This window comes from Sorex fumeus, unplaced genomic scaffold, assembly GCF_029834395.1.
Source record: "Sorex fumeus unplaced genomic scaffold, SorFum_2.1 ptg000032l, whole genome shotgun sequence".
Taxonomy (NCBI): domain Eukaryota; kingdom Metazoa; phylum Chordata; class Mammalia; order Eulipotyphla; family Soricidae; genus Sorex; species Sorex fumeus.
In genome coordinates this window covers 9,202,238-9,274,326 of record NW_026606089.1, presented here as the reverse complement: position 1 = coordinate 9,274,326, position 72,089 = coordinate 9,202,238, and the positions used below count along the sequence as shown (strand labels likewise).

The 72,089-nt window shown below is 39.2% G+C and overlaps 1 non-coding gene and 1 pseudogene across 1 annotated transcript; both read left to right on the top strand.

The window, feature by feature from the left end:
- Positions 1 to 33,704: 33,704 nt before the first annotated feature.
- On the top strand, positions 33,705 to 33,814 carry LOC130025845 (U6 spliceosomal RNA). The gene has a single exon (XR_008792814.1). It is a non-coding gene; the product is annotated as a U6 spliceosomal RNA (small nuclear RNA).
- An 18,796-nt stretch (positions 33,815 to 52,610) lies between these two features.
- LOC130025792 (uncharacterized) lies at positions 52,611 to 52,707 on the top strand (annotated as a pseudogene).
- The last annotated feature ends 19,382 nt before the right edge of the window (positions 52,708 to 72,089 follow it).

Sequence of the window (72,089 nt, the reverse complement as noted above, 5' to 3'; positions counted from 1 at the left end):
GCATCATCAATACAAGGCCAGAAACCGGAAGGAAGATACCTTACGTTAATATAGGCATTTGTGGTCTTTGCAACTATTACCATTCTAATCATCAGGTTTCCATTTGACTTGTGCCATGAGTACCTGTTACTTACGGTTCACATACGACTTAGTCTTGTTCATGCCTTGAAGGTTACCCTCATTTTGGATCCACTTCAAAAATGACTGCTTGAGTCTTTCCCAAGAAATGTTTTTGGAAGGAAAACTTTATTGAAACTCTGTGTCTTAAGTTGTTTATCTACAATGTAGTTACTAATAATTCTAAGAATAATAATGCATACATGAATATAATTTTCCTATTTCATGTGATTGACATAGGAGGAAGGGTAAAGAAAACATCATGAAAAATATGTATCGCAGAACCGAAAATGAAGTATATATATATATATATATTAATGAAATCTGGGCTCTTTAGCAAGCAGCATAGTACGGTAAGTTATGGAGAGCAGATCCAAGAGTAGGCCTTGAATAACAGTGGATGTGTTCCCAAATAAAACCAAATAAAACAGTACAATAAGGTTATTAATAAATCGTTCCACATATGTAATATGAAGAGAGTATTCTATTTTAGAAAAAAACTGCTAGCCAACAAATGGAATAGAAGGTGATTTTTGAGTGCACACTTTACCAGTCCATTAAAGAGAAAGGATTTATCAGTAATTACATAACAAAAAGAAAATAGGAATAAACGTGATTGTATTTCATAGACAAGAAAGGTTTTAAATGAGGAAAATACAGAAAGAAACTTCGAAAGTACAAAAAAATTATTCTCATGAGTACCTTTGAATATTAACCAGCAAACAACACGTGTTAAACATAGCAGAGGATTTCACTTGATCACACAAGAAACAGAAAAGACCATTTAAAAAGTGATCACAAAATATTGCAAATTTACTTTCAACCCCTAGATTAGAATTAGCTTTATCAACCAGGAAAACGTTCTTCTCAATGTTTAATAAATGAGCACCAAAATCCAACAAAATATCTTTAATGTAGGAAAACTCATAATTCACAAATATGACAAAAACGTGTAATTAGACATGTGAGACTTGGTTTTTCTATTTCCTCTTAGGATCTAAAAACAGAAGTTGACTATTATCAAAATACTCTCAGGTTAGGAAGAAAAAAATCACATGAAATAATATTTGTAAAGATGACAAGCAGCTTTAACCTGGAACCTACTTACCACACAAATGAATCAAATCTCCTGATTCAAGTTAGAATATACCATTTTTTTTTATTTTAACAGGCAGCGCGTACATGTACTTAAAAACCAGAACGTAATAAAAACATTGAAGATTCTGTGTCTTCCACCGCCCTAGATAAGCACTATTAGCTATTTATGGGAAGCATCATTTCTGAAGCGTGTATATACTCCAAACTGTTAAGAACCAAGTACCCTGTTCTAAGAGATAATCAGGAAAAACGCCAGCAAGGATGGCTTTCTGATAAACTGCTTTTCCTACTGGAACCCTATTCAAGGCATAGTATACTTTCTAGTCCTGGCATTTATTGAAGTAAATTGCTTTGACTTGCTCTCAGTGTATTTAGATGAGCATATTTAATATATATTCTTTCTTTTTTGATTTTAAACCTTTGGTTCTCTTCAACATTCTGTCCAAACGTTTTCCCCTTCCTTGATAATCAACGTCCCTATTCTTTCTTTCTTTCTTTCTTTCTTTCTTTCTTTCTTTCTTTCTTCTCTCTATCTTTCTATCTTTCTTTCTTTCGTTCGTTCTTTCTTTCCTATTTATTTCTCCCTCATATCGTCTTGGTTTCAATTGGTCAATGTTTGATGAAAGTGATCCCAAACTTTCTTACCTTTGAGGGCTTGGTAAGCCCTCCCTACCGCTCAGCACTGCACACCTTCCTCATGCCCCATATTTTCTTATTACCTGGTTTAAATAGAAATCTCAAAGATCAATGATTATTACTTTGTAATATCACTATATTTAAAATACTGAAGTATACATACAAGTGGAGAGACCATTACAGAGAACACACGCTAGAATATATTAACAGTTTTCCGCAGCATCTCTATTTTCTGTTTCTGTAAAAATACTGTCTCTGATTTACGTGTTTTCAATGAATATCATGTAAAATTCACTATTAAAAGGAAAAAGGAAACACAGAGAATCAACACTCATATATATTTATATGTGTGTGTGTATTTGAGCTCCTAAGTATGTCTAAAGTATAATGTAATCAATGAGGAAAAACACTTTGTATGTGAGAGGAAGTAAGCCAATGTCTAAAATCACACAGCAAATGTCAAAGTCAAGCTAAAATGAGGCTTATAAAATTCTACTTGAATACTTTCTTTCATTACTACGTGCTGTTTTTCCTTGACTGCTAAGTTTAGGGATGATAAATCTAATGAAAAGCTTTGAAAAGTATTATTCCTTACCTGACATGGTCAGAGAAGAGGAAATACCGATGAAAGGTAGACGAGAAGAGGAGACGGTACGAGAGTACGTCTGAACACTGCAGCGGCTTAAGACCGCAAGTGTTCAGTAGAGACGACTGCTCACTGGTGATTGGTCATTGGTCACTCGTCACTTGCCATGATGATTCAAATTTGTTTACAAGCAACTACATGGGACCCCCAAGATTCTACCAGTTGGTGGTTGGTTTGGTGGGAGAATGATGTCATAAAGTAGGCAGTTGAAAGGTAGAGGCTAGCCAATCAGGAGGTCAGAATCCTAAGAAGAAGACCGGATTGGATAGAGAGCGGGGTAGAATGAAGCAGGCTAGGGAGATGGAATCCTACAAGACGGTTATAACAGTTTCACCTTCGTCAGACTCTTGTGTTAGAAAAATACTCCCATGATACTCAAGAGCTTAGCTATTTCATTAACACATCAAGAAAATTACGAAATAATCCTTTATATTGCACTGTTAAAGAAACAACATTTGGTATTACTAGTATATTTTAGATAACGTTTACAGCACAGCGGGTAGGGCATTTGCCTTGCAGGAGGCCAACCCTGATTCCGATTCCTCTGCCCGGCAAGCTACCCAGAGTATCTCGTCCACATAGCAAGAGCCTGGCAAGATACCCATGACGTATTCGATAGGCCAAAGCCAGTGACAACAAGTCTCACAATTTGTTGTAAGATGTTACTGGTTCCCGCTCGAGCAAATGGATGAACCGTGGGAGGACAGTGCTACAGTGCTATGATTGAAAAAATTGGTGGTTTCCTTCAATATGACAACACTTACTAGGATAAGTTGTAGATGAATCAGGATGTGTAAAAACGTAAATAAAATGAGAAGAAATAGTAAATGCACAGGTATCTTATTTGTACAAAACAAACAGTGCAATGAAATGAACAGAAACTTTCTCTAAGAAGAAATCCGAATGGCAAAAAAGCACATGAGAAAATGCTCTACATCATTAATCATCAGGGAGATGCAGATCAAAACCACAATGAGATACCATCTCACACCTCAGAGACTGGCCCAAATTCAAAAGAACAAAAGCAACCGATGCTGGCGTGGATGTGGCGAGAAAGGGACACTCCTTCACTGTTGGTGGGAATGTCCACTGGTTCAGCCCTTCTGGAAAACAGTATGGACGATTCTCAAAAAATTAGAAATTGAGCTCCCATTTGACCCAGCAATACCACTCCTGGGAATATATCCCAGAGAGGCAAAAATGTATAGTCGAAGTGACATCTGCACTTGTTTGTTCATTGCAGCCCTCTTTACAATTGCCAGAAACTGGAAGAAACCTGAATGCCCAAGAACAGATGACTGGTTAAAGAAACTTTGGTACATCTACACAATGGAGTACCATGTAGCTCTTACAAAAGATGAAGTCATGAAATTTACATACAAGTGGTACAATATGGAAAGTATCATGCTAAGCGAAATGAGTCAGAAAGAGAGGGATAGACATAGAAAGATTGCATTCATCTGGGGGATATAAAGTAACAAAGTATGAGATTAATACCCAAGAATAGCTGAGATCAGCACCAGGAGGATTACTCCATAACTTAGAGGCCAGCCAGGTATCCTAGAGGAAAGGGCTATTCAGATAGAGAAGGGAGCACCAAATAAAGGATGTTTGGAGGATCCTCCCAGGAGGGGAGATGCATGTCGAAAGTAGACTATGGACTGAACATGTTTGCCACTCAATGCCTCTTTTGCAGACCACAACACCCAAAAGGAGAGAGAGAACACAGGGGATTGCCCTGCCACAGAGACGGGGGGATGGGGGGATGGGGGTGGGAGGGATATTATCCATGGTGGTGGAAAATGGGCACTGGTGGAGGGATGGGTATCTGATCATTGTATGATTGAAACCAAAGCACAAAAAATTGTAAATCTACAACTTTAAAAAAAAAATAAAATAAAGGGGAAAAAAAAAACCTGTAGAAGATAAAGAAAACATATGCTCATTTGTGTTCAAAATTTTACAATCTGTAAGAAAAGGACAAAAACCAAATTAAGTCATCAAAAAACAAGCAAAACCAACAAATACTGGCAATTAATATGATAGGCCAAGGATGAATGGTTTTAAAAAAATTAGTGCTGTGAAATAAATCAGTATTGAGCTATTACACTTGAATAGAAAAAAATAAGCATAAACCATGATCACATAATCTCTATTGAAAGAAGTGTAAATGACTAGTAAACACAAGAGCAATTTTTTTTTTAGTTTTTGTTTTGTTCTGTTTTGTTTTAGTAGTGAATCACCATGAGGTACAGTTGTAGACTTACAGGTTGTTGCGCTTGGGTTTCAGTTATACAGTCATGGAGTGCCCATCCCACCACCAGCCCCATCCCCCATCCCACCCTGCCTCTTTGGTAGGGCACTCCCTTTTGTTCTATCTCTCCTTTTGGGTGCTGTGTTCTGCAGAAGAGACATTGGGTGGCAATCCTGTTCGGTCCATAGACTACTTTCAGCAGGCATCTCCCATCCTGGGCAGATCTTCCCAGCACCCTTTATTGGGTGCTCCCTTCTCTATCTGCGCTGCCTTTACCCCTAGACAGTGCAGCTGGCCTCGAAGCCATGGGGTGAACAACCTGGTATTTAACACAGCTGTTCTCGGGTGTTAGTCTCTTGTTTTGTTACTTTATGTTACCCAGATGCATGCGGTCTTTCTATGTCTGTCCCTCTCTTTCTGACTCATTTCCCATAGCATAATATTTTCCATGTAGTACCATACAAGAGCAATTTTCAAGCTCACTAGTAGACAAAGAGCACAAATTAAAATGAGAAATTAAAATGTCCCCCCAAATTACAAATATTGAAAAATCAGGTGCTATCTTTCCCTAGCAGAGGTGCTAGAAAAAAGACCTTTCCAAGCTATTTTATTGAGAATTAAATCCTTTGAATAGTTAGGCAATATATAGCTTAAAGCAGTTTAATGTTCATTAAGTCAGTGTCACTGTCACTCTCCTCCCATTGTTCATCGATTTTCTTGAGCGGGCCCAGTTAGGTCTCCAGTGTGAGACTTTGTTGTAAGGTAGCTTTTGTGTGTGTAGATGGAAATTCAGGGATCAAACCCAGAACCTCAGAAATGTGAGGCAAATATTTGACCACCGAGGCCTATTTCCAACCACAGTTAATGGTTTTGCTTTTGTTTCTATGGTGCAAAGAACAGAAACCAAAGTTTCATACACGCAGGCCAAGTTCTTTTGTCCTGAGCTACATATCCGGTCACAAGTAAGTTAGCTGTTAAGAATTAATCTTATGTAAACAATTAGAAAAGTAGACAAATAGATATAAATGTTCACATCAATGTCATCTTAGCAGTAAAACATTACAATTATAAAGTCTCAATAAACATTTTATAGTAATTGAAATTGATTATTTAAAAATCATACTTGTATAGAGACTAATATAAATGCATAATTGAAAGACTCCAAAGAAATGTACCTGCATTTTACTTGCATGTTTATTGTGGTTCTACTTTCTTCGTAATATAGTTATCCCATGAACAATACAAATTTGGACTTCTATATGATATTTTTCAATAATTGTATTTTGAAAATTTTTGGACATTGGTAGGGATGTGAAATAATTAAAGATGATCAATATATCCTAGAAATATAAAAAAATCTAAGGAAAAGTATGCCATGCATGTATAAAGTATATGCAGATAATTGATTTGGTTGGACCCCAGACTTTGTATAGGGGTTCAAGCACTTACCATGCACACTGTCAACCCAAATTAATGTCTGGCACCACCAGGAATGACCCTTGAGCACAGAATCTGATGTCCCAAGCACCACATACTACGGCCCAAATACCCCACACAAATAGAAATATAAATTATCACTTACTACCTTAAAATACAAATGTATTATAAAGTCTATTATAAAATCCATAAAAGTTTTTAAATGTATCAAAATTTACAGATTGACAGGCCACACATAGTACTAATTGCAGACAATGGAATTAAATACTATTAGAAACCAACTTCTTGGTCAAGAGCAGACTATCTATTAAATTTGGGGGTTTTCAAAAGTTATAGAGGAGTTGGCACCCTTAACGTCTATGTTACTCAAGAATCAGTTATATGTTTTTCTTTTCTTTTCTTCCTTGTATGTGTGGAGGGGAGTGCACCCAGATGTGCTCCAGGCTCACTTCAGACCCTGTATCCAGAGATCACCCCGAGCAAGCTCAGGGTTCTGGGAATTGAACTCAGGTTAGATGCATACAAGGTAAACACCCTCTACATGCTGCACTAGCTCTTTGGCCTATATGTTTCTTTTAGAAAATCACATGTGAATAAAACATTCTTAATCATTAAAAATCATTTCTAATAAAACATTTACTTAAAAAGTTTGATGCAGGCAAATACTATTTTAATCCTAAAAGTAAATTTAAAAATCAGGATAATACTCGGTAAAGCATAGAAACATAGCAAAAAATAGATGGTATAGATCTTATTTGCAAATTGGAAACTGTAGCACATTGTCCTTTTCCATTTCAAGGATGAGATGAATCCATAGAGTAGATTTGTTCACGAACAATGCTATATTCTCTCCTGGATGCGTATTTAAAAATACTTGCCAATGTGCCTGTTTCTCAACGTTTTGAGTACTATAGCCCTCTTTGCTATTGTGAGATCTTTCTCTTGTTGCATTTTTACTTTATGTTCCAATTTTTTTATTTTTAATTTTTAAATTTTTATTAGTGAGACACCATGAGGTACGGTTGTAGACATATGAATTTTGGTGCATGGGTTTCATTTATACAATGATCAAATACCCATCCGTCCACCAGTGCCCATTTCCCACCACCAGGGATCCCAGTATGCCTCCCACCCCCCATCCCCTCATCCCATGCTGACTTTGTGGGAGGGCATTCCCCTTTGTTCTCTCTCTCCTTTTAGGTGTTGTGGTTTGCAAAAGAGGCATTGAGTGGCAATCATGCTTGGTCTCTAGTCTGTGTTCAGCACTCTCTCCCATCCTGGGAGGATCCTCCCAACACCCTTTATTTGGTGCTCCATTCTCTATCTGAGCTGCCTTTTCTGCTAGCGTGTGTGGTTGATCTCCAAGCTATGAAGAAAAATTCCTGACACTAATCTCGGCCACACTTGGGAGTTCGTCTCCTATTTTGTTATTTTATGTTCTCCGGGTGAATGCAATCTTGCTCTGTCTGTCCCTCTCTTTCTGACTCATTTCGCTTAACATGATACTGTCCATGCAGTACCACTTCTATGTAAATTTCATGCTCTTCCTGCCTGAAGATGTCTCTCTGGCTTCCTGAAAGAACAGGGAGGGGAGAGGCAAATTCCTGGTCCTAAGCAAACAGAGGAGGGGAAGAATTATCAAAAAAACATACCAAAAGAGGCATTGAGTGGCAATCATGTTCGGTCTAGAGTCTACTTTCAGCATGCATCTCCCATCCTGGGAGGATCCTCCCAACACCCTTTATTTGGTGCTCCATTCTCTATCTGAGCTGCCTTTTCTGCTAGCGTGTGTGGTTGGTCTCCAAGCTATGAAGAAAAATTCCTGACACTAATCTCGGCCACTCTTGGGAGTTCGTCTCCTATTTTGTTATTTTATGTTCTCCGGGTGAATGCAATCTTGCTCTGTCTGTCCCTCTCTTTCTGACTCATTTCGCTTAACATGATACTGTCCATGCAGTACCACTTCTATGTAAATTTCATGCTCTTCCTGCCTGAAGATGTCTCTCTGGCTTCCTGAAAGAACAGGGAGGGGAGAGGCAAATTCCTGGTCCTAAGCCAACAGAGGAGGGGAAGAATTATCTAAAAAACATACCAAAAGAGGCATTGAGTGGCAATCATGTTCGGTCTAGAGTCTACTTTCAGCATGCATCTCCCATCCTGGGAGGATCCTCCCAACACCCTTTATTTGGTGCTCCATTCTCTATCTGAGCTGCCTTTTCTGCTAGCGTGTGTGGTTGGTCTCCAAGCTATGAAGAAAAATTCCTGACACTAATCTCGGCCACTCTTGGGAGTTCGTCTCCTATTTTGTTATTTTATGTTCTCCGGGTGAATGCAATCTTGCTCTGTCTGTCCCTCTCTTTCTGACTCATTTCGCTTAACATGATACTGTCCATGCAGTACCACTTCTATGTAAATTTCATGCTCTTCCTGCCTGAAGATGTCTCTCTGGCTTCCTGAAAGAACAGGGAGGGGAGAGGCAAATTCCTGGTCCTAAGCCAACAGAGGAGGGGAAGAATTATCTAAAAAACATACCAAAAGAGGCATTGAGTGGCAATCATGTTCGGTCTAGAGTCTACTTTCAGCATGCATCTCCCATCCTGGGAGGATCCTCCCAACACCCATTATTAGGTGATCCCTTTTCTATCAATAAAAAATAATAAAAAATTAAAAAAACACACAAAAACAATCAGTTTTGATTCACATGAAATATGGAAATTCTGAATTTCACGTGTAAGAGATTTTCCTTGGCTTCACTGAAAGGATTAAAAATTAAATTGCACAAAATAGCTTTGCAATGGCCCATCTCATGGTGATTCAATTAAAAAATAAATGAAGAAATTTTAAATCACTCATAAAGATTAAAACTGCCACACAAAATACATGCACCTTGATTTGAAACAGATAACTCACATTTGAAAAGAGAGAGAGAGAGAAGGACTAAAACAAATTGAACAAAGCAAATGACTCCTTAGGAGGTCATATATATAGTAATCAAGGTGGGAGGATTTGGTGCTGGAGCACACGAAAAAGTATTTATGATTCAAGAATTCACACGCAGAGATCTTATTGCAAAATTACGAAAATATATAAAACTATTTCACAATACCCACAACCATGTATGGTGAGACTGGAAATTTGATACCAATTATTTATTCACACAGATGTATTCATATGCCTATCATATGCACTAGGGAGATCAAGGGAAATCATTCTTAGCACTGACATTCTTGGAAACTCAAGTAGTAATCAGGTTTTTATGATTAAGTTGTTATGATTTCATAGGCAGAGTTTGTTTCCTGAACCAACCTTGAATGTCTTTAAAAGACCAAATACAGGAATATTAATTCATTTTTAATTTAATATATAATATGCTGAATTTACATGTTAAACAGAGATGGATGTCTTTTTCAAGAGTCTATTAGGGACACTGTCCTTGACTTGTTTTATTAGGAACTGAATGTGGTACCCTACAATCTCTAATTCCATCCCTAGTCCTCGCTACTCTACTTCTACTAATCAAAGCAAACTTCACTTTAGACCTAGTTGTCAGTAATCTCAACTAAACATGATAGTACAAAATAAGTCTGATCAAATACTTGTGTTATCCAGCAGTTGTTAAAGATGCTTACACAAGTGAACAGAATATTGAGAAAGAAACGAACACTCCAAATTGTCGTTGAAGAAGGCAAAGAATACATGTTGTAAGTGACCATATAAAAGAAAGAAACTTAAAGTCAATTCCTTGGGAAGTTCTGGTAGTCTTGCAACCATGTTGCCCATGGGGTAATCAGCTAGCTAAAAGTCTTCCTTCACTTGGATGTTCCTTGTTCACATCCCTGATATCGCTCTTTTCCTCCTCAGAACCCATTCCCAGTAAATCATGTGCTCACCAGATCTTGTTGTTTCAAGCTTTGTTTTCGCCAAATTTCAAGTCCTTCCTTTTGCACTTATTGTCTCTTTTCCCATCATTTCAGACTGTTCTGCCAGCATTTTTTCCTCAGTGAATACAACTTTCCTTCAAGGGAGTTGAAGCTTGTTCGTTTGGAGAGTTTACTGGGATCATTTTCCTCTAGCCATACATGAAAGGTAGCAAAACACTTTTCAAGTTGTTCTGTTCCTAGCCAGTCAAATACCCTTTCCTGGGAAAATTTGTTAGCAGTTTAGTCTCAGGTCTGTCAGCAACTGCATCCGTGTTGCTCCATTTCCACCAAAGTAGTTACTGGTACCAAGCAGACTTAGTGAAATATATGTTCCTGTTAACCCACTTGCACTTGGGATCCATGTGAACACCTTCCACCTGGCTTTTATGAACCGTGGTCATCCAGTTTGCTTTTCTGGTGGCATTCTGTTTCTCACTATTCCTCTCCGCAGCTAAGTGATGTGAAAATACCATCTTTAGTAAATGGTATGATTGAAAGCTCCAGAAGGAATGCCAGCCCTTTCAGCTCTCTCGGTCTTATATGTAACGTGTTCTTTGGAACCTATCTTATTTTCGTATTTTTGTTTTGCTTATCATTTACGAAAAACATGTTAACGTAATTAAAAAACATCCACCAACTCTCCCATGCTGATCACCAGCTGTCCAGGTCCCTACCCTTCCCGATTTCCCTGCCATCCATCCATCACCCCATTAACTCTCCTAGGACCATCTCTTTCCGCCAACACCTTCCAGGCTCAAGGTCAAGCGGTACCGACTGCTTTGGGAGTGGTGACCTAGTGCGCATGTCTTAGTCCGGTACTTCCCGCAACAGCAGCCCCAACGACACTGATAACGTTGGTTCTTGGGTGAGCTGCAGTTAACAGCGATGGTTAGAGAAGGCTACAGGCACCCGGGACCATGGAAGACCACAGAGCAGCCCCTCAAGGTAATATAATTTGAGCTCCCCCGACAGAAATGTCCAGATGTCGTTGCCTGAAAGCAGGCTTGACCACCGTGGGGAGTTTACAAATCCAAAGACTTACAGAGGCAATGGACCTCATTGTTGAAACTAGCTAGCAAAGGGTCACCTTTGATAGCGACTCTGAATATTGTTGGGAATAAGGGAAATGGTGCAGCTAGGGGTGCTGAACAGAGGGCCCGAGGACATGGTGACTTATCTCTGCATCTCCCAGGAGCTCATCTTCAGGCTTCATGCTGCAACTGTTGTCTTGGCTTGGTCCCTGTTAAGAGTCATCCTTGAATGTCTCTGAGGGCGCTGACCAATCCTCTGGAAGGTTCATTCCCCAGTCTATGTGGTCGCATCCCCCAGCCATCATTTATGGATAGACCACCCAAACCTTTTAGAGATGTGTCTCAAATTTGGTTATTTTCCAAAGGTGGCCATGAGGCATAGACACAGCCTCCATGAAAGAAATTTAACTTTTCTTCTGGTCACCTTAGACTCATTTGCCTTCTTTAGCCTATTCCAAATTTATTCTTTTAATCCAAACCCCCAGACCGTGTCATTTCTCCCATTATTTTTTTGGAGGACACCAGGGATGGGGCATACTTGACTGTGCTCTGGTCTTAGTCCTGGCTCTGCGCTCAAGTTTCACATCTGGTGGGTCTCTGGGAACCCTAAAGGATTGCAAGAATTGAACTGGGTCCTTCTTGCTTGCAGAGCAAATGCCCTGACAGCTATACTCTTCCTCTGACTCCACCCCACTCTTCATCAGGCCCATGCAATTTCTCCTCTGATGGGCTTTAGAACCCTGGACCAAGTTTCTCTTTCTCAGAGTCTTGTCTATTCCCCCTTTGTCCTTTCTATAACTTCCCATTCTTTCCCATGCCATACTTCAACCCCCAGCCCCTCCCCAAAACAACCACATTTGACAGCATCTCAAACTTCAGAACTTTTATTAACAACCAATTAACCAATGCATCTCTTCAATTTGTTAAAAATGTATTAGAATAAACCAACTGTGTATGGTATTTCTGTGTTTGTCTAAGGCAACCATCTGGTACCTCAAGTGGAACCTACCATTCCAGCTACTCACATTACGTAGCCATAGTAGAGAGAGATGTCCATCTCTTTTTCTCTCTCAATAAAGAACTGCACTTTCCCCAAAGAGGTGTGTTTGGCAGCATTCTCACGCTCCTGCTGAGCCTTCCTTTTCATAGCCTCACGCTCTGGTCTCTGCTCTTTGGTGATGGGCTTTGACACGACTGGCTCGGGAACATTGGGCTTTCTCCATGGAATTGGTTGGAAACGGAAGTCTTGAAGGAGAAACTGACTCTGACCTTTGGGTGGAGACTGGCGCTTGTTCACAGAGACAGGTGGAGCCTCCCTCCGGAGAGAAGTGCTAGCTGTTTTCTTGTAGGGAGCAGGTTTAGAAGCTGCATCCTGAGGAAAGGGCCGGCTAGTAGGGTTCAGCAAACCTGGTCGAGATGGGTTGGTTGAAATGGACTGAGCAGGTTTGGCAGGACCAGGCAAAAATGCAGTGGTTTGCCGGGAAGAATTGGCAGCAGTTGGCTGAGCTGCATTGGTAGAGCCGGGCTTGGCAGGGTGAGTTGCAGCAGGACGATGTGAGGCCACAGACTGTGGTCTCCGAGGAACAGGTCGAGCTTGAGGCCTCTCCATGGTCAGAAACGGCAAAGGTACCAATTTGACCTTGCCAGGAGATGGCAGCTCAGACTGGGGTGGAGATAAGCGTTTTTCAGCAGGGCTCCTTGGTTTCTGTGCTTTGACCTGAGTTTTCTCAAGGCCTTTTCCATCCCGGGTAGCACCTAGCCATGACTTGACAGCTGAGGATGGCTTGACATCTTTGGGGTTCTTGGAGCTAGCCAGGACCTGGGAGGAAGAGATTCCAGGTTTTGGATTACTCTTCTTCCCCAGAGCATGAAAAACTTTGACAAAATCCAGCATCTGTATGCCTAGGTAGTGACGGGACTTTTTAACAGCCTCTTGGCAAAGCTCAGGTTGACTTTTCTTGTGTGTCATCTTGCCAATGGTGGGCTTTTCTTCTGCCTTGACCTTGTTCCCTGGCTGCTTACACTTCTTAGCTTTCTTAGAGTTTTCTCTGGTGCTTTTTGTCTTCTCCTGCCCATGCCTCTTTGTCTTGCTGATGCTGCTGGAGGCAGCTTTTTGAGGTTTGCTGTTAGTTTTGGCTGTGGTCACAGGACACCTATCACTGACTGCAGCATTACGAACAATCCCTGTTCCCCATAGCAAGCATTCTTGGACTTTTGGCTGGATTTTGGCCTTTGGTTCTCCCTCAAGAGTTTCAGAAGCCTCCTTTTTGTTCTTCTGTTTTGCATGGGAGGTACCCTTAGTGCCACTTGAATTTTCTTGCACCTGCTTCAGAGTGATGGTCTCAGTGGTGTTCATTACCTGAAGATCTTTTCATTGATCTAGGTCTACTGGGATCTGGTAGGTCTCCAGAGCTTTTGAAAGCCCAGGTTTCATCTGATCAAAATTTATAACTTTTTTTTCCTGAGTTGGAGTTGAGTCAGGGACAGGTTAATTTGGGTTGGAGATATTATGGGAACTTTCCCAAGTCAGGTGGTCGATTCCTCTCAAGTCTTTGAATCCTTCTACTGCAACATGTGGGCAATTCGGAAATTTTTGTCAGACCAAATGTCTGACCTGAAGTTCGATGCCAGGGAAGTCTTCATCTCCAGGAAATTCATCACTAAAAAGGAACCGAGGAAGAAATCAGTCCCTGCAAAATGAGATATTCCCTGCACAAAACTACTGCTGCAACAACTGTGCACCTACCATCAATAGACAAGGAATTGTTACTGGCTCTTCTACGGAACATGGCAAGGCCCTGTGCTAGAAGATTTTAGGTAACTGTTGTAGTTCTTACTGTATGTCATGTGGTGCTTTTGTTTTTTGGTTTTCTTTGTATTTGAAAGAGTTTCTGTATAAACTAACTTAAAAAATAAGAGACTTGGACAGAGGGATAGTCCATTTGGTAAGGCACTGGCCCTGCGAAGAGCTGACCTCCATTTGATCTTTCATATCACGTATGATCTCCTAAGCACATTCAGCAGTGATCTCTAGCACAGACCCAGGAGTAATTCCTGAGCACTTCGTGCTATGACGCAGATTCAATGTCCTCCAAACAAAAGCTTTTTTAAAAAAAAATAAAGATTTTTAAACTAATAAGTTCTATACAGAGATTAGCATTGTAATGTGTTTTACTCTCAATTTAGTCACTTTCATAGAAAAATAAAAGGACGTTAATATCATAGAATAAGCGTATGAATGAAGCACTCCTTCAGCATGATATTTGTGCTGAAGTGCAGATTCTAGATTTGAAGTTTGAGATAAAATCTCTGAAACACAAGTATATTCAGAACCTTGCTGTTCATTAATGGAAGGGAAAGTTAAAGTGGTACCATTACAATAGGAGTTCTGAAACTTCTTAAGAAAATAACAAAATACTAGTTTAAAACATGTATTTTGCATTTAGTGTCGTAATTCTGGAGGACTTCTGACATAGAACAGTGAAAAATGTGGCATTCCCTGCCCCAGAGGCTGGGTGGGATGGGGGTATAGGTGGTCGGCGGAATACTGGGATCCATGGTGGTGGAGAATTGGCACTGGTGGAGGGATAGGTACTCCATCATTGTATAAATGAAATCCAAGCACAATAATTTGTAAGTCTACAACTGTGCCTCATGATGTTTAACTAATAAAAATTAAAAAATAATTGAAATAACTAGGGGAAAAATGTGGCATTCTTTTGTGTGCTCCTGAACTTCATAATATGAAACCTAGTTGTCCATTATACTATCACATGTTCCAATGTCCATTAGGAGCTCTTATGTTGAGTGCAAAAATAGCATGCTGTAAAATGAGTGAGGGGTGTAAACATGAACTTAGTTAACTTCATTTCATAAACTTAAAAATCTCAATGTATTTAAATACCACCTGTCTATGGACAGTTTTCCTCTTTTTGAGCCCAATTTTTGAGTTTTCTTTCCCTTCTCTCAGTTTAACTCACCTTGATATCTCGATTCTGTGAGGGGTTGAGCAGACACAGAGAAGTGGATTCCAGAGGAGGAAGTTGGTGGTTAGTTATTTGTGGGCTGGACCTCCTTCAGAACAATAACCATTTCTCTAGATGAGTTGCTGTAAGCTTGGGGGGCAGAGCCACTTTGCTCTATGTATGACATGGAGTCATAGGACTGCAGGCCAGAAAGGACAGTTCCCAGAGTGCCTTGATGATTGTAATACACCTGGGTTCGTTCCTGTTAGGGAAGTGACAGGCTTTGACTCTGATGTGGAACCTGAGATGGTGTTCTCTCAACAAGACTGGCAGAAAGTGATGGGTACCCAGAAACCGTGTTGTACGTGTCCAGTGTACTCTTACAGCGAGCTGCCTTAGACATGGAAGAGACAGCAGTGTCTTGGTCAAGGACAGTCACAGAAAAGTGTCCCATGGAAGACTTCTCTTCAGCCCTTCCTGCAATATCCCATTCCAAAACACTCGGGTAGGAAGCAGCTGAGATGGATATATGACTCTGGTGAAACACTCCAGATAGCATTGTTGTGCTGAAATGTTGGTAAAGATAGGCACTACCCATCAGTGGTTGGAAAGAGGTGCCAGAGGCTGAGGGCAGGAGCCAAGCAGAACTACCAGCAGGAGCAGATATTCTGGAGTAGTTGCAGACACTTCCTGTTAGGGAAGCTGCATCATTCACAACGGGAAGGGAAAGCTGCAGAGTATGGGCAGTTCCCAATACAGAAGGATTTTGAAAATTTACTGTAAGGAACAAGAGGGTGAGGAAAAAAATCTGTGAGACTTATAATCTCCTTCAACGCTGAGAGGAACAATATGAACTTAAAATTTAAGCCATCGAGATGCTTCTAGTACCAACAGTCAACTGAGTTTCCAAAGTTCCAACATTTTAGTGTGATTCAAAGCTTGGAACCTTTTGGCAATTTGTGTATTTGGTATCGTGCTCCCAAAGTGAACACAGAACTGTAGAAGAACCAGGTGATCGTGTCTGTTCTTGGATTTCTTGCTTACAGATAGTTTCTCCTTACCCTAGCAATGCCTGTAGCTTGTTCTCCTATTGACTCATATGTTATTTCTTATAAGGCAAGCTTTTCTAAACTAGGAAGTCTAAGAGTGGGTAACATTCTCTGGACAAGAAGAAACCTGAGGGCCAGAAATGACAAAGAGACTTCATGTTTTCCAATAATTTTTATTGGGCATTTTAAGGAGTATAGTTTCGACCAATAACTGACAGTGATCTTGGGTTCTTTCTGGCTCTGCACTCTGGAGTGACCCCTTGTAACATTCAGAAGAGTGTATGCAGTAACACAGATCCAAGCAGATTGGCTGTGTACAAGGCAAGTGCCTTATCCCCTCCAGTACTATCTCTCTTCCCCTTATGAATTTCCAAGTTAGGGAACCTAAGCATGTGGACTTTTTTCCAGGACTCTGCATTGTCACTACAATGCAGAAATGGTTAGAAAGATACCTTACATTAATATAGGCATTTGGAGTCTTTACAACTCTTACCATTGTAATCAACAGGTTTCCCTTTGACTTGTGCAATGAATATCTGTTAGTTACGGTTCACTTATGACTTAATCTTGTTGATGCATAGAAGGTTACCCTGATTTTTGATCCACTTCAAAAATGACTACTTGAGTTTTTCCCAAGAAATGTTTTTGGAAGGAAAACTTTATTTAAATTCTGTGTCTTAAATTGTTTATCTACACTGTAGTTACTAATAACTCTAAGAATAATTATGCATACATAAACATAATTTTTCCAAGTCATGTGGTTTACATAGGAGGAAATATAAAGAAAACATCGTGAAAAATATGTACCATAGAGCTGAAAAAGATGTATATAGATATCAATGAAATCTGGACTCTATAGCAAGCAGCATAGTACAGTAAGTTATGGAGAGCAGACCCAAGAGTAAAGCCTTAATAACTGTGGATGGGGTCTCAAACAAAACCAAATAAAACAGTCCAATAAGGTTATTAATAAATTGTTCCACATATACAATATGAAGAGTGTATTCTATTTTAGAAAAAACTGCTAGCCAAAAAACGGAATAGAAGTTGATTTTTGAGTGCACAACTTACCAGTCCATTAAAGAGAAAGGATTTAGCAGTAACTACATAACAAAAAGAAAATAGGAATAAACGTGATTGTATTTATAGGTAAGAAATGTTTTAAATGAGTAAAATAGAGAAACTTTGTAATTACAAAAATTATTCTCATCAAAACCTCTGAATATTATCCACCAAACAACACGTTTTAAACATAGCATATGATTTCAGTTTATCACACAAACAACATAAAAGACCATATAAAAATGATCACAAAATATTGCAAATTTACTTTCAAAACCTAGAGTAGAATTAACTTTATTAACCTGGAAAACGTTCTTCTCAATGTTTAATAAATGAGCACCAAAATCCCATTAAATATTTTTAATGTAGGAACAATCAAAATTAACAAATATGACAAAAATGTGTAATTCTACATGTGAGGCTTGATTTTCCTATTTCCTCTTAGGATCTAAAACAGAAGTTAACTATTATCAAACTACTCTCATGTTAGGTAGAAAAAATCACATGAAATAATATTTGTAAAGATGACAAGCAAGTTAAACCTGGAACCTAATTACCACACAAATGAATCAAATCTCCTGAATCAAGTTAGAAAATACCATTTTTTAAATTTCAACAGGCAACGCGTACATGTACTTAAAAACCAGAATGTCATAAAACATTGAAGATTCTATTTCTTCCACCCACCTAGATAACCACTATTAGCTATTTATGGGATTCATCATTTCTGATGCATGTTTATATTCCAAATTGTCAAGTACCAAGTACTGTGTTCAAAGAGATAATAAGGGAAAAAGTCACCAAGGATGCCTTTCTGATATACTGGTTTTCCTTCTGGTACCCTACTCAAGGAACAGAATACTTTCTAGTCCTAGCATTTATTGAAGTAAATTGCTTTGACTTGCTCTCAGTGTATTTACCTCAGCATATTTAACATATATTCTTTCTTTTTTGTTTTTAAATCCTTGGTTTTCTTCAACATTCAATCCAGACGGTTTTGCCTTCCTTGATAATTGCCGTCCATATTCTTTCATTCTTTCTTTCCTATTTTATTCTCCCTCATATCGTCTTGGTTTCGATTGGTCAATGTTTGATGAAAGTGATCCCAAACTTTCTTACCTTTGAGGGCTTGCCTCCCTATCGCTCAGCACTCCACACCTTCCCCATGCCCCAAATTTTCTTATTACCTGGTTTAAATAGAAAATTCAAAGATAAATGATTATTACTGTGTAATAGTACTATATTTAAAGTACTGAGGTATAAATACATGAGGAGAGACCATTACAGAGAAAACATGCGAGTATATTTCAGCAGGATTCCACAGCATCTACATTTTCTTTTTCTGTAAAAATACTCTCTCTGATTTGCTTTTTTCAAAGGATATTATGTAAAATACACGATTAAAAGTAAAAAGAAACACAGAGAGTCAACATATATATATGTTTGTATTTGAGCTCATAAATATGTCTAAAATATAAAGTAATCAATGAGGAAAAACAGTTTGTATGTGAGAGAAAGAAAGCCAATGTATAAAATCACACAGCAAATGTCAAAGTCAACTAAAATGAGCCTTATAAAATTCAACTTGAATACATTCTTTCACTAGTACATGTTGTTTTTACTAGACTGCTAAGTTTAGGGATGATAAATCTAATGAAAAGCTTTGAAAAGTATTATTCCTTACCTGACATGGTCAGAGAAGAGGAAATACCGATGAAAGGTAGACGAGACGAGGAGACAGTATGAGACTAAGTCAGTAAACTGCAGCGGCTTAAGACCACAAGTGTCCAGTACAGATGACTGGTCAATGGTGATTGGTCATTGGTCACTGTTCACTTGTCAGGATGATTCAAATTTTTTACAAACAACCGCATGGGAACCCCAAGGTTCTACCAGTTGGTGGTTGGTTTGGTGGGAGAATGGTGTCATAAAGTAGGCAGTTGAAAGTTAGAGGCTGGCCAATCAGGAGGTCCGATTCCCAAGAAGAAGACCGGATTGGATAAGAGAGAGGGGTAGAATGAAGCAGGCTAGGGAGATGGAATCCTACAAAAGAGTTATAACAGTTTCAAATTCCTCAGACTATTGTGTTACAAAACTACTCCCATTATACTCAAGAGCTTACATATTTCTTTAATAAATCAAGAAAATTACTAAATAATCATTTTTATTGCACTGTTAAAGAAACAACATTCGGTATTCCTAGTATTTTTATATAACGTTTGCATCCAGCGGGTAGGGCATTTGCCTTGCAGGAGGCCAAACCTGATTCCTATTCCTCTGCCCGGCAAGATACCCAGATACCCAGAATATCTTGCCCTCATAGCAAAAGCCTGGCAAGCTACCCATGACGTATTCAATAGGCCAAAACCAGTAACAACAAGTCTCATAATCTGTTGTAAGAAGTTACTGGTGCCCACTCGAGCAAATGGACGAACCACGGGAGGATAGTGCTACAGTGCTATGATTGAAAATAATGATGGTTTCTTTCAATATGACAACACTTACTATGACAAATTGTAGATGAATCGAGATGTGTTAAAATGTAAAAATAATGAGAAGAAATTGTAAATGCACAAGTATCTTATTTTACAAAACAAACAGTTGTTCTCAATCTAAAACTGTATAATATAAAGAAAAACATATGCTCATTTCTGTGAAAATCTTACAATCTGAAAGAAAAGATAAAAAGTAAATTAAGTGATCAAAAAACAAGCAAAACAAACAACTAATGGCAATTAATATGATAGGCAAATGATGAATGTTTTTAATAAATTACTGCTGTGAAATAAATCAATATTTAGCTATTAAACTTGTATAGAAAAAATAAGCATAAACCATGATCATATAATCTCTATTGAAAGAAGTGTAAATTCCTCGTAAACACAAGAGCAATTTTCAAGCTCACTAGTAGACATAGAGCACAAAATAAAGTGACAAATTAAAATGTGTCCCCAAATTACAAACATTTAAAAATCAGGTAACATCTTTTCCTAGCAAAGATGCTAAAAATAGACCTTTTCAAGTTATTTTATTGAGAATTAAATCTGTATAATAGTACAGCAATATGTACTTGGGTTTAAGCAGTTTAATATTCTTTAAGTAAATTAGCTTTTGTGAGCGTATATGGAAATTCAGGGATCAAACCCATAACCTCACAAATGTGAGGCAAATATTTTACCACTGAGATATATTTGCAACCATAGTTAGTGATTTTGGTTTTTTTTCTATAGTGTGAGGAATAGAACCCAAAATTTCATACTTGCAAGCCAAGTGCTTTAGCCCTGAGCTACATACACAGTCATAAGTAAGTTAGCTTTTTTTTTCTTTTTGGGTCACACCTCGCTATGCACAGGGATTACTCCTGGCTCTGCACTCAGGAATTACCCCTTGCGGTGCTCAGGGAAGCATATGGTATGCTGGGAATTGAACCCAGGTCGGCCGCTTGCAAGATAAACATCCTACCAGTTGTGCTATCGCTCGAGCCCTAGTAAGTTAGCTTTTAATATCAGATCTTAAGGAAACAATCAGAAAAGTAGACAAATAGATATATATGTTCACAACAATATCATCTTAGCAATAAAACATTGCAATTATAAAAAACTCAATAAAATGTTATAGTATCTGAGATTTGTTTTTCAAAGATTATACTTGTATATATACAAATATAAATACAAAATTGAAAGACTCCAAAGAAATGTACCTTCATTTTATTTGTATGTTTATTGTGGTTCTATTTTCTTCTTAATATAGTTATCCCATGAACAATACAAATTTGGACCTCTATATGATTTTTTGTCAATAATTATATTTTGAAACTTTTTTGGAGGTTGGTATTGATGTAAAATAATTAAAAACGATCAATATATCCTAGAAATACAAAAAATCTAAGACAAAGTATGCCATGCATGTATAAAATATATGCAGATAAATTATTTGATTGGACCCCCGGAATTAGTAGAGGGGTTAAAGCACTTACCATGAACACAGTCAACTGAACTTAATGGCTGGCATAACCAGGAATGACACTTGAGCACAGAGTCAGAAGTCCCAAGCACCACATACTATGGCCCAAATACCCCACAAAAACAGAAATACAATTTATCACTTATTACTATAAAATACAAATTCATTATAAAGTCCATTATAAAATCCATTATAATTTTTTTAAATGTATCAAAATTTACAGACTTACAGGCCACAAATAGCATAACGTGCAGACAATGTGAGTAAATATTATTAAAAAACCATCTTCTTGGTCAACAGCAGACTATCTCTTAAATTTGGGGGTTTTCAAATGTTATACAGCAGTTGGCACCCTTAACTTCTATGTTACTCAAGAAACAGTTATATGTTTTTCTTTTCTTTTCTTCCTTTTTGGTGGGAGGGTAGCACACCCAGATGTGCTCTGGGCTCACTTCTAACTCTATCCAGAGATCACTCCTGGCAGGGACAGGGATCTGGGGACTAAGCTCAGGTTAGCTGCATAAAAGGTAAACACCCTCTACATACTGCACTAGCTCTTTGGCCTATATGTATCCTTTTAATAAAGACATGTTAATAAAACTTTTTTAATAATTAAAAATCATTTGCAAATTCTGTTGAAGAAGTCAAAGAATACATGTTGTAAGTGACCATATAAAAGAAAGAAAATTAAAGTAAATTCCTTGGTAAGTTCTGGTAGTCTTGGAACCATGTTGCCCATGGGGTATTCAGCTAGCTAAGTCTTCCTTAACTTGGATGTTCCTTGTTCACATCCCTGATATCACTCCTATCCTCCACAGATCCCATTCCCAGTAAATCGTGTGATCACCAGATCTTGTGGTTTCAAGCTTTGTTTTCAGAGGAACCCAAATTTCATGTCCTTCCTTTTGAACTTATTGTCTCTTTTCCCATCATTTCAGACTTTTCTCCCAGCATTTTTTCCTCACTGAATACAACTGTCCTTGAAGGGAGTTGAAGCTTGTTAGTTTTGAGAGATGACTGGGATCATTTTCCTCTAGCCATACATGAAAGGTAGCAAAACACTTTTCAAGTTTTTCTGTTCACAGCCATTAAACTACCCTTTCCTGGGAAAATTGATTAGCAGTTTAGACTTACGTCTGTCAGAAACTGCATTTGTTTTCTTCCATTTCCACCAAAGTAGTTACTGGTACCAAGCAGACTTAGTGAAATATATGTTCCTGTTAATACACTTGCACTTGGGATACATGTGAACACATTTCATGAACACATTTCACCTGGCATTTATGAAAGGTGGTCATCCAGTTTGCTTTTCTGGTGGCATTCTGTTTCTCACTATTCCTCTCCACAGCTAAGTGATGTGAAAATAACATCTTTAGTAATTGGTATGATTGAAAGCTCCAGAAGGAATGCCAGCCCTTTCAGCTCTCTCGGTCTTATATGTAACCTCTTCTTTGGAACCTATCTTATTTTCGTATTTTTGTTTTGCTTATCATTTACGAAAAACATGTTAAAGTATTTAGAAAACATCTACCAAATCTCCCATGCTGATGACCAGCTGTCCAGTTCCCTACCCTTGCCGGTTTCCTTCCCATCCATCCATCACTCCATTAACTCTCCTTGGACCATCTCTTTCCGCCACCAACTTCCAGGCTCAAGGTCAAGCGGTACCAACCCCACGATTCTACCAGTTGGTGGTTGGTTGGGTGGGAGAATGTTGTCATAAATTAGGCAGTTGAAAGGTAGAGGCTAGCCAATCAGGAGGTCAGATTCCCAAGAAGAAGACTGGATTGGATAGAGAGAGAGGTAGAATGAAGCAGGCTAGGGAGATGGAATCCTACAGGACAGTTATAACAGTTTCACCTTCCTCAGACTCTTATGTTAGAAAAATACTCCCATTATACTCAAGAGCTTACACATTTCATTAACAAATCAAGAAAATTACTAAATAATCATTTATATTGCACTGTTCACCAACATCATTAGGTCTTATTATTAGTATATTTTATATAACTTTTGCAGCACAGTGGGTAGGGCATTTGCCTTGCAGGAGGCCAACCCAAAGTTTCATACACGCAAGCCAAGTGCTTTAGCCCTGAGCCACAAAATCAGTCATCGGTAAGTTAGCTGTTAACTACTGATCTTAAATAAACAATCAGAAAATTAGACAAATAGATAAAAATGTTCACATCAATATAGACTGAGCAGTAAATCATTACAATTATGAAAAACACCAAAATTTTATTGTCACTGAAATTTATTTTTTAAAAATCATGCTTGTATATGGACTAATGTAAATACATAATTGAAAGACTATTGTAAAATCCATTATAAATTTTTAAATGTATCAAATTTACAGGTTTACAGACCACACTATCTTCGTTTTCTACGCACCAACATCTCATTATGATGAAAGAGAAATCGAGAAGTTCTACATGGAGCTAGAGGAGTTCTATAATGAAGACCACACCTTCTACAAGATCATTGTGGGTGATTTTAATGCCAAGATAGGACCGAGAAGATCAGCTGAAGAACTTCACATCGGGACCCATGGCCTAGAATGGAACAAACAGGGTGAGAGACTGTCTGAATCCATCATGTTGACCAAGACCATTCATGGTAACTCACAGTTCCAGAAGGCAGAATCTAAATGATGGACATGGGAGTCTCCCGGTGGACGATTCCACAAAGAAATAGACCACATCATATTCAATCAATGGTTTTGCCTGACTGAAGTTGCTGTTGTCCTAAAATTTGGAACGGGATTGGACCACCGTCTCCTTCGTGCAAAATTCTACTTCACAGAGCGGGGAGAAAGGGCTGCAAAGTTCAAAAAGAGATCTCCCAGAATGACCACCAACTGGGAACTCTTTGCTACTATTGCGGCAACATGGGAAGATGCCATTGTTGACAACATTGACGAGGAATACAATCCACTGGTTCAGCACCTCCATGAATGTGCGAGGAACGCCAAGAGAGAGATAGCCACAAAAAATCGCCTATCTTCGAAAACTCTTGAGCTAATTCGCCAGCATGGTTTGGCGCATGCCTCAGGCAACCACAAGCTAATGTTCTTCTCAGCACCCTTTTTTTGGTGCTCCCTTCTCTATCTGAGCTGCCTTTACCCCTAGAGTGTGAGGCTGGTATCTAAGCCATGGAGTGAAGAACCTGGTATTTATCACAGCTGTTCTTGTTGTTATTCTCTTAGTTTGCTACTTTATGTTACCCAGTTGAATGCAGTCTTTCTATGTGTGTCCCTCTCTTTCTGACTCATTTCGCTTAGCATAATATTTTCCACGCAGTAGCACTTGTAAGTAAATTTCATGACTTCATTTTTTTCGAACTGCTACATAGTACTCCACTGTGTAGATGTACCAACGTTTCTGTAACCAGTCATCTATTCTCAGGCAATCGGGTTTTTTCCATATTCTAGCTATTGTAAATAGTACTGCAATGAAAAAATAAGTGCAGGGGTCACTTCGACTATACTTTTTTGCGTCTCCGAGGTATATTCTCAGGAGTGGTATTGCTGGGTCAAATGGGAGCTCAAATTCTAATTTTTTGAGAATCATCTCTACTGTTTTTGGAAAGGGTTGAGCCAGTTGACATTACCACCAGCAGTGAAAGAGGGTCCCTTTGTCGCCACATCGTGCCAACAAAGGTTGCCTTTGTTTTTTTGAATGTGGGCCAGTGTCTGTGGTGTGAAATGATATCTCATTGTTGTTTTGATCCGCATCTCCCTGATGATTAAAGATGTAGAGCATTTTCTCATGTGCCTTTTAGCCATTCGGATTTCTTCTTTGATTAAGTCTCTGTTCATTTCGTTGCCCCACTTTTTGTTGGGGTTGGATGTTTTCTTCTTGTGGAGTTCAATCAGTACTTTGTATATATTTGATATCAACCCCTTCTCAGATGTGTATTTGGAGAATATCCTTCCTCATTCTGTAGACTCTCTCTGTATTTTAGTCATTGTTTCTTTTGAGGTGCAGAAGCTTCTTAGTTTAAGATATTCCCACTTGCTTGGCCAGTGACGTGACATCCTTGAAGATAACATTAGCTTCAATGTCATGGAGGGTTTTTCCAACTTTGTCTTCAATGTACCTTATGGGTTCTGGTCTGATGATTAGGTCTTTGATCCATTTTCATCTTACTTTTGTACATTGTGTTAGGCAGAGATCGAAGCCCAGTAGTTTGCACGTAGTCGTCCAGTTTTGCCAGCACCATTTGTTAAAAAGACTTTCCTTACTCCACTTCGCATTTCTTGCCCCTTTTTCAAAGATTAGATGGTCATATGTTTGAGGGGAGATGTCAGTATATTCAACCCCGTTCCATAGCTCTGCAGCTCTACCTTTGTTCCAGTATCCTTAATCTCTTTTGCTTGCCTAATTGCTATTGCTAGTATTTCCAGTACTATGTTCAACACCAGTTGAGAGAGTCGGAATCCTTATCTCGTTCCTGATCTTAGGGGGAACGCTCTCAGATTTTCCCCATTGAGGATGATGCTTGCTGTATGCTTGTGGTAGCTGGCTTTAACTATATTGGGGTAAGTCCCCTCTATCCCCAATTTGGCGAGGGTTTTCATCATAAACGGATGCTGGATCTTCTCAATTGCTTTCTCTACATCTATTGATATGATCATATGATTTTTATCTTTTGTTGATATGATGGATTATGTTGATTGATTTCCGAATGTTAAACCATCCTTGCATCCCCGGGATGAATCCCACTTGGTCATGGTGTATGATCTTTTTGATGAGCTGTTGAGTTCTCTTTGCTTGTATTTTGTTCAGAATATTCTCCTCCGTGTTCATCAGTGATATCAGCCTGTAGTTTTCTTCTCTCGTGGTGTCTTTGTTTCCATTTGGTATTAGAGAGATATGGGATTCATAGAAACTGTTTGGGAGAGTTTCTGTTTTTTCAATTTGCTGGAAAAGTTTGAGAAGGACGGGCAGTAGATCCTCTTTAAATGTTTGGAAAAATTCGGTAGTGAATCCATCTGGACCTGGGCTTTTGTTTTTGGGAAGAATTTTGATTACAGTTTCAATTTCATTTTTATGACTAGGTCTATTCAGGTATTTTATATCCTCTTGACTCATTTTTGGGAGATTATAGGAATCCAGGAATTTATCCATTTCTTCTAACTTCTCTTTTTTCTTGGCATACAGACTTTCAAAGTAGTCTCTGATGATCTTTTGAATTTCTTTGGTTTCCATTGTGATATCTCCATTTTTATTTCTGATTCGGTTTATGAGTTTTCTCTCTCTCTGTTTCTTTGTGAGTGTTGCTAGTGGTTTATCTATCTTGTTTATTTTCTCAAAGAACCAGCTCTTGGTTTCATCGATCTTTCGGATTGTTTCTTAGGTTTCCATGTCGTTGATTTCTGCTCTAAGTTTTATGATCTCTGTCCTTCTGTCCGATTTAGGCTCCTTTTCTTGATCCTTTTCTAAGATCTTGAGCTGTGAAATAAGTTGCTTATGTGCATCTTTTCTTCCGTCCATAGATATGCTTGCAGAGCTATGAATTTTCCCCTTAATAGGGCTTTAGCTGCATCCCATAAGCTCTGGTAGTTCATGTCTTCGTTCTCATTTGTTTCCAGGTATCTTTTGATTTCTTCCTTGACGTCCTTCTTGACCCACACATTGTTCAGCAGCTTGGTTATTTTCCAGGTGTTCGATTTGGTTGTCCGTGTCTGTGTGTGATTCACATCTATCCTCAGTGCATCATGGTCTGAAAAGATTGTTTATACTCTTTCTATCTTCCTGATTCTATTGAGGTATGTTTTGTGGCCTAGCACATAGTCGATTTTGGAAAATGTTCCAGGAGCACTGGAGAAGAATGTGTATTCTTTCTTTGGGGCGTGTAAAGCCCTGTATAGGTCTATAAGTCCTTTCTCTTCTATTTCTTCATTCAAAGCCAATGTTTCCTTGCTGAGTTTTGTTCTTGTTGATCTATCCAGAGGTGATAAGGCGATGTTGAAGTCTCCATCTACTATTGTGTTGCTAGCACTGTCCTCTTTAAAATCTGTTAGCAGTTGTTTTAAGTATCTAGCTGTTCCTTCATTAGGTACTTATACATTTAAGAGTATGATTTCTTCCTGTTGTATGTATCCCTTGATGAAGAGAAAGTGGCCTTCGCTGTCCCTTCTAATCTTTTTCAGCCTGACATTAATGTTGTCGGATACTAGTGTGGCCATCCCAGCTTTTGTGAAGGAGCTGTTTGCTTGCAGGATTGTTTTCCATCCTTTCACTTTGAGTCTGTGTTTACTCTGATTGTTCAAATGAGTTTCTTGTAGAAAGCAGAATGCTGGTTTCAGTTTCTGGATCCATTTTGCCACTCTGTGTCTCTTAGTAGGTGCATTTAGACATTGACATTAAGGGAGAGTATTGTCATGGGGTTTTGTGCCATCTTCCTGTAGGAGTTTTTTGTGTATACACGTGTTTTCCTTCTTTTCTTACAGGAGCCCCTTTAGTTCTTCTTTTAGATTTGGTTTTGAGTGTATGAAGTTCCTGAGTTTGTGTTTATCTAAAAAGTGGTGTATCATTCCATCGAATTTGAGTGGGAGTTTTGCTGGATAGAGTATTCTCGGTGAGACGTTCATTTCTTTGAATTTTTTCACTATATCCCACTATTGCCTTCGGTTTTGAGGGTTTCCACTGATAGGTCTGCTGTGAATCTAAGGGGTGCTCCTTTGTATGTAATTTCCTTCTTTGACCTTGCTGCTTGTAATATTGAGTATCTGTCCACAGCATCCATCGTTCTGACTATGATATGCTTGGAGTGTTTTTTCTGGGGTCTCCTTTAGCTGGTACCCTTCTGGCTCCTTGGATCTGGATGTCTGCTTTCCTTAATTCTGGGAACTTTTCAGCAATGGTTTCTTTTACTCTAGCTTTTTCATTGGGGTTGTTTCCCTGTCCTTCTGGTACTCCAATGATTCTAATGTTGTTCCTCTTGGTGTCATTCCCTTGGTCTCTGATTCTCCTTAGAGCCATTTTGAGATCTTTTGCTATTGCTTGTTCTTCCCAGTGGGATTTCTGTTGCTCACCTTCAAGCTCGCTGATCCTAACTTCAGCTGCACTTTATCCTATTGCTAAGGGCACTTACTAACTTTTTAAGTTCATCCACTGAATCCTTTATTTGTGAGTCTTCTTTTTGTAGCTTTTTAAAATTCTGTTCTCTTTTCTTCCTGTATTTTCTTGGCTCTCTTTTCTATTGTTTTTTTCATTTCTCTTTTAGACTTTGGATATCTCTTCCATTGATTCTTTGAGTAGGTCCTTGAACACCCTCTGCATTTTATCCTGGAATTCTTTATCAAAGAGAGTGCAATTGTGGAAAACCTCGGTTGAGGATTCGGGATTCTTTTCTTCATATTCTCCTTGTGGTGGAGATTTGCGCTTTGGAGGAGGTACTTTTTAGTTTTGAGCTTGTACAGCACATTTCATACAGGTCTTTTGTTATAAATGGAGTAGGCGAGTGGGATGTTGTTGTATTCTAGTAGAGGTGGTCAGAAATTTTTAGTCGGTATTAGGCGACAAAGTGAGAGATGAAAGTCCTGAGAGCCCAGATTGGGAAATATAACTGTGGCTGGCCACCCAGGAGAAGGCCATGCCCACTTCTGGGAGGAAACGCTCCCTATATGGTGGCCACGTCCCTGGCCCATCCCAGGGTCACTCCCACTCAGGATCCTGGAATGTAGGAGGAGCAATGGAAAATCCCATGGAGCTGCCTCAGGTGTCCCCTGCTGGAGGGTGTCCAGTTCTGCAGGAAAAGGTGGGGGGCTGGGGGTGAGGAGTGGAGGAGTGGTGCTCCCTCTACCCACCTGGAGGGGAGGGCTGATTAGGTGATGGATAGTCCAAAGGAGCTGCTGCAAGTGTTGTCCGCAGGTGTACCCCTGTGGAGGGTGTCGAGTTCAGCGTGAAAAGGCACGGGGCTCTTGTTTTATTTTTACTTTATGTTCCAATCTTAATGGTATCACCAGCTACTCAGTCAACCTAGCTAAACCCTAAAGTCTCTTCCACTTTCTCCTGCACAAGTCTCTTCTTTGTGACAAAAGGGAGGACCTCAGAATGCTGACATAAATCTAATACCCAGGGCTGCAGGAGATAGTGTAGTGCTTATGGAACTTGTCTCACATGCACTCAATTTGACTCCCAGCACCACCTGATTGCCAGAGTATCAAAGGCTGTATAGCCTCAGAGGACCCCAAGCACAATGGCCACGTTTTCTGAAAATTGTCTGTGGGGCCCCCACACCTCCTGAGCATTGCTTTACAGACTCTCCCAGCAACCAAAAAATATGTAGTGCCCCAGAAACATGTACTTGTCTTAATTAGGGAGCCATACTTGAGGTGAGGGTCACAAGGAAATATTGCATGAAAACATAAATCAAAGAGCAGGGGAGACAGTGTAAATCATATGAGTACAGATCATATATTTGGTGAAATGTGTTAAGATTCAGATGCCCTAGTCTTCGCACCAGGGATATTCCTTCAAAAATGCCCCAATATACTGGAAATGTTCTAGAACATTAGATGACTGAAACTCAATTATGAGCAACTTTGTAACTTTGTATCTCTTGGTAATTCTAATCATTAAAGTAAATTTTAAATACACCCATCAAACTTACCTTTTTACCACTAAATGGGAAAGATACTTTCTAATACTTATCCTCACCAAAATCTCAACAGAGTGTGACACTTGCCAGGAAATGTCCTCCCTTGCATTTTTCTCATGATACTTATTAGTACTTCACTCTTCTGTTTCTTCCCTTTACTCATGCCAAATCTTCCCATCTCACTTGCAAGCTCCTGAAACATTATCCATTCAACATTGATGCACTTTGCCACTGCTCCTCTTGACGTCTTGTCCATGAACTGATTCTAAAACATAACATAGCTGCAATTACAGTATTCATGCCAAAGACAGTCATTGATATATCTTTGCGTTTAGCTTTCTACAAGCTATTGGCACACAGCTGATTAACATTTTTTTCCTACAGAGAACACAAAAATAGATATGCTGGGTTTTAAAGATCCATCAGTATTCTGAGGTACAAATGAAGGATATATATTTTTAATGTTTTATCCAATATCTGTGAGATAGACCATTGCAAATCTATTCATAATTTGCTTCCAGTCATACAAAGATCCAACATCCGTCCCTCCTCTAGTGTACATTTCCCAAAACCAATATTCCTGGTTCCCTAAAACCATCCCCCAACACCCTACCCCCACCCCCAGTGTGTCTCTATGGCAGGCTCTTTAATTCTTTCTCTCTGTCTCCTTTTTATTTTGTGCATTAAGGGTCTCGTACAGGTACTAAGAGGTCATCATGTTTGTGCAAGGAATTTAGCATTTTTATCAGGAAGGTAAGCCTGGAGTAGCTTTGAGGTATGGAAATGACTGCTGAGGCTTCCGTAAGTACAGGGCAGTGGGGGTGGGATGCCCATCCTGCCCAGAGAAAGCCTGGAGATTTCAGTCACATAACCCACATATCCTAATTTTCAGCTGTTATATTTCAGTGAGAGCCATCCTGAGACGATGGAAACCAGAGGAGAGCATGGTGGCGATTTTGGATTGTGGGAGCTAGTGGCTGCACTGGGTTCTGGTTGGGTGGGCATCAAACTAACCTGCCTCCCTCTGATTTACCCTAGTATCTTCAGCCTTTTGCAGGTCCAAGGTTAACTGTGGCTGTTGATATCTGCCAGATTTGTCTATGGGTCTCTGAAACAAGACCAATCCATTAGCTTGTATAGCTGAGCCTGGGGTGGTTTTTTAACATGGCTCCCACATATCTTTCGGGAGTTTAATTTCTCGGGAAACATAGTCCTGAGTTGTTGGGAGACAGCCAGAGGCACAGTGGCCATATGAGGTTATCGGGAAGCATGAAGACACAATCAGACTGTTGATGCACTCACCTGAGGGTACAGGTTGAATTCCTGCTGGCACTGCACAACCAGACTACTAACATACATTGACTGAATTAACGAATAATCAACATTTTCAAAATGTGTCTCTTTATTGCATTTTAGAAGGGTAACTTCTAACAGGAAAATAATCTTCATGGTATAATCAAGACCTACGATTTAGTCTTAATATATTTAATAAAAGCTACACATTTTGAAATTTATACAAAGAAATTTTTTAAATTATCTGTCTTTATAATTTACTTGTAAATTACTAAGATATCATTGTTTCTTCCACCGTTCTTAGGATAGAAATTTACAGACAGAATGTGCTAAGTAAAAATTCATTTTGGCACTTCTCTTCAATGTAGTACTGGAAGTACTTGGAAGAGAAAATAGATAAGAAAAAGATATTAAGGGTTTTTCATGTATGACAGTTAGAAATAATCTCTCACTATTCACAGAAGATATCATACTATATTCAGAGAATACTAAAATATCTACGAAAAACTCCCAGAGACAATAGACATTTATAGTAAAATTGCAGGCTATAAACTCAATACCCAAAGTCTATGGCTTTTTTATATGGAAGTAATGAGAGAGAAGGAAGTGACATGAAAAAGCAATCCCATTCACAATCGTGCCGCAGAAACTCAAGAACCTTGGAATCAGCTTAACTAAAGAGGTAAAGGACCTATACATCAGGAAATTAAAAAAGACACGAGGAAATGGAAACATATATACTGCATATGGAATGGGAGATTTAACATTGTCAAAATGGCAATTCTCCACGAAGCATTGTAAAAATTCAACTTGATCCCTATAAAGATACCCATGACATTCTTCAAAGAAATTGATCAAGCACTCCTGAAATTCACATGGAACAACAAACGCACACGAATAGCTAAAGCAATTCTTGGGGAAAAGACAATGGAGGCATCACCTTCCCCAACCTCAAACTCTACTACAAACGATAATAATGAGAACAGCATGGTACTGGAACAAAGGCAGAGCTGCAGACCAATGAAAAAGGATTGAATATACTGACACACACCCTCAAATATATAATCATCTAATCTTTGATAAGGGAGCAAGAAATGTGAAGTGGATCAAGAGAGTCCTCCTGAACAAACGTTGCAGAAAAAACTGGAAAGCTACATGCAAAAAAAAAATGGCTCAGACCTCTACCTAACACCATGCACAAAAGTCAGATAAAAATGGGTCAAAGGCCTCAACATCAGACCAGAATCCCTCAGGTTCATTGATGACAAGGTCGGCAAATCCCTCCACGACATTGAAGCTAAAGGTAACTTCAAATATAACACGCCACTTGCCAAGCAACTGGAAACAGAGATAAACAAAGGGGACTATCTTAAATTAAGCAGCTTCTGTACCTCAAAAGAAACAGTGACCAGAAACAAAGACTCCGCTATGCGGGCCAGATTCTCGCAGAAGCCTACCAGGTTCTCTGAGAGTGAGAACTGGACAATCAGAGTTGCTGTCTTCTAAATAAGATCCAATCTCTGGATGTTGGCCATTGATGGCATTACATGGATCCAGGGGCAGTTCGTGGTTGTAGCACTTAATTATTAGAAGATGGGGGATCTGGAAGGAGGGGGCACAGTCTTGATCTGAGCAGCCATGGAGTTCTCATCCCCCGGTCCCGCACATCTGGGTTCCTCTTTCAGTTCCTTCATGCAAGAGGCTCCTTCAAGCTTGGGAAGGGTGGTCTTAAGCGTACCTATGGCTGGTTGCAGAGGTCTTCAGCTGCCGGGGCTCTAATCAGGTCGGTGAGGGAAATTCACCCCGGGCACCTCCAAGGGGCCTCGGTGAGGAAAGCCATGTGCGAGGTCAGGACACTGTCATTTTAGACATATTTGGAATTAATTTTAGATCGAAAAGTACACATCATTCAAAATACTTATGTGCTTAGTAATAAATTACTACACACTTGTTCAATCACCTCAGAGACCCCACTCTGCTCAGAGAACTAGATTTTTAATTACAGGTCTGTTTTGCCCATGTGTCATGACTGAGAATCACTATCAGTAGATATGAAACTAACTATACACAAAGATGCACACAGGTTACTTTGAGTCATCTATGTTGTTAATGTGAGTTGGCCATTAAACTTCACTGAGACCCTTTGTTCTGTCCTTTATAGGAGCCTCATGAGTCTCACCTTCCGTTCAAGTTGAACTTGTAATAAGGTGGAATGAAATCATCAATATGATCCTCACCTCATCCTTCAGGAGAAAAATCCTACATACATTCAAGGTGGTCAAAGTGCAGACAACACCATCCACCTTTTCCTGGAGATGTACACAGGACTGAGGTGAGAACAGCAAAAGGCTCTATTTTAATGTTCTTAATGAAGGATTCAGGGAACAACATTAAACAAACTCATATACCATCTTCCAAAAGAATTATTTTGTAAAACTGATGCCTAGGGTATGGTAAACGATAATATAGTAAAAACCACATTTTTATTTCTGGGACATTAAAGTTCTAAATCTATTTATTATTCATGCTGCTTTGAAATACATTCCTTGATTAGGAATCATTGTCTGCCATAGGAGTGAGGAAGGACAACACTCAAAGTAATAAGAAGCGAAAAATATGGAAAAATGTACTCCTACTAGGTTTGATAACACATATACTAAAATTGAAATGATACAATGATGAGCATGGTCCTTGCACAGAGATAACATGCAAACTTGTAAAGCATTCCATATTTTTGTTGCAAGAAGAATTAACAGGTATACTTTAAGCTAAGACAATCCCCACAAGTACAAAAATTCTACATAAAGAGAGCACAAATCCCCAAAACAACAATCTCTCTCAATGTCAATGGACTAAATGTGCCAATTCAGAGGCACAGAATAGGAAGATGAATTAGAAAATTGAACCCAACATTCTGCTGCCCGCAAGAAACATGTCTGAACAATCAAAGCACCCATGGGCTAAAAGTAAAAGGCTGGGAAACAAGTTTTCAAGAAAATATCACCTCCGCAAAGCTGGAGTGGCCATACGAGTATCAGACCACATGGACTTCAAGCTAAAGGTTATCAGATACAGTGAAGGTCATTTCTTAATGATCATGGGATATGTACATCAGAAAGAACTCACCCTCCTCAATGTATATGATCCTAATGACAGACCAGCAAAATACTTTAAAACAACTTCTAATAGACTTATAGAAAAACATTGATAGTAACACAATACTAGTAGGAGATTTCAACACTTCTTTGTCACTTCTCGATAGATCAGACAGACTGAAGCTCAGCAAGGAAATATTTTCTTAAGGGAAGTAATGAACAATCGTTGGCTTAGGGAAGAAATCAAAGAGGAAATAAAAAGTTTACATAAACAAATGTGGATGAGGACACGAGCTACCAGAACTTGTGGGACACAGAAAAAGCAGTGTTAAGAGAAAAGATTATAGCTCTGCCAGAATTCATCAGGAAGAAAGAAAGGGCCTACATGAATAAATTAGAGCTCAAGATTTTGGAAAATAACCAACAAAAGTAGTCCAAACTAGGCTGGAGGAAGGAAATAATAAAACTTGTACCAGACATCAATGAGCTAGAATCCCAAAATACAATCCAGAAGACCAATAAGAACAAAAACTGGTTCTTTGAGAAAATAAATAAGATCATTAAACCATGAGAAGCCTCTCAAAGAAACAAAGAGAAAGAATTCTAATAAATCGAATCAGAAATGCAAAGGGGGGTATCCTAATAGAAAGTACAGAAATCCATAGGATCATCAGAGATTATTTTGAGAATCTTTGCAGCAGGAAATGAGCGAATCTTGAATAAATTGATAAATTATTGGATTCCAATTACCTACCAAGGCTGAACTAAGAAGATTTGGAATAATTGAACCTATCACTAACAAGGAAATTGAAATGATGGTCAAAATTTTACCCCCAAACAGAATCCAGGGCCCAGATGGATTCAATAGTGAAATATTTCAAACCTTTAAAGAGGAACTGCTTCCATCATTTTTAAGATTTTCCAGGAAATTGAAGAAACAGAAATACTCCCAAACAGTTTCTATGAGGCAAAGATCACCCTAATACTCAAATCGACAGAGACACCACAAAAAAAGAAAATTGCAGACCTATTTCCTTTGTGAATACAGATACAAAAATTTTCAAGAAAATACCAGCAAAGAGAATCTAGAAACTCAACAAAAGATCACACACTATGACCAAGTAGGTTTAGCTTGGGGATGCAAGGATGACTTAACATTCTCTAGTCAATCAACAGAATACACCATCTCAATAAAATAAAGAAAAAAGTCATATGATCATATCAATAGATGTAGATAAAGCATTTGATGAGATCCAGCACCCATTCATGATGAAAAACTCTCAACAAAATGGGAGTTGAAAGTACTTTCCTCAATATAGTCAAAGCAAACTACCACAAACCCACAGCAAGCATTATTCTCAACTGGGAGAAAACTAAAGGCTTGGAGCAGAAATCAATGAAATAGAATTCCAGAATACAATCAGGCACAAACCAAGTTACCCACTCTCACCACTCCTATACAACATAGTACTTGAAGTACTTGCCATATGATTTCGTTAAAAAAAAAAAAGATATCAAGGGCATCCATATAAAAAAGGAAGAACTCAAGCTTTTACTATTTGGAGATAACATGATACTATACTTAGAAAGTCCCAAAAAATCTCCAAAAAAGCTCCTGGGAACAATAGATTTGTTTAGTAAAGTAGCATATTACAAAATCATGGCTTTCCCATATATTAATAATGAAAGAGAAAAAAAGAGATAGAGAAAAACAATCCCATTCACAATAATACCTCAGAAAATCGAGTATATTGGAATCAACTAAAAAGGTTAAGGAACTGTACCAAAAAAAAAAAACCTACAAAACACTACTTCACGAAATAAGAGAGTATATGAGGAAATGGAATCACATCCCATGCTCATGGATTGAGAGGTTTAACACTGTCAAAATGGTAATACACCCAAAAGCTATATAAAGATTTAATGCACTTTCTAAAAGGATACCCATAACATTTTTTAAATAAATAGATTAAACACTCTTGAAACTCATACACAACCATAAACTCCCATGAAGAGCTAAAGCAATCTTTGGTAAAAAGAAGAAGGGAACACCTTCCCCAACTTCAATCCCTACTACAAAGTTGTAGTCATCCAAATACCATGATATTCAGATAAAGACAGGCCTCAGATCAATGGAATATAGTCAAATATCTTGACGCTGGCCCTCAGATTATTATTACCTAATCTTTCATAAATGCTCCAGAAATATGAAGTTGAGCTAGGAAGTCTCTTCAGCAACTGGTGCTGGGAAAACTGGACAGCAACATGCAAAAAAATGAACTCAGACCTCTTTATAGTGCCAGGCACAAAGTCAGATCAAATGTCTTAAAGACCTCACTATCATACCTGAATTCTTAAGATATATGGAGAAAAATGTGGGAAGATCCCTTCATGACATTAAAGCTAAGGGAAACAAAAAAGCAAGCAAGCAAGAAAGAAAGAAAGAAAAAAAATTAAAAATTAGAAAATAATGCTGTTTGAAATGCTAAGGATCAATCCCAGATCATCATTTTCTTGCGTTTTTGGGTCACACGTGGCGATGCACAGTGGTTACTCCTGGCTGTGCACTCAGGAATTACTACTCATGGTGCTTGGGGGGACCATACAGGATGCTGGGAATGTAACCTTGGTATGCCGTGTGCAAGGCAAATGCCCTAGCTGCTGAACTATCGCTCCAGATCCCCCCCTCTCCATAATGCATCATCTTGAGGGCCTCAGATTTTTACCTTCGATTTAGAAACTTCATGTTTACATTGACACAGTAAATCGAAACCACAGAACCATTGAATGGCATGTTATAATGGTAGCAGCCATGAGCAAACTTTGATAACCCATAAGTTGTCATGAATGAATTCTGTCTCAGAGGCTTCACTTCTGAGGATACCTGTCACTACCTCCTTTCTGTTACGTATCCCAGGATCAGAACCTACATCAGGCCATCAGTAGAAATTGTCCACCCGAAAGCTAGCCTTCCACTGAGATCAGAATCCTTGATCCATGTAACTTGTAATTTTTCTTTCATGATTTGTTGACCTTGTTTCAGGTGGAGGCATCCAGAGCATAAACTCAGCTTTCCCGTTGTTTCCACAGGAAATCCAAATACCTAAGAATGTTATCATTTCTGACGCCACTGTTACAGATTTTTTGGAATCCCACGGTAAGATACTATCATTAATGTTATAATATTACTGTTCTCCATAGTTCAGATCTCCCCAAAGAACTCTCTACCCACCTCATTCCAACTGCAGACTCCAGTTTATCATGCTCCTGAAAGTACTTCTAAGAGTTTCACTCAGGTTCTCCCCTAAAGTGCAAAGGTAAAGTTCATACCACTCCAAGTACTTATTCCTAAACTACCAGAGTGGGCTTGTTCCTCAAGCTTTTGTTCTCATAAGAAGAAATACCGTGCTTCCTTTCTCTATGTCTCTCTTTGCTTGCTTTGTCAAATGACTGTTCTCGCTTGAACAAATATTCCATTCCATCCTACACCTGTTTCACAAGTTTCTGAGTGTTTTTCAGTAAAATCTATTTAGCTTCACTAAACTAAAAATTTTAAAACACCAGAGCATTGTTAAAACCAATATTTGTATCTTTTAAACCACAAATTTTGAAAATGAAAGGTGGTAAAGCAATGGAATACTACTCAGTTGTATGAAGTGAAATCTTCTTATTATTTGTATATAAAATGGATTACATGAGGAAATTATGTTTAGTGACATAAACCAGGCAGAGAAAGATAGGCATCCTACAAGTTCATGCATATGTGGCATATGGAGAAAACAAATTAAAAGAATAAAATGAGACAGACAAACGTCTAAAACATTATTTATATTCTGTGATTTATAATTCAATTAACAATGGTTTCTCATACACATAATTCCAACATGACACTCACTCCTCATTCTCTCAAAGAATAAACCCTCCCTCTACCCCAATCCCCCAGAATCCCTCACTCTCAATCCCCTGACTCAATTGTGTGGATCAGTTCTCCCCTGACATTGCTCTTGAACCTTTGTTTCTACCTTGCTGTGTGTCTTTACATCCCACATATGAGAAAAATCTCTCTGTATCTGTTCATTTCCTTAAGGCTAACTTTACATGCATGATATCCTCTAGTTTCATCCAATGTTGAAAATTGCATAATTTTGATCTTTTCAAAGCAATAAAAACAAACTTTAGAACTATGAGACTATTTAGTTACCAGATCGAGAAGTATAATCAAAGTGGAAAAACTGAACTATGGTGAATGACAGAGTAGGCCTTTCAGTAGTGAGTGTAATATGATACATGCACGTTGATTCTGCATAATCCTAAAATTTATGAAATTCTATAATGTAATTCTATAAGGTAATTTTACATAATCAAAAAAGTATTTAAATAATTTACATTTATCTATGATTTTGACGTATCTTTTGTGTCGAACTATCAGAAATAAAAAGAATGTGAGATAGAGATATGGTGTATCACTATACTTTTAAACAAGAGAAGCGCTAAAAATTTCTGTGTCTTGATGAACTCTCATATAAATTGACTCCAAAATCAAATTAATATACTCAAGGAAAAATAAAAGTCAACCAATTTAATCTTTTGCCTTCAGTCAGGTTCCCATCTGCTGATCTCTCGCAGACAAAAAAAATATTTACTTTATTTTTTAAAAAATTTTTATTAGTGAAACACCTTGATGTACATTTGTACATTTACAAATTTTTGTGCTTGGGTTTCGATTATACAATGATTAAATGCCCATTCCTCCGCCAGTGCCCATTTTTCACCACCATGGATTTCAGTATCCCTCCCACACCAATCCCCACCATGCCACCCTGCCTCTGTGGCAGGGCATTCCCTTTTGTTCTCTCTCTCCTTTCGGGTGTTGTGGTCTGCAAAAGAGGCATTGAGTGTCATTCATGTTCAGTACATAGTCAGAATTTTTATTTTCAAAGGACTTCTTGGCGGAGGTTTGGCATTCTTTGCTAGAAACCAACTTCTTTTCTTCTGCTTTTTTTTTTCTAGAAATATATATTTATACTAAGACTGATTAGTCATGGCACCAAATTGACAAATGTCCCTGTTTTTACTTCAGTACTCTTTCCTGATTATCAGAAATTATTAGCAGTGGACAGAAAAAATTAGCCCAAAATTCGTGGGGGAAAGGGAAATGTTTATGCTTTTCTTAGTTTGGAAAATCCCTGTCAGTAGTATAGTGACATTCATCTAAATTTGTAAACACAATGATTAAGAAGAGGTAAACCATGACTGCCACTTCAAGGAAGAACGGGTCTTCAGCAAATATCCATGGTTTCAGAAGGATGGCTCTGGCTTGGATGGGGGGGCAAACATGAGAGCTGTGAGCTACCTGCAGTTAACACATGCTCTTAGGCTATGTGGTGATACTGCTGAGAAATGTGGCGAGCCCTAATTAGGTAGGGTCATGGTGGAGAATGGAATGATGACAAGAAAACAGAGCAACAGGACAAGATGATAGATTCCTTTGTATAAAAGTTTTCATCTCTAATGTACTAATCTGTGAATAAGAGAACCAACTTTTTATCATTTTCCTGGCAATATATTATCCTTACATAGTGCTTCAGGAAAAAAACGCTTCCCTTGTTAGTTATTATAGCCTGAATATCTGTGAGGTCTTTGAACTCTTTCTATGTATACAGTGCTGATGACTGAAACCAATCTCACTATTTAAGTATCTAAACTGCAATGTTCTCACCATTTAACTCACTAAACTCTGATGGCTCCAAATCTTCTTAGATCAGCTTTCATCTTTTCCATGATATCCAGGCTTCTCTTCCCAACTGTCAACTCTCCCTTTCTTTCTCCCTCTCTCTACCAACTATGGTCTCCCTGCCAAAATTTGCTAAGACAAGCTTTCTTGAAATATAGACGTAAGTTGACTTCTCTTTTTTTTAAAATTTAGGCAATTTTGATTTCAAAGTCATTTATAATGGAGATTTGTCATACAATATTTCAATTCTAATCACACCACCAGTGTCTGCATCCTTCCACCAACAGATTACCCATTTCTCCCTGCATTCCCACCGATTTCCTTGACAAACACATTTTGAAGTTTTACTATTGTACTTTGGATTCCATACTTACAGTAGTGTTGGCATTGGTGGTTAAGACATACACCTCAACTTTTTCATGCTGGCCTTCCTGGATCAATGCCCACTGACACCATGTAGGGGAAATATATGAGAACAAATCATTAAGCTCCAAATTTTTCAAATAATCTTTAAACAATTCTAATCGAAAAGAAAATAGTGAGAACTGGAGGAGACAACTATAAAATCCAGATCCCCGACGAGAACAGTGCAGTCTCTGCCCCCGCGCCTCGGTGTTCCTTCCCGGAGTCCCTTGGAGGGGAGCGGGTTGAGCTTTCCTCCCCGCCCCGGCCAGGGCTACGGCAGCCGGAGACCTCCAGGACCAGCCACCACCATGCTGAGACCACTCTCCGCACACCTGAAGGTACTGGCAGAGGGATAAAGCCACGCGGGTTCCGGGGCCGAGACCTCCAAGCCTACTCGAATTGGAGTCGAGCATCTTCCACCCAGATCCTCCAAATTCCAGTAGGCGGGGGTCACACCCACCACCTGGCCCCCTGGCGCCGTGTAATCCCCTCAGCGGCCAAGACTCAGAGACTATAAAATCCAGATCCCGGAACCGCGCTGCCGCATTCGCGGCCACGCGACATCTTATCAGAACTTTTCTTTATGACATCTTATTATCTCATTCCTACTTTGGACAAACTTGCAGGCTATCGAATGTAGCCTGCCCACAGGGCAGAGTCTGGCAAACTCCCCGTGGCCTACCAAATATGCCAAATACCAGTAACAATGATGAGTCTCATTCTCCTAAAGAGCCGTGAATATAATCTCAGGGCTAGGATGAAAGAGACGTTACTGGGGCCTGCTCGAGGCAATCCACGATTAACAGGATGATGAAATGAAATGAATGAAAAAACAACAGAAGAAATCAGTGAAGGAGATCTGTCATCACGCAAGTTAGGTGACCCTGCTGAGGTGTGGTCAACAGGGTGTTTTGTGCTCTTCTCTCCTTCCACCAGAAGTCCCAACCCTATGATTTTTGTCTCTTCAGTCCGCATAAAATGGAAAAAGTTTTACCACACAGACATCCATGTAATGAGCCCAGCCAAGGTGATAAAAATAAATTTCAGCAAATTCATAGGTTAGCCATGGTGGTAGAAACTAAATATCATATTTTTGTATTGAATCTGCAGGAGACACATATTACAAACATTTTTTTATGATTCAGTTTCAATCATAGGATAGTTTAACACCCAAGCTCCACTAGTATACAGTTCCATTGCTAATGTCCCCAGTTTCTCTCCCACCACTCCCTCTCCCAACCCCAAACCCCACCTGACAGCCTGCTGTCTCTACACTATGGCAGGCACCTCTCTCTCTCTCTCTCTCTCTCTCTCTGTCTCTCTCTCTCTCTCATCCTTTGGGCATTATGGATTGTAATACAGAGAGGGAGAGGTTCTCACGTTTATTCCTTTACCTACTTTCAGGACTCAGTTCTCACCCAGAGTAATCACTTCCAACTATCATTGTCATAGCGGTCCCTTCTTTATTCCAAATGCTCGCCTTCAGCACTTGTGGCAAGCGTCCAACCATTGACCAATTCTCCTGGCCTGTGTTTCTGCTATCCTTGGCTTTTAGTCTCATATTCTGGTTTTTTATATCCAAAAAATGGGGTAGTCCAATCAGTATACCCCTTTCCTTCTGACTGATTTCATTGAGCATAATATTCTTCCCTGTACATCCATTTATAAGCAGATTTCATGATGTCAGTTTCCTGCCAACTGCGTAGTATTCAATTGTGTAGGTATACCATAGTTTCTTCTGGCTATTGTGAATAGTACTGCAGATGGTATTTCTGTTATAAATATCATGTTTAATGTAACTTACATAGGAAAATACTTCCCAGGTTCCAAACATACATAATCCACTCACAAACACAAATTTATTTACTTTTTAAAAAAATATAATTTATTATGATTCTTTCTAAAAAACGGAAGCGATTAACAAAAACTCAGGGAAAACATATTCTATAAAAGCCAAAAAAATAACCTTAAGAAAGGACAGCAGGTACGTGTTCTTGCTCCTCAAAAATCCATATGTTTCTTGATATATTGTCAATATCTTTCTATAGCCTTAAAATTCTTCAACTTCATTTCTAAACACTATTTAAAGTTATATTAATTTAATAGGTATAATCAGCTTTATAGAATATTTATTTGATTCTTTCATATTTTGCATAAACAACGTTTGAATTAACCATAGCACTGTAGCACTGTCCTCTCAATGTTCACTGATTTGCTCGAGCGGGCACCAGAAACGTCCCTATGGTGAGACTTGTTGTTACTGTTCGTGGCATGTTGAATACATCACAGGTACCTTGCCAGGCTTTGCCATGAGGGAGGGTTACTCTCAGTAGCTTGCTGGGCTCTCTGAGAGGAGGAGAGCAATCGAACCCAGGTTGCTCGTGTGCAAGGCAAAAGTCTTACCCACTGTGCTATGGCTCCAGCCCATATATATATATATATTTATACATATATATGTGCATTTACACACACATACATATCTATATATTCCTCTTACATGGCTCTTAAGCTCCAACTCATATTTCTTTCTCCTCCAATTATTTACTACTTCTCTCCCCATACTTGGGGCTCAACTAATTTTCCGAGTTCCCTCAGATGCATTTCTGAGGCCATGATAAAGGAATGCATAACACATACATGCAAGGAAGGCACAAAGCATATGTAGATAAATTTCATATGGACATATAATTGTGATGACTAGTTTACAAACTGTATTCGCTTCAAGTACAGAGTTCCTCATCTCTGGATCTGTGTATTCATACTCCATGCACTGTCAAATATCCAGCTACTGTCCACAACTAACTAACAACACTCCCCTACGCATTTCAGTCATTTACTTCCCCTCCTATTAGGACGATTTTGATGTCAGAGTGTAAAGGTTTGATTTTGCTTTTGTTTTATTAGTTCATTTAATTTTTTTCTTTATATTCCCGAAACAAATCAAATATTTTTTTTAAAAAAATAAACGACAGGAGGTGATATCAGGCAACAATTGAAATAATTGATGTGGCTGAGAATCAGCAAGAGTCTTCCAGGTCAGTGTGAGGAAAGGAACATCCAGTTGTCCTTCCCAGCATATTTCCAAAGGGCTGGCTTGGAGGAGGGTACATTCTGGAAAGAACCGCAGGAGAGTAGTAGTGTCTTGAACATATAGGGGACTATGTTCTTCTTTGAAAATGTAATGGTATTGACCTCCATTGCAAACCACAACACCCTAAAACAAAGAAAAAGCAAAAGGGAATGCCCTGAGTTGGGGGAAAGTCGGGGAGATGGGGGGTGGGAGGGTCATTGGGTTCCTTGGTGGTGGAGAATGGTCACTGGTGGAGAGATGGATACTTGATTCTTGTATAACTGAAAACCAAGTACAAAGGTATGTAAGTCTACAACTGCACCTCATGGTGTTTCATTAATAAAAATAAATAAAAAGTAAAAAATTAAAAGTGCTATCAGCTGGTATAAGAAAAAAATGTAGTGGTGTTGACTAGATTACATCAAGATCATTTTTATCTATAGGATGCTATGATTCATCTTTGATTCACTGATTGATACTTTGAAATGTCCCAGTTCATCCTCATTCAGAGAAGTCATTTATTTCTTCGAGTATTGATTTGTACAGGGAATTCCTCACAAAATTCTTTATATAATGTCTATTGAGGGACTCAAGGATAATGTTCTTATTACCATTTTCAAAGAAAACAAAAATACTCTTTTAATAAGATTTCTTGGTTCTCTATCTAAAAGCTAAATGACAACAATAAAGTTTAACTCAATATTTTCTAAAGCGCAGTACACTAGTACTTGAAAAGAAATTTTAAAAGACTCTGGGAGAGGGAGGAGGAAAAGTCATGGATCTATAAGGATTAGTACAAGTGTTTGGGTGTGTGGGGCATGGGAGTGTGTAGAAAAGATGAGATCACACTCAGCTATGTGATCTAATTTCTATATATCTATTCTCTAGATACCAGCGATATATTCACACAGGTGTATTCATATGACTATAATGTACACTAACCCTGTATCATGTACATTCACCTAATCCTGAAGGCTTCACCGACATGGCAGCACTGAGAAGGATGAGAAAGGAGAGGCCGACAAAATCTCAAGGCCGACCTACGCTGTCACAATGAAGGAAGACAAAAATGATCGTCTGTACTTTCAATGCATGTACGCTAGCATCAGATGCATCCATCGAGGACCTGATGGTACAAGCGCGAATGATCAAGTACGACATCATTGGTCTGACTGAGACAAGAAGGCAAAAATCTCACTATGCCGTTTTTGACACTGGAGAAGAATTGTTCCTGGGAACTTGCGATAAAAGAGGTGTTGGAGGCGTCAGTGTCCTTGTCAACACAAACTTGACCAAGAGCATTGATTCATTCGAATGTATAACAACCCGAATCAGAAGTTTACATTTGAATAGATGTGGCTCACTGCCTGCAGTTTCTACCTTCGTTGTCTATGCACCAACATCTCATTATGATGAAAGAGAAATCGAGAAGTTCTACATGGAGCTAGAGAAGTTCTATAAAGAAGACCACACCTTCTATAAGATCATTGTGGGTGATTTTAATGCCAAGATAGGACCGAGAAGATCAGCTGAAGAACTTCACATTGGGACCCATGGCCTAGAATGGAATGAACAGGGTGAGAGACTATCTGAGTTCATCATGTCGACCAAAACCATTCATGGTAACACAGTTCCAGAAGGCAGAATCTAAACGATGGACATGGGAGTCTCCCGGTGGAAGATTCCACAGGGAAATAGACCACATCATATTCAATCGACGGTTTTGCCTGACAGATGTCGCTGTTGTCCCAATATTTCGAACGGTATCGGACCACCGTCTCCTTCATGCAAAATTCTACTTCACAGAGCGGGGAGAAAGGGTTGCAAAGTTCAAAAAGAGAACTGCCACTATGACCACAAACTGGGAACTCTTTGGTATAATTGCGGCAACATGGGAAGATGCCATTGTTGACAACATTGACAAGGAATGCGATCCACTGGTTCAGCACCTCCATGAATGTGCGAGGAATGCCAAAAGAGAGATAGACACAAAAAATCGCCTATCTTCAAAAATTCTTCAGCGAATTTGCCAGTGTGGTTTGGCGCATACCTCAGGCAACCGCAAGCTAATGTCCAAGCTCGCAAAGCAGTGCAGAGATGCGATCAAGGAAGACCTCAAATAGAGAAGAGCAGAAGTACTGGTAGATGCGGCAGAAGCCGGAAAAGTATTCGTAATGCCCGCCTGTCCTTCGCCAACTACAAGACCAAGATGACTGCCCTCCGACGTCCTGATGGATCCATCACATCCTCCAGAACGGCAATGGAGAAGATTACCATGACTTCTACTCAAATCTCTTCGACAGCCATGCCCACTTGGCGACATACCAAATTCCACAGAATGGATATGTTGTTCCCAACGTTCTCCCTTCCGAAATCCGACACGCCATTTAGTTGGTAAAGGAACAAACAGCACCCGGCACAGACAAGGTCAGACCTGAGCACCTGAAGAACCTGCAGTCAGTACTCATCAATACACTGGCTCGGCTCTTCACTCGCTAACTGCCTGAAAGCAAGGTTCCGTCCCAGTGGAAAACCAGCGGGACCGTATTACTGTTCAAGAAGGGAGACATCCATGACATTGGCAACTATCGCCCGATCTGCCTATTGTCTGTCATCTACAAGTTGTTCACTGGAGTCATCCTAAATAGGATTGGCAGAACACTAGATGAAGGACAACCATGCGAGCAAGCCGGGTTCTGCAAAGGATTCAGCACCATCGACCATATCCAAAGGATAACCAACTCATTGAGGTTTCTCGGGAGTTCAAGATGCCACTCTGTTTAACATTCATTGACGTAAAGAAGGCCTTTGGAGGTACAGCACCCCCCCAAGGGCCTGGGACCCTCTCTGGACATGCGCAGCTAGATCCAGCCCCTAGAAAGCCGGTTTTCAACCCCTGAGCTGTGTGGGACAGGCACAGAGGCCCAGTTCTGTGCAACAAAGCTGAACGGCTCCAATTCCAAACAGGTACAGCCCGCCCCCAAGGGCCTGGGACCCTCTCTGGGCATGCACAGCTAGATCCAGCCCCTAGAAAGCCGGTTTTCAACCCCTGAGCCGCGTGGGACGGGCACAGAGGCCCAGCTCTGGGCAACAAAGCTGAATGGCTCCAATTCCAAACAGGTACAGCCCGCCCCCAAGGGCCTGGGACCCTGTCTGGGCATGCGCAGCTAGATCCAGCCCCTAGAAAGCCGGTTTTCAACCCCTGAGCCGCGTGGGATGGGCACAGAGGCCCAGCTCTGGGCAACAAAGCTGAACGGCTCCAATTCCAAACAGGAGACGTTCCCAACTCCTCGCCCAGCGCCAGGGACTTTTTCTGGAGCTGCGGCCGCGTCAGCAGCCGCGAAATATTTTCCCACTACATATGCCATAGGAGCCATAAGCTACCTTCTTAGGTGGAAACTTCTCTATTTTAGCTCAGCCACTAGAAATATAGTAGCCAATAACTCATAAGCCTATCTTAACTCTTACTGCATATCAAGCAGAATAGTAACAGTGAACGTGACGGATTAAACCACACCCCTCACAATGGTAAAGCAACGCAAAAGCCCACCAAACTTTCATATTGAAGAGTCTAGCCCAGATGACACCAACAGTACTGTAATGTTAGACAACCTCTCTGACAAGGAATTCAGAAGGGAGCTACTTAGGATGCTTAGGGAATTAAAAGAAACAATGGAAATCAATGCCAATAGAAGATAAGAGGATCTGAAGGCAGAAATGAGGAAATTGCAATCAGAAATGTCAGACCTGAAAAATCTCGTGGGCGAATTGAAAAGCCCAGTGGAAGGCCTCAGCAGCAGAGTAACAGCTGCTGAGAACAGAATCAGTAAGCTCGAAGATGAAGTTCAGAGACTCTCCAGAAAAGAGCAGATAATGGAAAAGAGACTCACAATTCGGGAATAGATGGCAAGAGAAGATCGGGATGAAGCCAAGAGGGGTAACATAAGAATTATTTGAGTCCCAGAGGTACAGGAAGAAAACCTTGATGAAGAAGAAACTGTCAAAGACATCATTGCTACAACGTTTCCAGAGCTGAGGAAAACTTGTGACCACATTCAGGAGGCCCGAAGGGTACCAGCTAGAAGAAATCCGAATAAAAATACCCCAAGACACATTCTGATCAAAATGACCAAAACCTTAGACAGAGACAAAATTCTGAAAGCAGCAAGATCGAAGAAAGAAAATTCTTACAAAGGAGCATTCTTAAAATTCACAGCTGATTTTTCTGATGAAACCCTCATGGCCCGAAAACAGTGGTGGGACATAGTGAAAAAACTCAATGAAATAAATGCCTCCCCAAAAATACATTTCCCAGCAAGACTCTCATTCATAATAGAAGGAAAAACACACAGTTTCACAGACAAACAACAGCTCAGGAACTTCATAGACTCAAAACTGGATTGGCTGTGTACAAGATAAATGCTTTTTGCCCTCCAGTACTCTCTCTCTCAGTGCCTTTTGAATTTCCAGGTTACACATCCTAAAGCATGTGGACTTTTGGCCAGGACCCTGCATGATCACTACAAGTCCAGAAACCAGAAGGAATACCTTACATTAATTTAGGCATTTGGGGTCTTTACAACTATTACCATTGTAATCATCAGGTTTCCATTTGACTTGTGCGATTAGTACCTGTAACTTACGGTTCACATACGACTTACTCTTGTGGATGCATTGAAGTTTACCCTCATTTTTGATCCACTTCAAAAATGACAACTTGAGTTTTTTCAAAGAAATGTTTTTGGAAGGAAAACTTTATTTAAACTCTGTGTCTTAAATTGTTTGTCTAAAATGTAGTTACTAATAATTCTTAGAAAAATAACACATACATAAATATAATTTTTCTATTTCATGTGATTTACATAGGAGGAAGGGTAAAGAAAACATAATGAAAAATATTTATCACATAACTGGAAAAGAATATAGATATTAATGAAATCTGGGCTCTGTAGCAAGCAGCATAGTACAGTAAGTTATGGAGAGCAGACCCAAGAGTAGGCCTTGAATAACAGTGGATGTGATCCCAACCAAAACCAAATAAAACAGTACAATAAGATTATTAATAAATTTTTCCACATATACAATATGTAGACAGTATTCTATTTTACAAAAAACTGCTAGCCAAAAATGGAATAGAAGGTGATTTTTGAGTGCACACTTTAACAGTCCATTAAAGAGAAAGGATTTACCAGTAACTACATAACAAAAAGAAAATAGGCGTAAGCGTGATTGTATTTCATAGAAAGGAAATGTTTTAAATGAGTAAAATACAGAAAAGAAATTTCGAAAGTACAAAAAATTATTCTCATCAGTACCTTTGAATATTAACCAGCAAACAACACGTGTTAAACATAGCATAGGATTTCTCTTGATCACACAAGACACAGAAAAGACCATTTAAAAAGTGATCACAAAATTTGCAAATTTACTTTCAACCCCTAGATTAGAATTAGCTTTATCAACCAGGAAAACGTTCTTCTCAATGTTTAATAAATGAGCACCAAAATCCAATAAAATATCTTTAATGTAGGAAAAATCTTAATTCACAAATATGACAAAAATGTGTAATTAGACCTGTGAGACTTGATTTTTCTTTTTCCTCTTAGGATTTAAAACAGAAGTTGACTATTATCAAAATACTTTCATGTTAGGAAGAAAAAATCACATGAAATAATATTTGTAAAGATGAGAAGCCGCTTTAACCTGGAACCTACTTACCACACAAATGAATCAAATCTCCTTATTCAAGATAGAATATACCAATTTTTAATTTTAACAGGCAGCGCATACATGTACTTAAAACCATAACGTAATAAAAGCATTGAAGATTATGTGTCTTCCACCGCCCTAGATAAGCACTATTAGCTATTTATGGGAAGCATCATTTCTGAAGCGTGTTCATACTCAAATTGTCAAGAACCAAGTACTGTGTTCTAAGAGATAATAAGGAAAAATGCCAGCAATGATGGCTTTCTGATAATATGCTTTTCCTACTGGTACCTTTCTTTTTTGATTTTAAATCTTTGGTTCTCTTCAACATTCTGAACAAACGTTTTCCTCTTCCTTGATAATCGAAGTCCCTATTCTTTCTTTCTTTCTTTCTTTCTTTCTTTCTTTCTTTCTTTCTATACTTTTTCTTTCTTTCTTCCTATTTTTTTCTCCCTCATATTGTCTTGGTGTCGATTGGTCAAAGTTTGATGAAAGTGATCCCAAACTTGCTTACCTTAGAGGGCTTGCCTCCCTAGTGCTCAGCACTCCACACCTTCCACATGCCCCATATTTTCTTATTACCTGGTTTAAATAGAAAACTCAAAGATAAATGATTATTACTTTGTAATATCACTATATTCAAAATACTGAAGTATAAATACAAGTGGAGAGACCATTACAGAGAACACATGCTAGTATATATTAACAGTTTTTCACAGCATCTATATTTTCTGTTTCTGTAAAAATACTGTCTCTGATTTACTTGTTTTAAGTGAATATCATGTAAAATTCACTATTAAAAGGAAAAAGAAACACAGAATCAACCCTCATATATATATATATATATATATATATATATATATATATATGCGTGTGTGTGTGTATGTGTGTGTGTATTTGAGCTCCTAAGTATGTCTAGAATATAATGTAATCAATGGCGAAAAACACTTTGTATGTGACATAAAGTAAGCCAATGTCTAAAGTCACACAGCAAATATCAAAGTCAAGTTAAAATGAGGCTTATAAAATTCTACTTGAATACTTTCTTTCATTACTACGTGCTGTTCTTCCTTGACTGCTAAGTTTAGGGATGATAAATCTAATGACAAGCTTTGAAAGGTATTATTCCTTACCTGACATGGTCAGAGAAGAGGAAATACCGATGAAAGGTAGACGAGAAGAGGAGACTGTACGAGATTACGTCTGAACACTGAAGCGGCTTAAGAACACAAGTGTTTAGTACAGACAACTGCTCACTGGTGATTGGTCATTGGTCACTCGTCACTTGCCATGATGATTCAAATTTGTTTACAAACAACTACATGGGACCCCGAAGATTCTACCAGTTGGTGGTTGGTTTGGTGGGAGAATGATGTCATAAAGTAGGCAGGTGAAAGGTAGAGGCTAGCCAATCAGGAGGTCAGAATCCCATTAGAAGACCAGATTGGATAGTGAGTGGGGTAGATTGAAGCAGGCTAGGGAGATGGAATTCTACAAGACGGTTATAACAGTTTCACCTTCGTCAGACTCTTGTGTTAGAAAAATACTCCCATGATACTCAAGAGCTTAGCTATTTCATTAACAAATCAAGAAAATTACTAAATAATTGTTTATATTGCACTGTTTATGAAACAACATTTGTTATTACCAGTATATTTTAGATAACGTTTACAGCACAGCGGGTAGGGCATTTGCCTTGCAGGAGGCCAACCCTGATTCCGATTCCTCTGCCCGGCAAGCTACCGAGAATATCTCATCCACATAGCAAGAGCCTGGCAAGCTACCCATGACGTATTCGATAGGCCAAAGCCAGTGACAATAAATCTCACAATTTGGTGTAAGATGTTACTGGTTCCCGCTCGAGCAAATGGATGAACTGCGGGAGGACAGTGCTACAGTGCTATGATTGAAAAAATTGGTGGTTTCTTTCAATATGACAACACTTACTCGGATAAGTTGTAGATGAATCGAGATGTGTTAAAATGTAAATAAAATGAGAAGAAATAGTAAATGCACAGGTATCTTATTTGTACAAAACAAACAGTTGTTCTCAGTTTAAAACTGTAGAAGATAAAGAAAAACATATACTCATTTGTGTCAAAATTTTTCAACCTGAAAGAAAAGGAACAAAATCAATTTAAGTAATCAAAAAACAAGCAAAACCAACAAATCCTGGCAATTACTATGATAGGCCAAGGATGAATGTTTTTAATAAATTAGTGCTGTGAAATAAATCAGTATTTAGCTATTATACTTCAATAGTAAAAATAAGCATAAACCATGATCATATAATCTGTATTGAAAGAAGTGTAAATGACTGGTAAACACAAGGGCAAGTTACTCGCAGATGCGTACCAGGTTCTCTCAGAGTGACAACAGGACAATAATTGTTGTTGTCTTATCAACAAAATCCAGTCTCTGTATCTTGGCCATTGATGGGATTACATGGCTCCAGGGGCAGTTCGTGGTTGTAACACTTAGCTACTAGGAGATGGGGGATCTGGTTGGAGGGGGCCCAGTCTTGATCTGAGCACCCTTGGAGATCTCATCCCCCGGTTGCGCACACCTGGGTTCCTCTGTCAGATTCGTTCATGCATGAGGCTCCTTCAAGCTTGGGGAGAGTGGTTTAAAGCGTACCTATGGCTGGTTGCAGAGGTCTTCAGGTGCCGGGGCTCTGCTTGGCACGGTGAGGGAAACTCAACACACCCCCTCCAAGGGATCCTGGTGAAGAAAGCCAGGTGCGGGGTCAGGAGACTGTCATTTTAGACATATTTGGAATTAATTTTAGATCAAAAAGTACACATCATTCAAACTACGTATGTGCTTAGTAATAAATTACTACACACTTGTTCAATCACCTAAGAAACCCCACTCTGCTCAGAGAACTAGATTTTTAATTATAGGTCTGTTTTGCCCGTGTGTCATGACTGAGAATCACTATCATTAGATATGAAACTCACTATACGAAAAGATGCACACAGGCTGTTTTGAGTCATCTGTGTTTGTTAATGTGTATTGGCCATTAAAATTCACTGAGACCCTTTTTTCTGTCCTTTACAGGACCCTCATGAGTCTCAACTTCCGTTCAAGTTGAACTTATAATAATGTGGAATGAAATCATCAATATTCTCCTCACCTCTTCCTTCAGGAGAAAAATCCTACTTACTTTCAAGGTGGTCAAAGTGCAGACAACACCATCCACCTTTTCCTGGAGATGTACACGGGACTGAGGTGAGAACAGCAAAAGGCTCTAGTTTAATGGTCTTAATGAAGGTTTCAGGGAAGTGCATTAAACAGGACTCATATAACATCTTCAAAAGAATTATTTTGTAAAACTGATGCGTTGATTATGGTAAAAGATAATATGGTAAAAACCATATTTTTCTTTCTGGGACATTAAAGTTCTAAATCTATCAAGCTGCTTTGAAATACTTTCCTTGATTAGGTAACACTCTCTGCCATAGGGTATGTAAGGACAACATTCAAAGTAATCAGAAGAGAAAAATTAACTCCTACGAGGTTTGGTTACACATATACTAAAATTGAAATGATACAGAGATTATCATGGTCCTTGCACAGAGACGACATGCAAACTTGTAAAGAGTTCCATATTTTTGTTGCAAGAAGAACTAACAGGGCTACTTTAAGCTAAGGCAATCCCCACAAGTACAAAAATTCTACATAAAGATAGCACAAATCCCCATAACAACAATCTCTCTCAATGTCAATGGACTAAATGTGCCAATTCAGAGACACAGAATAGGAAGATGAATTAGAAAACTGAACCCAACATTCTGATGCCTGCAAGAAACACATCTGAGCAATCAAAGCAACCATGGGCTAAAAGTAAAAGGCTGGAAAACAAGTCTTCAAGAAAAGAACACCTCCACAAAGCTGGAGTAGCCATACTAGTATCAGACCACATGGACTTCAGGCTAAAGGTTATAAGAGACAGTGAATGTCATTTCTTCATGATCATGGGATCTGTACATCAGAAAGAACTCACCCTCCTCACTCTAGATGCTCCTAATGACAGACCAGCAAAATACTTAAAAATAACTTCTAATAGACTTAAAGAAAAACATTGATAGCAACACAATACTAGTTGGAGATTTCAACACTACTTATTCACTTCTCAATAGATCAAACAGACTAAAGCTCAGCAAGAAAATATTTTCTTTAAGGGAAGTAATGTACAACTTTTGGCTTAGAGAAGAAATCAAAGAGGAAATAAAAAGTTTCCAGAAACAAATGAGAATGAGGACGCGAGCTACCAGAACTTGTGGGACACAGCAAAAGCAGTGTTAAGAGGAAAGAGTATAGCTCTGCCAGAATTCATCAGGAAGAAAGAAAGGGCCTACATGAATAAATTAGAGCTCAAGATTTTGGAAAATGACCAACAAAAGGAGTGCAAACTAGGCTGGAGCAAGGAAATAATAAAATTTGTAGTATAAATCAATGAGCTAGAAACCCAAAATGCAATCCAGAAGACCAATAAAAGCAAAAGCTGGTTCTTTGAGAAAATAAATAAGATCAATAAACCTCTAGAAGCCTCTCAAAGAAACAGAAAGAATTCTAATAAATCGAATCAGAAATGCAAAGGGGGTTATCCTAATAGAAAGTACAGAAATCCATAGGATCATCAGAGATTATATTGAGAATCTTTGCAGCAGGAAATGAGAGAATCTTGAATAAATTGATAAATTAATGGATTCCAATTACCTCCCAAGGCTGAACCAAGAAGATTTGGAATACTTGAACCTATCACTACCAAGGAAATTGAAATGATGGTCAAAATATACCCCCAAACAGAATGCCTGGCCCAGATGGATTCACTAGTGAAACATTTCAATCCTTTAAAGAGGAACTGCTGCCAACATTTTTCAAGATTTTCCAGGAAATTGAAGAAACAGAAATGCTCTCAAATAGTTTCTATGAGGCAAAGATCACCCTAATACTCAAAACAGACAGAGACACCACAAAAAATGAAAATTACAGACCTATTTCCTTGATGAATACAGATACACAGATTCTCAAGAAAATACCAGCAAAGAGAATCCAGAAACTCAACAAAAGATCACACACTATGACCAAGTAGGTTTATCCCGGGATGCAAGGATGGCTTAACATTCTCTAGTCAATCAACAGAATACACCATCTCAATAAAATAAAGATAAAAGTCATATCATCATATCGATAGATGTAGATAAAGCATTTGATGAGATTCAGCACCCATTCATGATGAAAAACTCAACAAAATGGGAGTGGAAAGTACTTTCTTCAATCTAGTCAAAGCAAACTACCACAAACCCACAGCAAGCATTATTCTCAACGGGGAGAAAACTAAAGGCTTAGAGCAGAAATCAATGAGCTAGAATCCCAGAATACAATTAGGCACAAAACAAGTTACCCACTCTAACCACACCTATTCAACATAGTACTTGAAGTACTTGCCATAGGATTTCGGTAAAAAGAAAGGATATCAAGGGCATCCATATAAAAATGGAAGAACTCAAGCTTTTACTATTTGGAGATGACATGATACTATACTTGGAAAATCCCAAAGAATCTACAAAAAAGCTCCTGGGAACAATAGATTTGTTAGTAAAGTAGCATATTACAAAATCAATATCCGGTAGTCCATGGCTTTCCCATATATTTCAAATGAAAGAGAAAAAAAGAGATAGAGAAAAACAATCCCATTCACAATAATACCTCAGAAAATCGAGTATATTAGAATCAACTAAAATGTTAAGGAACTATACTTTGGTACTATTGCGGCAACATGGGAAGATGCCATTGTTGACAACATTGACGAGGAATACGATCCACTGGTTCAGCACCTCCATGAATGTGCGAGGAATGCCAAGAGAGAGATAGCCACAAAAAATCGCCTATCTTCGAAAACTCTTGAGCTAATTCGCCTGCGTGGTTTGCTGCATGCCTCAGGCAACCGCAAGCTAATGTCCGAGCTCGCAAAGCAGTGCAGAGATGCGATCAAGGAAGACCTAAAAGAGAGAAGAGCAGAAGTACTGGTAGATGCGGCAGAAGCCAGGAAAAGTATTCGTAATGCCTGCCTGTCCTTCGCCAACTATAAGACCAAGAAAACTGCCCTCTGACGTCCTGATGGATCCATCACATCCTCCAGAACGGCAATGGAGAAGATTACCATGACTTCTGCTCAAATCTCTTCGATAACCATGTCCACTTGCCGACTTACCAAATTCCACAGGATGCATATGTTGTTCCCAACGTTCTCCCTTCCGAAATCCGACACGCCATTTCGTTGGTAAAGGAACAAACAGCACCCGGCCCAGACAAGGTCAGACCTGAACACCTGAAGAACCTGCAGTCAGTACTCATCAATACACTGGCTCGGTTCTTCACTTGCTACCTGTCTGAATGCAAGTTTCCGTCCCAATGGCAAACCAGCAGGACCATACTACTGTTCAAGAAGGGAGACATCCATGACATTGGCAACTATCCCCGGATCTGCCTATTGTCTGTCATCTACAAGTTGTTCACTCGAGTCATCCTAAATAGGATTGGCAGAACACTAGATGAAGGACAACCATGCGAGCAAGCAGGGTTCCGCAAAGGATTCAGCACCATCGACCATATCCACACGATAACCAAGCTCATTGAGGTTTCTCGGGAGTTCAAGGTGCAGCTCTGTTTAACGTTCATTGATTAAAAGAAGGCCTTTGATTCTGTTGAGACGGAAGTGCTCACTGAAGCCCTAGCCAATCAGGGCATTCAAGCCCAGTACATCAGGATCCTCCGTGAGCTGTATTACAGTTTCACTAGCAGGATCTCACCATTCTACAAAGAAGTGATCGCTGATGTCAAGAGAGGGGTGCGGCAGTGTGATACCCTTTCACTGAAACTCTTCAGTGCCACCCTCGAGAGCATCATGCGATGACTGGAATGGGAAGGAATGGGAGTGAAGATAGATGGTCGGCAACTACACCACCTCCGCTTTGCTGATGACATTGTTTTAATAACACCAAACATCAGCCAAGCAGCACAAATGCTGGCCGACTTTGACCCTGAGTGTGGAAAGGTAGGACTACAGCTGAATCTTACGAAGACAATGTTTATGCGAAACAGCCTTGTTCCTGATGCCCCATTCGCTCTCAATGGAACGACTATCTCCGAATGCAACAGCTATGTGTACCTAGGTCGAGAGGTCAACATGACAAATGACCTGGCACCCGAGCTGTGTAGGAGGCAGAGAGCGGCTTGGAACGCCTTCAAGAACTTCAAATAAATAGCTAAGAGGAAGAAGAACCTCCGGCTCCGGGCACATCTCTTTGATTCCACTGTTCTTCCTGCATTAACATATGCCTCAGAGACCTGGGCCTATGCAAACAAGATGAGAACAGTATTCAGGTCTCCCAAAGAAGAATAGAAAGAGCTATGCTTGGAATATCACGTTTCACTCAAATGAGAGAGATAATCGAGAGTTCTTACATCCGTCGCCGATCAAGAATCAGGGACGCTGTCTCTTATGCCAAGGTGTCAAAAATCAGATGGGCTGGTCACGTAATGAGATTTAGAGACGACCGCAGGACTAGAGCTGTTACCGACTGGATTCCACGGGATGTCAAAAGACCGCGTGGCCGCCCACCTTCCAGATGGTCAGACTTCTTCGTCAAGATCATGAACGATCGGTTTGAGGCCCTTCATGTTCCTGGATCAAACAGGTGCCATTGGGATACACTAGCACGCGACAGGGACAAATGGAGACGTTACTGGCGCCCGCTCGAGCAAATCGACGACTAAGGGGAAGTTAAGTGATAAATGATAAAATGTTAAGGAACTATACAAAAAAAACCCCTACAAACTCTACTTCACGAAATAAGAGAGTATACGAGGAAATGGAATCACATCCCATGCTCATGGATTGAGAGGATTAACACTGTCAAAATGGCAATACACCCCAAAGCTCTATAAAGATTTACTGCACTTCCTATAAGGATACCCATAACATTTTTCAAAGAAATAGATTAAACACTATTGAAACTCATACACAACAATAAACTCCCATGAAGAGCTAAAGCAATATTTGGTAAAAAGAAGAAGGGAACAGCTTCCCCAACTTGCAACCCTACTACAAAGTCGTAGTAATCAAAATAACATGATATTCAGATAAAGACAGGCCTCACATCAATGGAATATAGTCAAATATCCTGACGCTGGCCCTCAGATTATTATTACCTAATCTTTCATAAAGGCTCAAGAAATATGAAGTTGAGCAAGGAATTCTCTTCAACAAGTGGTGCTGGGAAACCTGGACAGCGACATGCAAAAAAAAAAAAAAATTGAACTCAGACCTCTTTATAGTGCCAGGCACAAAGTCAGATCAAATGTATTAAAAACCTCAATATCATAGCTGAATTCTTAAGATATATGGAGAAAAATGTGGGATGATCCCTCCATGACATTAAAGCTAAGGGAAACTTCTAGAATGAAACACCACTGACCAAGGAAGAGGAAATGAAGATAAACAAATGAGACTACATTAAACTAAGACGTTTCTGCAACTTAGAAAAATGGTGACCATGCTAAAAAGACAGCCCTCATAATGGGGAAAAATTATTTATGCACTACCCATAAAATTAACCTCAAAATTCTGACTGCTGTATCATTAAGAACACTAAATAGTTCCCGTGAATTTTATTCTTCTTCACATATATTTACTCTAAAATATTTTAGGTTTCATTTTAAACCACAGGTAAAAAATAAAAATTATAATTTTTTTAAAATTAAAAATAACCACTATGCATAGCCAGGTGCGACCCCCCCCTAAAAAAAAACAAGAAAAACAAGCAAGCAAATAAGCAAGAAAGAAAGAAATTAAAAATTAAAAAATAATTCTGTTTGCAATGCTAAGGATCAATCCCAGATCATCATACAATGGAACGCAAATGCTCTATCCCTGAGTTATATCCCTGTTCTTAAACATTTAAAAAGGTCTTTTTTGATGTCTCATTGCATTTTATTTTTTAAAAAATGCTTTTCTTATTATACCTGGTCGCCATCATACCGCCTACTTCTTGACCTTTTCTTCACTTGTATATTTTACCTCTAAGATTCAGTTGTCATCTTATCCTTCCTATAGCCATGCTTTCCTTTGACAAACTTTCCAAGATCATGTCTGGCTTGCTTTAACATGGCATAAAATGGAAACGTTATTTTCTCTATGCTCTCACGCCAGAGGTGATGATGTTTTCGACCCAGGAGAACTCTTTTCTCGTGAGCTTCCTGGCTGTTTCTACTTGACTTCAAAATATCTAAAGGTAAGTCATCGTCCTTTTTTTTTTTGCGTTTTTGGGTCACACCTGACGATGCACAGGGGTTACACCTGGCAGTGCAGTCAGGAATTCCTCCTCACGGTCCTTGGGGGGACCATACAGGATGCTGGGAATCTAACCTGGGTAGGCCGTGTGCAAGGCAAATGCCCTACCTGCTGTACTATAGCTCCAGCTCCACCCCCCTCCCCATAATTCATCATCTAGAGGGCCTCAGATTTTTACCTTTGATTTAGAAACTTCATCTTTACATTGACACAGTAAATTGAAACCACAGAATTGTTGAATGGCATGTTATAAGGGTAGCAGCCATGAGCAAACATTGATAACCCATAAGTTGGCATGAATGAATTCTGTCTCAGAGGCTTCACTTCTGAGGATACCTGTCACTACCTCCTTTCTGTTACGTATCCCAGGATCAGAATCTACATCAGGCCAGCAGTAGAAATTGTCCACCCAAAAGCTAGCTTTCCACTGGGATCAGAATCCTTGATCCATGTAACTTGTAATTTTTCATTCATGATTTGTTGACCTTATTTCAGGCAGAGGCATCCAGAGCATAAACTCAGCTTTCCAGTAGTTTCCACAGGAAATCCAAATACCTAAGAATGTTATTATTTCTGACACCACTGTTAAAGATTTTTTTGGAATCCCACGGTAAGATACTATCATTAATGTTATAATATTACTGTTCTCCATAGTCCAGATCTCCCCAAAGTACTCTCTACCCTCCTCACTCCAAGCATAGACTCCAGTTTATCATTCTCCTGAACGTACTTCTATTTGTTTCACTCAGGTTCTCCCCTAAAGTGTACAAGTTAAGTTCATACCACTCCAAGTTCTTATTCCTAAACTACCAGAGTGGGCTTGGTCCTCAAGCTTGTGTTCTTCCTTAAAGAAATACCGTGCTTCCTTTCTGTATGTCACTCTTTGCTTGCTTTGTAAAACGAGTGTTCTCTCTTGAACATATATTCCATTCCACCCTATGCCTGTTTCACAAGTTTCTAAGTGTTGTTCAATAAAATCTATTTTTCTTCACAGCGGTAGGGCATTCGCCTTACAAGCGGCCAACATGACCGACCCGAGTTCGATTCCTCTGCCACTCTCGGAGAGCCCGGCAAGCTACCGAGAGTATTCGATATGCCAAACACAGTAACAACAAAGTCTCCAGTGGAGACTTTACTGGGCCTGTTCGAGCAAATCGACGATCAACGGGAGGGCCTTTACATTTTCTTCACTGAACTAAAAATTTTAAAACACCAGAGCATTGTTAAAATCAATATTTGTATGTTTTAAACCCCAAATTTTGAAAATGAAAGGGTGTAAAGCAATGGAATCCTACTCAGTTGTATGAAGTGAAATCTTCTTATTATTTGTATAAAAAATCATAACATGATGATATTATGTTTAGTGACATAAGCCAGGCAGAAAAATATAGGCATCATACAAGTTCATGCATATGTGGCATATGGAGAAAACAAATTAAAAGAATAAAATGAGACAGACAAACGTCTAAAACAGTATTAATATTCTATGATTTATAATTCAATTAACAATGGTTCCTCATACACATTATTCCAACATGACACTCCTCATTCTCTCAAAAAATAAACCCTCCCTCTCCTCGAAACTCCCAGAATCCCTCAGTCCCAATCCCCTGACTCAATTGTGTGGATCAGTTCTCCCCTTACATTGCCCTTGAACCTTTGTTGCTACCTTGCTGTTTGTCTTTACATCCCACATATGAGAAAAATCTCTCTGTATCTGTTCCTTTCCTTAAGGCTAACTTTACATGCATGATATCCTCTAGTTTCATCCAATGTTAAAACAGCATGGTACTGGAACAAAGGGAGAACTGCAGACCAATGGAACAGGGTTGAATACAATGACATCTCCCCTCAATCATATGATCATCTAATCGTTGATAAAGGTGCAAGTAATGTGAAATGAAGTAAGGAAAGTCTTTTTAACAAATTGTGCTGGCATCACTGGACGGCTACATGAAAAAAAGTGGGCTCAGAACTCTGCCTAACACCATGTACAAAAGTAAGATCAAAATGGATTAAAGACCTCAACATCAGACCAGAATCCATAAGGTGCATTGAAGACAAAGTTGGCAAAACCCTCCATGACATTGAAGCTAATGGTATCTTCAAAGATGCCACGCCACTGGCCGAGCAAGTGAAAACAGAGATAGATAAATGGGACTATCTTAAAATACGATGCTTCTGCACCTCAAAAGAAACAGTGACCAAAATATAAAGACAGTCTACAGAATTGGAAAGGATATTCGCCCATCACACATCTGACAAGGGGTTGATATCAAGGATATATAAAATACTGGTTGAACTCTACAAGAAGAAAACATACAACCCCTTCAAAAAATGGGGCAATGAAATGAACAGAAACTTTCTCAAAGAAGAAATCCAAATGGCAAAAAAGCACATGAGAAAACGTTCTACATCATTATCAGGGAGATGCAGATAAAAACCACAATGAGATACCATCTCACACCTCAGAGACTGGCCCACATTCAAAACAACAAAGAAACTGATGCTGGCACGGATGTGGCGAGAAAGGGACACTCCTTCACTGTTGGTGGGAATGTCGACTCGTTCAGCCTTTCTGGAAAACAGTATGAACGATTCTCAAAAAATTAGAAATTGAGCTCCCATTTGACCCAGCAATACCACTCCTGGATATATATCCCAGAGAGGCAAAAATGTATAGTCGAAATGATATCTGCACTTGTTTGTTCATTGCAGCACTCTTTACAATAGCCAGAACCTGGAAGAAACCTGAATGCCCAAGAACAGATGACTGGTTAAAGAAACTTTGGTACATCTACACATTGGAGTACTATGTAGCTCTTAGAAAAGATGAAGTCATGAAATTTACATACAAGTGGTACAACATGGAAAGTATCATGCTAAGCGAAATGAGTCAGAAAGAGAGGGATAGACATACAAATATTGCATTCATCTGGGGAATATAAAGAAACAAAATATGAGATTAATACCCATGAATAGCTGAGATCAACACCAGAGGATTACTCCATGGCTTAGAGGCCAGCCAGGCATTCTAGGGGAAAGGGCAGCTCAGATAGAGAAGGGAGCACCAAATAAAGTGTGTTTGGAGGATCCTCCCAGGAGGGGATGTGCATGTTGAAAGTAGAGTATGGACTGAACATGTTTGCCACTCAAAGCCTCTTTTGCACACCACAACACTCAAAAGGAGAGAGTGAACAGAAGGGATTGCCCTGCAACAGAGGCAGGGTAAGATGGGAGGGATGGGTGTGGGAGGATTATTATCCATGGTGGTGGAAAATGGGCACTGGTGGAGGGATGGGTATTTGATCATTGTATAATCGAAACCCAAGCACAACAAATTATAAATCTACTACTGTACCTCATGCTGTTTCACTAAAAATTTAAAAAAATAAATAATAAAAAAACTGTTCCATATGTGACTACTCTGTGAGAAATATTTCATCATTAAAAAAAAGCATAGTAAACAGAAAAAAATGACATGTTAGTAAAACATTTTAATTAATTTTTAAAAACATTTTTAATAAAACATTTAATTAGTTTAAAGCATGGAAATAGTGTTTTAATCATTAAAGTAAATTTAAAAATTAGAATAATACTTGGCAAAGCATAAATACGCAGCAAAAAAGTAGATGGTATATATCTTATTTTGAAATTTGTAACTGTAACAGATTGTCATTTTCCATTTCGAGGATGAGAAGAATCCATAGATTAGATTTGTTCACTCACAATGCTATATTCTCTCCTGGATGCTTATTTAAAAATACTTGCCAATGTTCCTCTTTCTAAACTTTTTGAGTACTACAGTCCTCTTTGCTATTGATAGATATTTCTATTGTTTTATTTTGTTTTTTGTTTTATTTTGTTTTATTAGTTAAACACCTTGAGTTACAGTTGTGGACTTACAAGTTGTGTGCTTGTGTTTCAGTTATACAATGATCGAGTACCCACCCCAACACCAGTGCCCATTCGCCACCCCTACTACTCCCAGTATCCCTCACAACCTCCCATCCCCCATCCTGCCCTGCCTTTGTGGCAGCGCAGTCCCTTTTCGTCTATCTCTCCTTTTCGGTGCTGTGATCTGCAGGAGAGACTTTGGGTGGCAATCATGTTCTGTCTATAGACTGCTGTCAGCATGCATCTCTCATTCTGGGTGGATCTTCTCAGAACCCTTTATTTGGTGCTCCCTTCTCTATCTGAGCTGCCTTTACCCCTAGAGTGTGCGGATGGCCTCTAAGCCATGGAGTGAACAACCTGATATTTATCACAGCTATCCTTGGTGTTATTCTCTTAGTTTTCTAATTTTGTTACCCAATTGAATGCAGTCTTTCTATGTCTGTCCCTCTCTTTCTGACTCATTTCGCTTAGCATAATATTTTCCACGCAGTAGCACTTGTAAGTAAATTTCATGACTTCATTTTTTTCGAACTGCTACATAGTACTCCATTGTGTAGATGTACCAAAGTTTCTGTAACCAGTCATCTGTTCTCAGGCATTCGGTTTTTTCCATATTCTACCTGTTGTAAATAGTACTCCAATGAACAAATAAGTGCAGGTGTCATTTCGACTCTACTTTTTTGCTTCTCCGAGGTATATTCCCAGGAGTGGTATTGCTGGGTCAAATGGGAGCTCAATTTCTAATGTTTTGAGAATCATCCATACTGTTTTCCGAAAGGGTTGAGCCAGTCGGCATTACCATGAGCAGTGAAGGAGGGTCCCTTTGTCGCCACATCCTGTCAACACAGGTTGCTTTTGTTTTTTTGAATGTTGGCCAGTGTCTGTGGTGTGAAATAATATCTCATTGTTGTTTTGATCCGCATCTCCCTGATGATTAATGATGTAGAGCATATTCTCATGTGTCTTTTGGCATTCGGATTTCTTCTTTGAGAAAGTCTGTTCATTTCGTTGCCCCACTCTTTGATGGGGTTGGATGTTTTCTTCTTGTGGAGTTCAACCAGTACTTTGTATATACTTGATATCACCCCCTTTTTCAGATGTGTATTTGGAGAATATCCTTTCCCATTCTGTAGACTCTCTCTGTATTTTAGTCATTGTTTCTTTTAAGGTGCAGAAGCTTCTTAGTTTAAATATTCCCATTCGTCTATCTCTGTTTTCACTTGCTTGGCCAATGACATGACATCCTTGAAGATACCATTAGCTTCAATGTCATGGAGGGTTTTGCCAACTTTGTCTTCAATGTACCTTATGGGTTCCGGTATGATGTTTAGGTCTTTGATCCATTTTGATCTTACTTTTTACATTGTGTTAGGCAGGGATCGAAGCCCAGTAGTTTGCATGTAGTCGTCCAGTTTTGCAAGCACCATTTGTTAAAAAGACTTTCCGTACTCCACTTCACATTTCTTGCCCCTTTCTCAAAGATTAGATGGTCATATGTTTGAGGGGAGATGTCAGTATATTCAACCCTCTTCCATAGGTCTGCAGCTCTGCCTTTGTTCCAGTATAATGCTGTTTTAATTATTACTACTTGTAGTAGAGTTTGAGGTTCGCGAGGTTAATTCCTCACATTTTCTTTTTCCTTAGAATTGCTTTAACTATTCCTGGGGGCTTATTGTTCCATATAAATTTCAGGAGTGTTTGCTCCAATTCTTTGAAGAATGTCATGGGTATCCTAATAAGGATCGCATTGAATTTGTACAGTGCTTGGGGATGTATTGCCATTTTGACAATATTAATTCTCCTGATTCATGAATAGGGGATATTTTTCCATTTCCTCGCGTCCTCTTTTATTTTAAGGAAGGAGCGTTTTGTAGTTTTCTTTATATAGTTCCTTTACTTCCTTAGTTAAACTAAATTCCTAGGTAGTTGATTTTCTGGCATACAATTGTAATGGGATTGTTTTCATCTTGTCATTTTCTTCTCTTTCACTATTTGTGCATAATAAAGCCATGGACTTTTGGGTATTTATTTTATACCTGTAAATTTACTATCGAGTTTATCATTTCTAGGAGTTTCTTGGTAGAGTTTTTAGGGTACTCTAAGTATAGTATCATATCACTTGCAAATAGTGAGAACTTGATTTCTTCCTTTCCTATTTGGATGGACTTAATCTTTTTTTCTTGCCTACTTGCTATTGCTAGTATTTCCAGTATTATGTTGAACAGCAGTTGAGAGAGTGGGAATACTTATCTCGTTCCTGATCTTAGGGGGAATGCTCTCAGTTTTTCCCCATTAAGAATTATGCTTGCTGTATGCTTGTGGTAGCTGGCTTTAACTATATTGGGGAAAAATTCCCTCTATCCCAAATTTGACGAGGGTTTTCCTCAAAAAAAAATGCTGGATCTTGTCAATTGCTTTCTCTACATCTATTGATATGATCACATGATTTTTATCTTTTGTTTTGTTGATGTGATGGATTATGTTGATTGATTTACGATTGTTAAACCATCCTTGCATCCCCGGGATGAATCCCACTTGGTCATGGTGTATGATCTTTTTGATGAGTTGTTGAATTCTATTTGCTAGTATTTTGTTCAGAATCTTCTCATCCATGTTCATCAGTGATATCGGCCTGTAGTTTTCTTTTCTCATGGTCTTTGTTTCCCTTTTGTATTAGAGAGATATGGGCTTCATAGAAACTGTTTGGGAGAGTATCTGTTTTTTCAATTTCCTGGAAACGTTTGAGAAGGACTGGCAGTAGATCCTCTTAAGATGTTTGGAAAAACTTGGTAGTGAATCCATCTGGACCTGGGGTTTTGTTTTGGGGAAGAATTTTAATTAGTTTCTATTTCCTTGATGTGACTAGGTGTATTCAGGTATTCTATATCTTCTTGACTCAGCTTTGGGAGATTATAGGAATCCAGGAATTTGTCCATTTCTTCTAACTTCTCTTTTTTCTTGGCATACAGACTTTCAAAGTAGACGCTGATGATCTTTTGACTTTCTTTGGTTTCCGTTGTGATATCGCCATTTTTATTTCTGCTTCGGTTTATTAGTGTTCTCTCTCTGTGTTTCTTTGTGAGTGTTGCTAGTGGTTTATCTATCTTGTTTATTTTCTCGAAGAGCCAGCTCTTGGTTTCATTGATCTTTCGGAATGTTTCTTAGGTTTCCATGTATTGATTTCTGCTCTAAGTTTTATGATCTCTTTCCTTCTGCCCGATTTAGGCTCCTACTCTTGATCCTTTTCTAAGATCTTGAGCTATGAAGTCAAGTTGCTTATGTGCATCCTTTCTTCCGTCCTTAGATATTCCTACAGAGCTATAAATTTTCCCCTTAATAGGGCTTTAGCTGCATCCCATAAGTTCTGGTAGTTCGTGTCTTCATTCTCATTTGTTTCTAGGTATCTTTTGATTTCTTCCTAGACGTGCTTCCTGACCCACTCATTGTTCAGCAGTGACTTGTTTAGTTTTCAGGTGTTCGTGTCTGTGTGTGATTCACATCTATCCTCAGTGCATCATGGTCTGAAAAAATTGTTGATACTCTTCCTATCTTCCTGATTCTATTGAGGTATGTTTTGTGGCCTAGCACATAGTATATTTTGGAAAATGTTCCATGGGCACTGGAGAAGAATGTGTATTCTCTTTTGGGGGGATGTAAAGCCCTCTATAGGTCTATAAGTCCTTTCTCTTCTATTTCTTAATTCAAAGCCAATTTTTCCTTGCTGAGTTTTATTCTTGTTGATCTATCCAGAGGTGATAAGGCGATGTTGAAGTCTCCATCTACTATTGTGTTGCTAGCACTGTCCTCTTTAAATTTTGTTAGCAGTTGTTTTAAGTATCTAGCTGTTCCTTCATTAGGTACGTATACATTTAAGAGTATGATTTCTTCCTGTTGTATGTATCACTTGATGAAGAGAAAGTGGCCTTCGCTGTCCCTTCTAATCTTTTTCAGCCTGAAATTAATGTTGTCGGATACTAGTGTGGCCACCCCAGCTTTTGTGAGGGAACTGTTTGTTTGCAGGATTGTTTTCCATCCTTTCACTTTGAGTCTGTGTTTGCTCTGATTGTTCAGATGAGTTTCTTGTAGGCAGCAGAATGTTGGTTTCTGTTTCTGGATCCATTTTGCCACTCTGTGTCTCTTGGTTGTTGCATTTAGACCATTGACATTAAGGGAGATTATTGTCATGGGGTTTTCTGCCATCTTCCTGTAGGAGTTGATTGTGTTTACACGTGTTTTCCTTATCTTACAGGAGCCCCTTTAGTCCTACTTTTAGATTTGGTTTGGAGTGTATGAAGTTCCTGAGCTTGTGTTTATCTAAAAAGTGGTGTATTGTTCCATCGAATTTGAGTAAGAGTTTAGTTGGATAGAGTATTCTCGGTGAGGCGTTCATTTCATTGAATTTTTTTCACTATATCCCACCATTGCCTTCGGGCTTAGAGTGTTTCCACTGATAGGTCAGCTGTGAATCTAATGGGTGCTCCTTTGTATGTAATTTCCTTCTTTGACCTTGCTGCTTGTAATATTGTGTCTCTGTCCACAGCATCCATCGTTCTGACTATGATATGCCTTGGAGTGTTTTTTTCTGGGGTCTCCTTTAGCTGGTACCCTTCTGGCTCCTTTGATCTGGATGTCTGCTTTCCTTAACTCTGGGGACTTTTCAGCAATGATTTCTTTGAATCTAGCTTTTTTCATTGGGGTTTTCTCCCTGTCCTTCTGGTACTCCAATGATTCTAATGTTGTTCCTCTTGGCGTCATCCCCTAGGTCTTTGATTCTCCTTAGAGCCATTTTGAGGTCTTTACCTATTGCTTGTTGTTCCCGATGGGATTTCTGTTGCTCATCTTCAAGCTTGCTGATCCTCTCTTCAGCTGCACTTGTCCTATTGTTAAGGGCATTTACTGTCTTTTTAATTTCATCCACTGAATCCTTTATTTGTGACTCTCCTTTTTGTAGCTTTTTTTAAATTCTGTTCTCTTTTCTTCCTGTATTTTCTTGACTATCTGTTCCATTGTTTCTTTCATTTCTTCTTTTAGTCTTTGGATATCTCTTCCATTGATTCTTTGAGTAGATCCTTGAACACCCTCCGCATTTTATACTGGAATTCCTTATCAAAGAGAGCGCAATTGTGGACAACCTCGGTTAAGGATTCGGGATTCTTTTCTTTATATTCTCCTTGTGGTAGAGATTTGCGCTGTTTCTTCATGTTGTTATGGTAACCTAGAGGTAGACTCCTGAAATCACAGGTACTGTTCCCTCTTATCATGGGAAAGGATTTTGGATAAGGTTTGTCGATGGTAGCCAACCTTCTCCCATTCTAGATTCCGACCTTCTTCTCAATCAGGTCTTATTCTTTGTTTTAAAACTGACATTGAGTGAAGCTTTGGAGGAGGTACTTTTTACATTTGTGCTTGTACATCACATTTCATACTGGTCGTTTATTAGAAATGGAGTAGGCGAGTGGAATGTTGTTTTATTCTAGTAGAGGTGGTCAGATATTCTTAGCCAGTACTAGGCGTCAAAGTGAGGGATGAAAGTCCTGAGTGCCCAGATTGGGAAATATAACTGTGGCTGCCCACCCAGGAGGTGGCCACGCCCACTTCTGGGAGGCCACTCCCCCTACATGGCGGGCATGCCCCTGTCTGATCGCAGGTTCACTCCCACCCAGGATCCTGGAATGTAGGAGGGGCGATGGGAAATCCCATGGAGCTGCTGCAGGTGTCCCCTGATGGAGGGTGTCCAGTTCTGCAGGAAAATGGGCAGGGCTGGGCGTGAGGAGCAGTGAAGCAGGCTTATGCTCCCCCTACCCACTTGGAGGGGAGGGGCTGATTAGGTGATGGACAGTCCCATGGAGCTGCTCTAGGTGTCTGGAGAAGGTGTCCCCCTGTGGAGGGTGTCGAGTTCAGGGGGAAAAGATGCGGGGCTTGGTCAATAGCAGACTATACATTAAATTTGGGGCTTTCAAAAATTATATAGGAATTAGCACCCTTAACCTATATGCTACTCAAGAATCAGTTATATGTTTTACTTTTCTTCCTTTTTTTCGGGAAGGGAGCGCACCCGTATGAGTTCCGGGCTCACTTCTGACTTTCTATCCAGAGATTACTTCTGGCAGGCTCAGGGTTCAGGGGATTGAACTCAAATTAGCTGCATACAAAGTAAACACCCTCTGCATACTGCACTACCTCTTTGGCCCATATGTTTCTTTTTTAAATAACATTTTAGTAAAACATTTTTAATAAATTTTTTTAATAAAATTTTTAATAAAACATTTCATTAAAAGTTTAATGTTGGCAAATACTGTTTTAATCATTAAAGTAAATATAAAATTAGAATAATACTTGGTAAAGCATAGGAACACAGCAGAAATAGACGTATATATCTTATTTGTAAATTTTTAACTGTAATACATTGTCCTTTTCCATTTCAAGGATGAGATGTATCCATAGAGTAGATTGGTTCACTCACAATACTATATTATCTCCTGGATGCTTTTTAAAACTACTTGCCATGTGCCTGTTTCTAAACTTTTTGAGTACTAAAGCCCTCTTTACTATTGTTAGATCTTTCTCTTGTTTTATTTTTACTTTATGTTCCAATCTTAATACTACCACCATCTACTCAGTCAACCTAGCTAAACCCTAAGGTCTCTTCCACTTTCTCCTGCACAAGTTTCTGCTTTCTGACAAAAGGGAGGACCTCAGAATGCTGACATCAATCTTATACCCAGGGCCGCAGGAGATAGTGGAGTGCTTATGGAACTTGTCTCACATTCACTAAATTTGACTCCCAGCACCACCTGATTGCCAGATTATCAAAGGCCTATAGCCTCGGAGGATACCAAACACCATGGCCACGTTTTCTGAGAATTGTCTGTGGGGCCCCCACACCAACCGAGCATTGCTTTAGAGACTCTCCCAGCAACCAAAAATATATAATTCCCCAGAAATATGTATTTGTTTTAAATAGGGACCCTCACTTGAGGTGAGGTTCACAAGGAAATATTGCATGAAAACATAAATCAAAGAGCAGGGGAGACAGTGTAAATCATGTGAGTACAGATCATATATTTGGTGAAATGTGTTAAGATTCAGATGCCCAAGTCTTCGCACCAGGGATATTCCTTCAAAAATACCCCCAATATACTGGAAAGGTTCTAGAACATTAGATGACTAAAACTCAATTATGAGCAACTATGTAATTGTGTATCTCTTAGTAATTCTAATTGTTAAAGTAAATTTTAAATACACCCATCAAAGTTACCTTTTTACCACTAAATGGGAAAGATACTTTCTAATACTTATCCTCACCAAAAGCTCAACAGAGTGTGATGATTGCCAAAAAATGTCCTCCCTTGCATTTTTCTCATGATACTTATTAGTACTTCACTCTTCTGTTTCTTCCCTCTTCTCATGCCAAATCTGTCTGTCTCCCTTGAAAGCTCCTCAAACATTATCCATTCAACATTGATGCTCTTTGCCACTTTCTCCTCTTGATTTCTTGTGCATGAACTGATTCTAAAACATAACATACCTGCAATTACAGTATTCTTGCCAAAGACAGTCATTGATATATCTTTGGATTTAGCATTCTTCAAGCTATTGGCACACAGGTGAGTAACGTGTTTTTTTACTACTGAGAAAACAAAAATAGATATGCTGGGTTTTAAAGTTCTACCAGTAGTCTGAGATACCAATGAAGGATATATATTTTTAAATTTTTATTGAATATCTGTGAGATTGACCATTGCAAATCTATTCATAATTTGCTTCCAGTCATACAACGATCCAACATGCTTCCCTCCACTAGTGTACATTTACAACCACCAATGTCTCTGGTTCCCTACAACATCCCCCAACACCCTACCCCCACTCCCAGCCTGTCTCTATGGCAGGCTCTTTAATTCTTTCTGTCTGTCTCCTTTTCATTTTGTGCATTATGGTTCTCGTACAGTTACTAAGATTTCATCATGTTTGTTCAAGGAATTTAGTATTTTTATTGGGGGGTCATACCCGGCAATGCTCAGGAGTTACTCCTGACTCTGCACTCAGGAATTACTCCTGGTGGACCTCAGGGGACCATATTGGATGCTGGGATTCCAACCCGGGTCGGCCGCATGCAAGGTAAACACCCTACCCACTGTGCTATCGCTTCAGTCCTGGAATTTAGTATTTTTATCAGGAAGTTAAGGCTGGAGCCGCTTTGAGCCTCACTTATGCTGAGGCTTCCATAAGTACAGGGCAGTGAGAGTGGGCTGCCCACCCTGACTCAGAGAAAGCCTGGAGATTTCAGTCACAAAACCCGCATATCCGAATTTTCAGCTGTTATATTTCAGTGTTTGGCATATCGAATACTCTCGATAGCTTAATGGGCTCTCCGAGAGGGGCGGAGGAATCGAACTCGGGTAGGCCACGTTGGCCGCTTGTAAGGCGAACGCCCTACCACTGTGCTATCGCTCCAGCCCACAGTAACAACAAAAGTCTCCAATGGAGATGTTACTGGGCGCGCTTGAGCAAATCGACGATCAATGGGAGGGCCTTTACCTTTACCTATATTTCAGTGAAATCCATCCTGAGATGGATTTATTTATGGGTCTCTGAAGCAAGACTAATACATTAGCTTGTTTATCTGAGTCAGGGGTGGTTTGTTAACATGGCTCCCACATATCTTTTCGGAGTTTAATTTCTCGGGAAACTTACTCCTGAGGTGTTGGGATCCAGCCAGAGGCACAGTGGAAATCTGGGGTTATCAGGCAGCATGAAGGCACCATCAGACTGTAGATGCACTAACCTTGAGGGTTCAGGTTGACTTCTTGGAGGCACTGAACCCCCAGACTAACAAATATTCATTGAATTAATGAATAATAAACATTTCCAAAATGTGTCACTTTATTGCATTTTAGAAGGGTAACTTCTAACAGGGAAATAATATTCATGGTATAATCAAGACCTCTCATTCATTCTTAATATATTTAATAAAAGCTACACATTTTAGAAATTAATACAAAGAAATTCTTTATATTATCTGTCTTCATAGTTTACTTTTAAATTACTCAGATATCACCGTTTATACCACTGTTCTTAGCATAGAAATTTACAGATAGAAAGTGTTAAGTAAAAATTCATTTTGGGGCTGGAGCAATAGCACAGGGGATAGGGCGTTTGCCTTGCACGCAGCCAACCTTGGTTCGATTCCCAGCATCCCATATGGTCCCTCGAGTACTGCCAGGAGAAATTCCAGAGTGCATGAACCAGGAGTAACTTCTGAGCATCGCTGGGTGAAACCCAAAAAGAAAAATATTCATTTGGGCACTTCTGTGAATATAGTACTGGAAGTACTTGCAATAGCAGTCAGATAAAAAAAAATATTAAAGGCATTCATGTAGGAAATGTAGAAATCAGGCTCTCACTATTCACAGAAGATGTGATATTATATTTAGAGAATTCTAAAACCTCTACCAAAAAACTCCTAGAAACAATAAACTTATATAGTAAAGTTGCAGGCTATAAAATCATTACCCAAAAGTCTATGGCTTTTCTATATGCAAATAATGAGAGAGAAGAAAGTGACATGAAGAAAGCAATCCCATTCACAATCATGCCTCAGAAAATCAAACATCTCGGCATCAGCTTAACTAAGGAGGGAAAGGACCTATACAACAGGAAATAAGAGGAAACGAGGAAATGAAAACACCTCCTGCTCATGGATTGGGAGAATTAACATTGTCAAAATGGCAATACTCCCC